Source organism: Siphateles boraxobius, unplaced genomic scaffold (assembly GCF_051911475.1).
Source record: "Siphateles boraxobius isolate OS27281-9 unplaced genomic scaffold, OSU_SipBor_1 13, whole genome shotgun sequence".
NCBI lineage: Eukaryota > Metazoa > Chordata > Actinopteri > Cypriniformes > Leuciscidae > Siphateles > Siphateles boraxobius.
In genome coordinates this window covers 24,609,570-24,681,658 of record NW_027508733.1, presented here as the reverse complement: position 1 = coordinate 24,681,658, position 72,089 = coordinate 24,609,570, and the positions used below count along the sequence as shown (strand labels likewise).

General features: G+C 39.4%; 1 protein-coding gene across 1 annotated transcript; it reads right to left on the bottom strand.

Annotated features, from left to right (window-relative positions):
* Positions 1-18,022: 18,022 nt before the first annotated feature.
* On the bottom strand, positions 18,023-39,489 carry vasna (vasorin a). The gene is made up of 2 exons (XM_077226781.1): positions 39,231-39,489; positions 18,023-22,037 (listed from the first exon to the last, which is right to left on the bottom strand). The coding sequence occupies exon 2, from the start codon at positions 22,002-22,004 to the stop codon at positions 19,950-19,952; it is 2,055 nt and encodes a 684-aa protein (XP_077082896.1). The 5' UTR covers positions 22,005-22,037; positions 39,231-39,489; the 3' UTR covers positions 18,023-19,949.
* Positions 39,490-72,089: the final 32,600 nt, after the last annotated feature.

The window sequence follows — 72,089 nt, the reverse complement described above, 5'->3', positions numbered from 1 at the left end:
CCCTGCCGCTGAGATAAGACTGCTCCCACTCCCGTGGAAGATGCGTCCACTTCGACCACAAACGGGAAGTCCGGATTGGGATGGCTGAGAATGAAAGCAGTACTGAAGGTCTCCTTCAGCCTCTGGAAGGCCTGGACAGCATCAGAGGACAAGGACAGAGACTTGGGCCGGCCTCTGAGAGCAGAGGTGAGGGTAGCACTGATCAGGCTGTAGTTACGGATAAATCTTTGATAGAAGTTCGCGAAACCAAGGAAGTGTTGGAGTTCCTTTATGGAGTTGGGTTGTGGCAAGTTCTGGATGGTCTCCACCTTCCTCTGGTCCATTTGCACACCGCGTTGGGAGATCACGTACCCCAGGGAACTGGACGGTGGAGGTGTGGAACTCGCATTTCTCCAACTTCAAGTACAACCGATGTTCTCTCAACTTTTCCAGAACTTGAATTACATGCTGATGATGTTCAGCCAAGGATGAAGAATAGATGAGTATGTCATCAATATAAACTACCACAAAACGATTGAGGAATTCACGGAGGACTTCATTCATATATCCCTGAAAGACTGCAGGAGCGTTGGCCAGTCTGAAGGGCATAACTTGATACTCGTAGTGGCCTTTAGGGGTCACAAAGGCGGTCTTCCACTCATCACCTCGCCGAATACGGATCAGGTTGTACGCACTTCTAAGGTCCATCTTTGAGAAGATGCTAGCTCCACGTATCTGTTCCAGAGCAGCAGGGACCAGAGGACGGGGATAACTGAATTTGACGGTTTGGGAATTGAGATGACGATAGTGGATGCACGGCCGCAAGCCTCCGTCCTTCTTGGCCACAAAGAAGAAACTTGAAGCGGCAGGGGAGGTCGATGGTCGAATGAACTGTTGGTTAAGTGCTTCTTCCACATACTCCTTCATGGCCTTCTGTTCCGGGATGGACAGAGGGTAAATACGACCTTTGCTCTGGGTAGCTCCGGGTAGCAAGTCAATTGCGCAGTCCCATGGTCGGTGTGGTGGTAACTTGGTTGCCAATTGCCTGCTGAAGACATCCTGGAACGCCCGGTACTCCACTGGGATCTCGACCTGGCTCTGAACCTCGGGGCTTTCCACCGATGTAGAGCAAACTGCGATCTCTGATTCGCCCGTTACTGGCTGGGACTGAAGAGAAGAAGGGCTTTTCTGAACCGAGACAGGAAGTATGACAATTCTCACCCCACCGGAGTACCTCACCGGTTGCCCAGTGGAGTACTGGCTGATGTTGGACTAGCCTCGGGCGCCCCAGGATGATGTCTGCGGTGGACTCCTCCAGAACCATAAAAGAGATTTCCTCCGAATGTAAGCATCCAATGCGAAGAATGAGAGTGGGTGTGAAGTGGCAAATACGACCTCTTCCCAATGGCTTGCCTTGTATGGTATGGATGGGCAGGTCTTGGGATAAGCGCCGTTGCCGGATGTTCAGCTTTTGATAGAAGAGACTGGAGATGAAGTTCCCTGCGGAACCGGAGTCGACGAGGGCTTGCGCTGGGAGACAGACACAGGGGGTTATAATATGCACACTGGTACGTGTCAACTGTTCTACCCTCGGAGTAAGTTGGATTTCACTTACCGCTTGCCGCGGTGGACGCACTGGACAAGAACTGAGGAGGTGATTCTCGGAGGAGCAGTAGAGGCAGAGGGAATGTTGTATTCGACGCTGTCTCTCCGCCGGGGACAGATGGGTGGAACCTACTTCCATCGGTACTGGTGCTGGAGGAGTGACGGATGGAGCGGGAGGTGGAGAGCTGACAGTGGGTTCTCCTAGATTGCAAGCAGCGAGGCGCTGGGAAATCCGAAGCGTCAGCTGGATCAGGTTTTCCTGACTCGTGCTGTCATCATATACAACCAGCTGATGGCGGATTTTAGAATTTAACCCATAACGGGAGGCGGAGATCAGAGTATCTCGTTCCAGCCGCAGGAGGCGGCGAGGGTGCGAAATTGCAGGGCATATGCGCTTACAGATGAAATACCTTGACGAAGGTTGAATAACTGGTCATGAATGGACAGCTCGGACACGGCTTGCTCAAATACCTCTCTGAAGTGCTGTTTGAAGGCAGTAAAGGACTTTATCACAGGTGAATTAGAATCCCACAATGACCTAGCCCACCGAAGCGCTGGACCGGACAGCAATGAAATTAGAAAGGCCACACAGGCTTCGTCAATGCAAAATTGATGCTCATTCATGGTAATGTATAGCGATACTTGCAATAGAAACCCACTGCAGTTCTCCGCCTCTCCAGAGAATGTCGCTGGCCGGCCCATGGGACTCGCGGAGGCAGTTAACGAAGCAGCGGGTGATTGCGGAAGTGGTGGTTTGTGGTGTGATCACTACATCGACTGGTGGTTGACTGAGAGGGAGATTCTCTTCAAGCTCCGGCTGCCTCTGCATCTTTGGTCTGGTCTTCTGTCAGGGCTCACAGATGGAACAGACTGGATGGTAAGTTCATACGTTTATTGTGCAGATGGATATTCAGTCGGAGATAACAGGTGAGGAACAAGTGACTTAGAAACATAAACAAGCTTAGCTGATGAGTAATGTCCTTTTTCACTCTTGTAGATAACTTGGTAGAAGGCACACGGAAGATGGAAGCGATCAGACGAATCGGGAAGCAGGTAAGTAGCATGGTGGAAGACGGAGAGTCTGTGAGTCATGGATTGACAAGACCAGACAATGACTGCAGTGAAGGTGAGTGCTTTATAGTGCATGTGGGTGATGGGACACAGGTGACGGTGATCAATACTCAGGTGATTGCCCATACAGAAATTTAATAAATGTCAATATATGTAAATTACATATATAATGTCAGTGCCCATGTATGTCTGCTGCCTATATGAGAATATATGCAAAAATTCATATATATAAAATACATAGACATATATGAAACATATATTTCAAAATATAGCAAAAATGGCCGTTTTCATGTAAGTGCCATATATTTTCCAGTATATGCACATAAATGTTAAATATATGTAAGACGCATATATGTTTATATGCATATATGTACTTATTTCAATGCATCAGTATCATATGCATGTATGTTTACATACATGTATTAAATATGTGGGAAACAAATATGTATGTCACATATTTTTACTTAATGTTGTCCATATATGCGAGAAACCAATACTATACTGTAATATATGCAGATATATGGTATCATATATGGATGAACTCAAACATTTTCTTCACATGTTTGGACACATAAATGTTCATATATGTTGCAGCCATATATTGTGTTCTCAGGTAAGTCAAATATATGTAAAGATATATGTCATGCTATTTAAAATATAAGTACATATATGGCCATATATTACATTTTTGTATGGGTGTGAACGGGGGAGTGTCCGACTGGGTGATATAGAATGAGTGGGCGGCGATTGAGATCGTGACGTGGATGGAATCCTGACAGTTATTATATTTGCAATGTTCTACTGAAAAAGGGAATCAATTCAAATACAATAAATTATACTTTTTTCACTAGGGAAATATTAATCAGCGAACTTAAAAAGACGCTCAACCATACTTGCAAGAACAAACCTCTTGAGGAAGCTGCGTAACGGAAGTTTAAATGTGGTGGATAACATACGAGAATGAACCTCATTGGTTCTTGAAGAAGTTCAAGCGTTCTGCGTGAACATGCTGACAGTCTTATGGGTTTGGAACAACATGAGGGTGAGTAATTGATGACTAACCCTTTAATACATAGTAATATGGGAGGGAAAATTAAGCATTTAGTTAAACTCTAGCTTTTTAACTATGACTAACTTTGAAGTTAGCTCCCCTTAGAGTCATTTTTATACACTCATAATATACCACGTTGCTCAATCCAGTTGCAATGAAAAAGCAGGATTGAGTAATGTTCTCATGGTTTTTCTATCACATCTTCACTCAGGTTTCTCAGGTCTGTCTGTGTACATGGGGAGCTGTAAAGTCAAAATTATTCATACTCTGTGAGAAAAGACCAGAATGTTTCTCTTTCCCCGTCATTTTGTTAAAAGTGTGCACATGTTCAAATGAAGTTAATAGTTCATCTCCCTTTTGTGATCTGGCACAGGTTTGTGACTTGAGTTCACTTTTGGAGTTTTGAAACCCCATCCACCCCATACGGATACTCAGAGGAGCAGCGGTGCAGCGGGGCTTGAAGCAATCTTGCTTTTGGCTGAGTGGGAAATAGAAAACAGAAAATGAATGAAAGAAAGATAGAGTCAGTTTTCTTTCCCTCTGTGTTCAACACTTTTGCCTGATTTTCTCATTTGTGGTGGAGTTATTTCTCAGGCGTAATGAGGCACAGTGGATTGCAGTTTTAATGCAGAACAGAGTGTGTGTGTTGTGCCAGATCTTCAACACAAAGCAGCTTACGCAGTTCGTATGCAGTCGCCTGAGTTTCACAATCATGTCAAGGATTTGGCCCACCCGATACTTCCCTCAGAATAAGCACCTTGGCAAGGGTGTATCTGTACAAAAACACCAGTAATAATGGATTGTGAAACATCTAGAAAGTCCTTATGGGCTCAGCAAGGATGCAAACCTTTGACACCAGGGACTTTGAGTTTGAAAGGGAAGGTTCAGTGAAAAATTAAAATTCTGTTATTGTTTATTTACCCTCATATCAATCAAGACTTTATTTCTTCTGTTGAGATGTTTCACAGAATGTCCAAGCTGCTCTTTTCCAAGAACACAAAAGGAAACATTTCTAACAAAAAAACATTTTAGAAATAATTTCAAAAGGAGAAAAGTTAGTTTAAAGTGCCTCCAAATTCTTCTTGTTCTCACAAAACTCTGGAAGTTTTTGTTTATCCTCCCTGTTCTTGCCGCACATGCCTAAAACGATATTCCACAAACGCTGGCGCTGCAGTTTCTCAGACAGTGTGCCTTTTTAGACGAAAAGTGAAGCAGATGGTTGTCAGATATTCCACTGATGAGCCTGTCAGCCATTGTGGTCGTGTCGTGGTTCTGGGGTCATTGCCATGTGCCCAAACCCAAGCTTGACCTGAATTAAACTGAATTTTGTGGAAAAAATTTACTCTGAAAGGAAAGATTTAGGGATTGTCCATGCACCCAACAATGAAAATGCAATCATTATTCTTTCACAGTCATGTTCCAAATCAGTTTGACTTTCTTCTGTGGAACACAAAAAGAAGATACTTTAAAGAATGCCATTACAGTCAAAGATACTAAGGTTGTGGTTAGATTAGCAAAAGTTTGGTGAAAGTTTGAGGGCAAATAGGTCCATTGTCTCGTCAATAGTGTAGCGATCAATGTTAGGGATGCACGATATATCGGCCACCATATTGGTATCAGCCGATATATGTTCATTTTTAATGTAATCGTTGTTTGCCCGATAAGGAAATTTGGCTGATATATTAAAGCCGATAAATAATGGATTATTTCCTTCAGCTGAGACACTTCAGATGCGCACTGTTCACCAAGATGGTTTTGAATTGCTTGAAATATGATTGGAATCATTTAAAAAAAAGAAGATACAGTTAGGTGCAACTTGCAGCCCAAGGCTGTCATATAATACATCAAATTATAATGAGACCATTATAATTGTGTGCTTTGGACATGGCTTTTAATGATGAGACTTATGTTTTGGTAACCAGGCTCTCAAAAATTTTATAAAAATTTGGATTTAGATTTATTGGCCAATTTATCGGTTATCGGCATCAACGAAAATGTTCATATCGGTGCATCCCTAATCGATGTATGAAGCACAGCTCACAAAAAAAGTCACTTTCAAACCAAGCAGCTTTCTGTTGGTCAATGCGGCATATTTATGTGACCAATTTCATCTTTTTGCGAAGTTTCCATTGGGAAATCTTTTGAGGTGTATTTAAATGTGTCTTCAAACCACAATCACATGAAATAAACTCTCCATTTCTTTAAGTACTTACAGAGTTTACATCAGGTGTCATCAGGGATTTTCTCATATCTGCCAACTCCAAAATCTGAGCTTGTGAGCGTCGGACTGGATTGGAGCACATGTGTCGGCTCTCAGATGCCAGCGGTTCTGTGGCGCCTCTCACAACTGATCAGAACCATTACAGATGCTTGCAAATGGATCATCACTCTGAGAAGATTCTCATGCTTGATTTATGTGCATTTGGAGCATGAATGCACAGATGGCATTGTGTTTTCTGTTTCTGCATGGAAAAGCATGTCTGACAGCCTCTGCATCTTTCTCTCCTTTTGTCCCACTGATTACTTTATAGTTGTAAGGTAAATATTATAATTTAGAATGTGTGTGGTCTTTTTGATGTCAGAGGTGCTTTACTCTTGCATTGTCTAGATCTTGACAAAAAAACATTATGCACCTCTTGATGGAAATAATATCACAACAGCATACATTTGGTCAAGATCTTGTATTGTCAATGCAAGAATCCTGCACTTTTTAAAGTCTATTCCGACACATCGCAACGACTTTGAATGAATTTAAGGTCTGGACTCATATGCCAATTTATGTGTGATAATTATTCTTCATGCTCCCTACCAACCATTTTGGTGGTTCTCTTTTTGTAGAATTACATTTTAAAGTCATTATTGATACCTTTCTGGTATCAATAATAATAAGGTAGCTTTGAAAACATTCCTAGACTGATGTTTAGACTGATGTCCTAGACCACGTAAAATTTCAAAACAACAACTAAGTCTGGCTAGACTGATGTGACAAAACTAGATAGCTCCCATTATAATCAACCAAGTTTTGACCCGTGTCCCGTGTTGACCATGAGTTGGGTGCCACAGTGTAAGTTTTCAGCTTTTACTCTCTTTGTGGAGACATGTAGAGCTCATTCAGCTGGTTTGTTTAGACCAGTGGTCTCAAACTAAATTCCTGGAGGGCCAGAGCTCGGCACAGTTTTGCTCCAACCCTTATCAACACACCTGATCCAGCTAATCAAGGTCTTCAGGATTGCTAGAAACTTCCGTGCAGGTGTGAGTTTGAGCTGGTTGGAGCTAAACTGTGAGCTGTGGCCCTCCAAGAATTGAGTTTGAGACCACTGGTTTAGACCATCTTCAAGGACACTTTACAAAGACAAACCCATGTGAGATGTTCAGTACATTCCTATCAGTCTGTTGAATGGTAAATTGGTGCTGCGTGTCAACTTGATGACGAATGAGTTTTCAGTCTTTTTCCATCTGTCTTGCTCTCTCTTTCTCTACTAATGAAGTGTTAACCTTACAAGCCTGTCTTTAAAGATCTGAGGGTGTTGTGTTACGACTTCATAAATCCTGTTATTCTTTCGCTTTATCCCTCGCTTCAGTCCTGAGGTGGGGCTGAGGTACAAGTTGTCCTTTTCCCTCAAGGACATGAAGATTGTCTTTACTCTAAAGCCAAACTCATTCAGACAAATTTACCAACTTTCAAAATGGCTGATGTCTCTCTGTGACTGAAAGGCTTATTAATACCTTTGTTTTTTCCCGCATTGACTATTGCAATGCACTTCTTGCTGGGGTTCCTAGAAACATGCTTAACAAACTGCAATATGTGCAAAATTCAGCTGCAAGGATCCTGACTGGAGTCAGGAGAAATGAGCATATTACACCGATTTTAAAGTCTTTGCATTGGCTCCCGGTCAGGTTCCGAGTTGATTTTAAAATCCTCATGCTCATATATAAGGCACTGCATGGTCTGGCCCTTCAGTATCTGTCTGCACTTTTAACTTTGTAGCGTCACCAAAGCGTCACTTACGCTCCGCACAAGCTGGTCTATTGGCAGACCCACAGACTCGGTTGCGTACTGTAGGGGACAGGGATTTCTCATCCTACGCTCCTAGGCTTTGGAATGCACTCCCTCCAAATATCAGAGATTCTTAGACTCTAAGTATTTTTAAATCTCATTTAAAAACGTATTTTTTTAGGTTAGCTTTTACTTGACTTTTTTTTTCTGTGTTGCATTATAACTTGTTTGTTCTATTATGTAAAACGCCTTGAGAATCTGCTTTAAAGGCGCTATTTAAAAATAAAGTTATATTATTAGGACGTCAAAAACCGCAATCATGATCTGCTTGTTCGCCAAAACAACAGCATATTGATAGTTCTTCCACTAATTTGTAAATTGCGACAAATGTCTTTTGAAGTCACCTGTTCAAGTCTTAAAATTGAGACTTGTGTTTACATGAACAACAGTTTCCGAATAAGGCCCATATTCTAGATCCAGAAAAGGAATAAAGGAATACAGCTATTGGAATATTCCTGCAAATACAAATAAGCACACTTCTTTTTCACAAGGGCAGGACATACACATTATTTTCCTGTGGCATTTTATATGTAAATCTGATGTTTCATATGTTGAAATGTAAATATTCAGTTACACAAATTATGAACAAAATGTTTACATGACCCAAAAATCTGATTTATGCAAGCATCTTAATCTGGTTATAACTTAATCAAAATATGACCAAATTCTAAAGGGTATCGGAATATTGTTGTGCATGTCATAGTAGAACTATGGGAGAAACTTTTTTAGCATTGTGATTTATATCTAGCCTTGATTTAGCTCCTAATATCATAACCGTTTATCATTAACGGAACTTTCCCATCTCGAAGAGCTAAATCTTTCCAGCTTTCTCTACACATTCACGCAAGTTTGTTTTTTGAGATAAAAATAAACTCTCATTGTTGATACAACCATTATTAGCATCCCGGTTTGACTAAATATGCTAAAATAAATTGACTACTATGCTCTGCTTTTCATTGTAGGTATACGTTTTTTACACTGCCCAACAGGTGTAAGTGATTTCAGTTTCATCTTTTATAACTTTTTTAGCTGAGTTTATTTGCTTTCAACAATGTTTCCCAATGGAGACATCAATGTGTTTATGTGAAGAGTGAAACAGGAAGAAGAACATACTGTATTCCTCAGCAGTGAAGACTTATGGAAATCTGTTCAGCAAGATTAAATCTGTTCATGCAAGCCCATTAACAGCTGAAAACAGATCAGAAAAAAATAGATGTTTCCTGATGAATCTGTCCTAATAAAAGACCAATTCATACGTAGTTTAAACAAACAATGTTTCTCTCCAAGTGCTGATCACATCGCATGATGGAGCGTGACATTTTCCATGAGCAACGGCTCTCAAATTCAGAACAGATTGCATAAGTATCATTTAATCAGAAAAGGGAAGGAAATGTGAACAAACATTTTTTTTTGTTCAAGTTTCTGGCTCTCAGCATGTGGGAATTTGATATCATGTGCATATCAGCTGCTCTAACAAATGTCATTTTTCAACAATTGGTTTCGGAAGATAAATTGCGTTTTCTGCTCATTTGTTAAGTAAAGTTCTCATTTGTATAACAACGTCTGCCAAATGAAAAAAAAAATTGTAAATGAAGTTCAGGAAAAGCTGTTAAAGGGATAACTCATCCAGAAATTAACATTTAGTATGACTTTCTTTCTTTCCTCTATGGAACACAAAATAAGATATTTAGAGGAAGTTTTAGTCCATAAAAAATGGAAATCAGTGGGGTCCAAAAAACAACATTGGAGCCCATTGACTTGCATTGAATTTCATTGGAAAAAAAGCTTAAAATATATTATTTTCTGTTCCACAGAGGGAGAAATTGAAACAGGTTTTGAACAATATGAGGGTGAATAAATGAACTGTTTATTTAACAGAGGCATAAGATTGTGTTTTGGAGCAACGCTGTTACACACTTCGCCAGAACATTCTCCACTGTAGATGAAGCATGTCTCTAGTCCCAGCCGCCGTTTTGAATTTCAACATCCTAATTATTCACCCTCCGCCATTGCAAGAAGTCACTGTGATGTGTAACATGGCTCCACCGTGTGTGATGTGTAGGTGGGCTGTAGGCATGAACGCCTGTGGTGGTCCCTCACAATGCTTGTTTGGGTTAGGGTCAAAGGTCAGAGGCATCTGTTCACGTACCTCTGAGTTTGTGTGTATATGTGTCTCTCTCAGGTGTAATTGAACCTCGTTTCATATTGAGCACAATCAAACACAGACATCTGGAGTTTCTCACTAACAATCTCTGGCACGATGTATGACACATCCGCCATGCCGCCCCCCATTCTCTTTGCTTTTCACTCCTTCGCCCTTGTTTATCACCCATCCCTCTCTCGCATTGAGGGCTGCAGTACAATTTTGCTATGAAAGACAGATGGGAAGCTCTGCAGGCTGTTGAAGTTTATGCTTGGCGTGTGGGGGAGAATCAAAGTGCATTTTTAGGTCAAAGTCAACTGCGTGAAGTTTGGAAGATATACAGTCTTAATTTTGACAATCAAAATGGGCAAATCTCACGAAACGTGCAGAAAACATGTTAAAACATCAAAAAATATAGGAAATAACATCTTAAAGCTACTAAACTTTTCATGTATATATTGAATTTCAGACATAACTTGGCACACCTAAATTTAAAGGAGCTTTGGGGTGGTATAATGCCCTATACCTATATATATATATATATATATATATATATATATATATATGGATCTACTAGGCCAAGCTTCTGATTAACCAGAAGCCAACAAACTAACACATAGAATAACATTATAACTTTCAACACACTCAAATGCAGTTTAGTGTGATAGTGTAGACCAAGTGAAACAGTGCTGTGATACCTCAGAAGCTTCATTCCTCTAATAAACTGACCTGTGTGAGTATTAATACAGCATTTGCGTGTATTTCAGTTGGAATGAAATGTCCTTATTCCTTTATATCCACGGGACTCGAGTGCGGCGCTGATATCTGTCTCTTTTTAGCAATCGCGCCCTGTTAAAACATCAATGTATTCACTCATCCATAAACATTATTAGATCCATTAACTTGACGACAAGTTCCATAATTCCACTGGAATTATGCGTCATCAACCTACGCCTTTGTTATTGTAAGAGGTTAGCGACCCCTAATTTTAGACCCCTAATATTTTGCTTAAAAAAAGGGAAACCATTAAAAAGTGCATTTCCCCTCCTTGTTTTCGTGAGATTTACCCAGGAACATCTTTCACTTTCAGGCCCCATGACTGATTTCATCCCTGGATTTAGTTAGTCTCTAATAAAACAGTCCATCTGCGGCACAACCGTGACAGGATTTATAGATCACACAGGAGGAGTGTGTGAGCGAGAGAAAGAGAAGGGCTGAGTGAGTCTGCGTCTTGGAAAACCGGCCTGTTGCTCACATTCTCCCTCTCTGGAAAGACTGTGGCTGGTGCCCTCATCCTCTTGCTTCCACCATTCACTGTCAGGATGCTGTTGTGATCTTGTATTGGCACTATTGGCATAAAGTCTGCTTCCCTTTGCAGAATTTTCTGACCAAGAACTGCTCAGGGAATATTTTTTTTATGTCATTTAGGCATGGACTGTGTAGGCTTGTACAGACTGAGACACGCTGCCTGGAAACATAATATGTGAATTTGTTACACCTAAAACGCCTCAGATTACTCTATTCAGTTCACCGACAGAGGCTGTGGAAATGTGAACATGGACACCGATACATGATCTTGATTACATTATTGTTTACTCAAGTTATTTGATCCTGACGCATGGCTAATCTTAGTCTACATGTCTGAATCATTTTTTTCAAAATCACTGCCGTTCCATCGGAACTACTTTACCAATCTGTGAGGTTCACCAAACATCTGTTTTAGGCTCAGTGATTGATTCTTATCTTAGGAAGGACGCGTGGTAGTCTGAGTTCACGGTGCAGAAACTCAATGAACTTCGATAGATAAAGAGCTTTTGTGTAAAGTCATTCTGGTCTTGAGTTTTTGGGCGGCTGCTAAAGTCATACGAATGGTTTTCATTATGACCCGTGTAGTGTGAGGCGCTTGTGAAGAGTTTGCACGTTTGGCAGCTTCCTCCTCATGTACTTGAGCTTTCCCTGGAGAGAAAACCAAATTGTGGACTGTGGGATATGCCCAAGCATCTTTCCTTTTTTGTTTCTTTCTTCCAGAGATCCATGTGACTATTCGACTATCGACCAGAACTCTTTCAATTTCTATTTCGCAATGTGAGAACTCTGAATCCAACTCAGGCTTGACTTGATCATGCTGCTCCTAAAAGAGTTAGTCAACATACAGGCTCACTTGAAACATTTGCCTCTACCTACATTTTGTACCAAAAATGTACCAATACACAAAATTCACTGCAGTTTCCAGGTGAGATAAACACTAGTGGCGGTAAAACAGCATCATTTTTTTTTCCTTTTCAAATTCTTTCAATAATACTGTCCTTTGTCAGTGCACATTCATTCCAGTGTAGTATTAGTCCAGTACCAGAGGATGCTCACACACACACACACACACACACACACACACACACACACACACACACACACACACACACACACACACACACACACACACACACACACACACACACACACACACACACACACACACACACACAGAGACAGTACTGAACTTTCTAAGTCTCTATGCAGGATTTATGCAAAGCTTTCCGTTTCGGCTGTATTAACTTTGCCATTCAAAAGAAGTTTTTAAAGGAAGGATGAAGGATAAAAAAGAATGATTGAAAAACAAAACCCAAACAAAATTCTGCGTAAATGGGGTCATTCGAGGTGTCTCATATTTTGTCTCTCCACTTTCTAAATCTCGGTTTTACCCCCCTAACCCGCCGCCACCCCCCCCCCCCCCCCCCCCCCACACACACACACACACATTACGCACACTGTACCTCTGTTTAAGGGAAAGAAGCCTTTGTGTTCAGCAGAGAACACTGTGGACAGATGGGTAATTGTGAGGATAGCTGGCCCTTCATGTGATACAAAGAGATATGGACACTTTCAAGGCCATGGCGAGAGTTTGTATTGTGATTTTATTTGTGTTATGCACCTTGAAGTTGTGACTCCCAGCACCTTCACAGAAGTAGAGGACGGGGTATCTGGGAAATAGCTGACCTTGACCTGGAACTTACTCTAGGAATGAATGCCACTTGTAGAAAAAAAATCTGGTTTTACAACAGGTGGACTGACAGGCGTTTTAACAGTAAAACGACAGGAAAGTGAAAATACAGCAGAGAAGAGGGTTGATTCTGTGAGTTGTTCGGAAATCATTTTTTCTATGAGGAAGCTCTGGTGCTCAAATAGCACATACAAATTCAAACTCTAAAACAAGACTCAGTTCAGAATTGTACTTGTCCTCCTAACATTTCACTGGCCCCAGCACTAAAGAATGCTCAGATTTTATTTTTCTGAAATGTATTTTTATTTTTGCAATTATTCACTCATTCATTCATTCATTCATTCATTTATTCACTAATGCATTCATTCATTCACTCATTCATTCACTCCTACATTAATTCATTCATGCATTCATTCATGCATTCATTCACTCATGCATTCATTCACTCATTCATTAATTCATACATTCATTCACTCCTACATGAATTAATTCATTTATTCATGCATTCATTCACTCATGCATTCATTCACTTATTCATGCATTCATTTATTCATTCACTCATGCATTAATTCATTCATTCATTCACTCATGCATTCATACGTTTGATCCATTCATTCATTCACTAATACATTAATTCATTAATTTGTTCATGCATTCATTCACTCATTCATTAATTCATGCATTCATTCACTAATTTATGCATTCATTCATTCATTAATACATTCATTCATTCATGCATGCATGCATTTATTCATTTATTTATACATTCATGCACTCAATCATTAATTCATTCATGCATGCATGCATTTATTCATTTATTTATACATTCATGCACTCAATCATTAATTCATTAATGCATTCATTCATTCATGCATGCATTAACGCATGCATGTATTTGTAGTGTTATATTTATAATATATTTACATTTCTTTTTTTAGTTTTTTAAGTTATACATTTTTATATTTTTATTTATTTATTTATTGCATGTAATAAATAATATATAAATAAATAAACAAATGTAATAAAAAAAACAAATATGTCAGATAATACAATTTTAAATGTTGCCTTGGCAAATAACTAAAAATATGTTAAAGTTGAAGTATTTACATAACTAAAATTCAAATAAAATAAATTGAAGCTAAACAGAAATATAAAAAACAAAACAAAAAGACAAAAGCTCATATAATTATTGAAACTTAAAGTAAAATATGAATAAATACTATAATTATATATAAAAAATAAAAAAACACTGTCCAAAACCTAAAGACACATATTTTTATTAAATATATCTTTTCAATGTTATTTTCTTTTACCAGTGCTTTTCTTCGCTATTTTTTCCTTCAAAAAGCTGACATTACTGAATGCTGTGTCATTTTCAATTAATTTTTTACTGAAGCTTCCAAGACTATCACGTCATTTTAGTAAATTCAAGAAAATTCAGTAAACTTCAGTCTGTTTTACATCTAGCAGCTGTTTCCATCATGTGGCAGACATCTGCTTGTCAGTGAGTGTTTGTCATTGGCATACCAGGACACTAACAGCGTTCCACGCCCTCCCCTCACACACGGCCCAGGGCATGTCTTAACCTGCATTATATTGCTCATGACTAGCGCCCATAAAAGGGGGTTTATTTTGTGGGTGGCCATTTTGTAGCTAAATTGAAGCCCGTATAAAGAAGCCCACGGGCCTAAAGGAGCTACTATAGATGGAAAGTCTTGTGGTCCCACAAGAAGCCTTGTGACTAAAAACAGCACATTCCTCCGCTTGTGTGCACGCGAGCATGAGAAGGTCCCTGACATGCCTCAGAAGTGCACCTTATTCCAGGAGGTCAAAGGTCAGACGTGGGCAGTAAAGGTGGGGGTGCAAGCCCTGAGGCGGTAATGTGTGTTTCAGAGCCTTTGACCATCCCGGCCAGGGAGAGATGAGGTAGTGTGTATACAGAAATGTTTCTTGAGCAGCAAATCAGCATATTAGAATGATTTCTGAAGGATCATGTGACACTGAACAAGTAATATATTTTGTTAAATCTAATCATCTTTGTGTGTTGAAGTCCTGGCCTGTTCAGAGCTGTCATCTCTTAGAGAAGCGCTGCTGGACTAAGCTCTCTTAGCCTTTGTTATCTTAATCCATAACCATAACAGCTGCGCACAGCCCTGCTAGTTGAAACGGCTTGTCTAAATCATTCTTTTGGAGGTATGGCCTATTGCCAAGTTTTTACTCTTTTCTAATGTACAATAACTATAACAATAACTATAAAGTTTTAACAACCTAATTCAATAAGAATAGGGAAATCCACGCCACAAACAACACAGGCTCATTGGAAAAACAAGCCTGTGGGGACATTTCTGCAAAATGATACTGCGTTGCTTATTGCACGTTTCACGACACCTTCAGAGAAGCTCTATCGCATTTGAAAATAATATATGTACATTATAAATGTAGAATATTCCAAGAATTACAATCGAATTTTTACCACTTAATTGTAAAAAAAAGTTGCTGCCTTTAATTTTTAAGTACAATCAACTTGGATGTTTAAGTCATTTTAACTTCAATCATTATTTTAATTACATTTAACTGACTTTAAAAAAATGAGTTGAATCTTGAATAACATAAAAAAAAGTTGAAAATTGCTTAACTTATTTTGATGAAATAAAGCAATGTAAAAGCATACGTTGTCATAACTTATTGATCATAATATTTTTTTACAGTGAGTGTTATTTTTCGGGGCGTTTACACTATGGAATGCCAAAATAAATAAATACATAAATAAATATACAAAGAAATGTAAAAAAGAAAAAATACATAAATAAATATACAAAGAAATGTAAAAAAGTACAAATAAATGAGTATTTATACTTTTATTTCCTTATTTAAGTATAATTGTATTTTTTCACACATTTATTTTTTTATTTTTTTATACATTAATTTATTTATTTCCACATTCATTTATGTATATGTTTTTATGTATACATTTATTTATTTTCACATTTATTTATTTCTACATTTATTTGTCCGTATGCTAATGAGGGGGGCGTGTTTTACCTCAGACATCAGCAATCGAGCTCAGAGTCGCAGTGCTGAAGTTATGAGGCTCTAACGCTAACCCAATAATTCCAAAATGATGACTTGTGATTAATCAGTATCTAAGAGCAGCATCTATGAAATATGGGTTGTGTTTTAAGCCTTTGAATTGTCACCTGTTATGCATACGAAATTAGGAAACGCGAATGTAAACCGTGTATTGAGTCGCGTTTCAAAATCATTGATCAATATGCTTGCGTAGGAGTCAGTGAAATGTGCGCTGGTTTCTCTCCGCGTTCTGCGCTGGTGTGCGAGTCTCATCGACAATAAACGCAAGCTCTTATCAGCCCTATCCACCGCGTTTACATTGTTATTAATAGTGGATACTTTCATACGCTTCCATGTCCAAGTGTCTGCTATCAGATCGAATGCACGATTCAGAATCTCACCAGAAGTAGTTGGTCATCCGGGCGCTTTTCGCCTACTTTTTTATACTACGTATATTTGGAAATACTACTCTGTTGGCATATTGTTTTTTCTCATGTTATATAGTAGAAAGTATTTCATTTAGAACGTAGCGACTATTCACATAAATCTCCAGTTCATTGATATGGGATGTTCTGTAAAGTTTGTTAGCAACAGTAACCAAGGGAGGCACAGCAAAGGATCAATTCCAAAGTTTTACTTTCTTACATATTCAAACTTCAGCATAGGCTGGTCTTTGGAAAAGCTTTGCTAAAGCTGTTCTTCATCTGCTGTTGTTGTGTCTGTAATAGTCACTGGCAATTTAGCATTTAAGTCCACTTTATCTTATCTGTCTTTACAGTTAACGGTCCACGTAACCTGATTCATTCTCTTTTTATTTGCCGTTTTCACCTTCCTCACTCTTTCCCCCTCCAACCTCAGATCTGTTCTGAGAAGTGAGGAGTTTGATGTGGTGCTGTATATCTGCCAGCGCTGACCTGTGTATGAGTGCAGGAGGGAGCCGTTTGAGCCATTATCAGACCCAACCATCAGTCTCAACTCAAGTTTCAGCCATCCCCCACCTCCCAATACCTCTTTACACTCCATCCACCTCCTTTTTCTACCTTCCTACACGTTGTGAACCCCTGCAACCCTGACCCTGTATTATCAACGCCAGCTTTTTTAAAATAAATAAAATTCCTCTTCGTCTTTTCCCGTTTCCCCCACTGAGCGCTCTATAATGGGAACCACATTAGACGTGCTGCTGCGTTTAGTTCTTAAGTGATTTAAGGCTCATTTTGTATAGCGTCCATTGGGATACTTTCTGTGTTTGGTGACAGACATCCACACAAATGTGCTAGGAATGAACTGCATGTTCTGCTCCAGAAACATTATTGTCTTTTTCTTCATTTCATCTCAAACTCTTTGTTTTGGATTCGATTAACTCTCTGGAGTTAGAGCTCTCGCTAAATTCATCATATAAGCCCAGTCTGATTGAAACATTGTCCTTCTGACACAAAATACAAACACTGCATTTCTGAAAGGAGCTCCATTCAGAAGGATTGTCTATTCAATTTCTCCATTCCTTCATTTTCAGGAATGAACAAAACAAGACTTAGAGTAGAGGCTGATTGGGACTCCAGTGTAAATAAAAGGGTTCTTGTAGTTCCCTGAAGGGGTTTGTTTTGCCATTAAATGCCTCCTGACTGTACATTATCCCACTTATGTTGGTGGTAACGCATTACAAGTATAACGCAAGTAATGTAATCAGATTACTTTTTTCAAGTAACTAGTAACATAACACATTACTTTTAAATTTACAACAAAATATCTGAGTTTCTTTTTCGGATAAGTGATGCAAGTTACTTTGTTTTCCCATTTATTGACTGACATCTCTCCTGTCCATATGTTGAGAGAAATTGTGAGTAAAAGGCCTTTCACACTAAGAGCGATTAAGCATCGCGAATGTACGTCACGACGACGCTCTTGAATCGAAATATTCTCAAAATGTTTGCATTAATTTAAACTAAAGCCTCAGAATTTTTTTTATTAAATTATAGCTTTCTGGTCATGCTGTTTGAGTTACAACATACAACCATAAAGTTTCAGCGGGGAATAACAGTCACAGAAGAGTGTTTTTTCCATTTTATTTTCTCAACAGACGTCACATTTTTCTTTCAAAGAGTACACATTTTAACATCCAAAAAAAGAAGACTTGGCTTCGCACACAACAGAAGAGAGTAACAACAAGCATCCCAAAGTAAGCATGGGACTTGAAAGCGGTTTTGAAAATGTTTCAAATATTTGAAGCCCCTCATGCTGTGTAAAGCTGTTCCTCTTTCCAGTTCAAATGTTTGGATGTGCTAGACGCTGACATCTTCAGCACACATACTGCATACGTTCACAAATATCTGAGGCGCAGGGCTAAAAAAGAGGCTGCTGAGAGTGGGGAGAATTTGACAATTGACCTTTCCTCACTTTGGATTAGAGTACTGGCTCCATTTCCCTTAACACAACTTTACTGCGCTGATAATGCTCATAAATATGCAATTCCACAATGACACATTTGGCTTGAACACTTTCATACAGAAAAAACACTCAATCTCCTTGCACATAGGTTCTTTTTTAACATTTATTTCTAAATTAAAAGGTTATTAAAGATTCAGGTAAAAGCCGAAGCAACTCGTTTCGCTAAACAAATCAAAGTTTTTTGTCATTGTATTTTTTAAATTATTCAGTACCCTATTTATCAAAGTACCACATGATACCACCACTGTACTGTACACTTTTGTAAGTTTTCATAGTCTGGAATAAACTGCGTTCAGCTCAGCAACATGTACAAAGAAAAACCTGGCTTTAAAGCCTTAACCAAGTTTGTCTGTGTTTGGGGCCCATGCAGTCTGAATTATGACTAGAGGACATTTTTAGAAAGCTGGCACGTCAAAAAACAGCTTTGTTAAAAGCGTTTGTTATCCATCTCCTTTTATAGTACTAGTCTGTTTGTTAATGTGTGGAATTTGTTTGAGGTTAAAAATGGCTGCGCGTGTTTATAGTCTTGCAAAGTGTTTCTTTGTCAAACGATTGCAGGACGGAGACTTCACACATGTAAAGTGAATTTGTATTAATTCAGAAGTAAAGACATTTTAACTTAGAGAAAAATAATGCTTGCTACAGTTTCATGTTTAAAAGTCAATACAAACACAACAACTAAACACAAAAAGGGACAGAAATGGCACTTAAAGGAAAGGAAATTTTTGTAATTTACTAACCCTAATGTCTTTCAAAGCCTGTGTGACATTCTTCCTGCAAACGGTACTTTTGTCATCCATGGAAGAAAATCATACAGGTTTGGAACGACATAAGGGTGAGTAAATAGCATAAAAGAATTTATACTTTTGGTGAAATTTTCCTTTAAAAATACAAAAATATAATAACATAACTTTAACAAAACAGCGTAAACTAGACAAAGTAAGAAAATGTCTCTTCATTATGTTTTTTTTTTCACAGCAAATCTCCTGTGCAGGACAGATGGGGTAGAGGGACAGAGGGATGCTTTGATGCTGTATAAAACCTGTTTGAAGCATCTTTTAAGAAGCTGATCACTTTCAGCTTCTTTAGGCACCTCACAGTCCCAGTGTTTCTGATCAGTGCAATTTTTTTTTCTGGACAAAAACAAGTCCAGGCGTCCAGGCAAGATGTTTGACTTCTGTCTACCACTTCCAGAGCCAGCTACACAATTAATGAGCTACCACTTAACGACCTGTATTCCAGCCTAGCAATACTGTGCTCATTCATGTCTGGCCACTTCTTAGAGTGAATTTCTCATTAGAGGCTGATATTTACGGTTATAAAAGGCACTTAAATTGTATCTGTAAAAAAAATGTAAATTGCAAATGCACCTGGTTTCAATACTGGCAGTCAGTTTAAGCGTTTGGCTGGGATGTGCTAAAATGTTCACCAACCCACCAGAGTCTATCTAGTGTCTGCATCGCACCTGCCTGCAGGAGTCATGGAGCACATTGCCCTCTGTGGGCTGGAGGTATGAATCCTAATATGGCTTTTACATGTACAAAGGTTTTGTACAAGCTACATTGTTGTTGGCTGGACACTGTCCTTGTATTAAAGGTGCTTCATATTCCAAGCTGTTTTGTGTTAAAGATGGGCAAGGGGTGATGTCGGGTTGTTTTGGATGCGTCAGCCCATTCTCTGGACTGGTTTTCACTCCCTCCAACTCCAGAGGAGATGTCTCATGTAAGTCCGTATCTACTGGAGCCTTGGATTTCCTCCTGCGGCGGATGACCACAACAGTAGCTACGATGGCAGCAACCATCACCATTGCCACAGCTACTACAATGGGTATGAGGGAGGAAGAAGGTTCAGTCGTGTCAACTGTGGGCCCATGGTAGAAGGTCGGGATTCCTGTGTGAGCCTCCAAGCAGGCACTAACTGAGACATGGACTGGCTCTCCCAGAGGGCTAGCACATACAGAATAGGTGCTGTTTGGCTGTAGCCCTCTAAGCGTGTACTCTGGGTAAGTTGGAGGCACATTCAGCTGTAGTGGCCGCCGGTCGGGGCCTGACAAGTTTCGGTAAGTCAGACGAATTCCACGGATGTGTGGTCTTGTGTGGATGTAACGGTGAAGGTCTAATGAAATGGAAGTGCTGGTTATGTGAAGAGAGCTGATTGTGTTGGGCTGGACTGTAGCAATGGTTTCGATAGAAATTCTAGGTGAAGGTGGGGGAAGCAGAGCTTCATTTTTAATCTCACAGTAGAGTCCTGACATTGAAGGCGGGCACAGGCAAACCACCCCATTTGAGTCAAATATGCATGTTCCCCCATTTAGACAGATACTGGGGGGGCACATAATGTCCTCTTCTTCAGAATCTTCTATGATTCTTGTGGGCAAGGCAGTGGTCTGGGAAAGAGGGAAGCTGTCTATGTCTGCTGACGGCATCTCACTTGGTGGTGCCGGGGGAATGGCGTGTGTTGTGCCTAATGGTGTTGTGGAGTTTGTGGGCTTGCTCGTAGTACTAATTGTCCCTGCGCTTGTTAACTCAATGGTTGTTGTGGGACAGCCAAAATCTTTATGCTCCAACTTTGCCAAAACCTTTCCCGAATTTATAAGCGGAAAGTGGCAACGAGTCTCCTCCATCCTCAACAGCTCTACATTTGAATCCTGCAGCCATACTGGGAACCAGGCCAGTGGGCAGAGGCAGTTGAAGGGGTTTTCAGCTGCGGTGAGCTTCTCAAGTTTGGGGAAAAAGTTGAAGAAGCCCTCGGGGAAGCCTTGCAAATTAAGGTTGCTCAAGTCAAGCTCTAGCAAGTTAACCATATTTTGGAAGTCTTCTTGTTTTAGGGATCCCAAGGGATTCCCGGTTAAATTTAGATTTCGTAGGCCTCCCATTGCCTTCAGTGTCGGTTGTATCTCTACAAGCAGGTTCTGTGAAACATCCAGAACATGTAGGTTTTCCAGGCTCCTTAGCAGCTCCTCGTTTAGACTGGTCAGCTTCAATCCAGCTATTTTAAGAGACTCAAGGTGTGGTGTCTGTAAATCTTCAGGTCCAAGGGGTGGGATACTATTATAACTAAGGTCCAAGTGGAGCAGCTTGGGCAGTCGTAGAGCTGGCAACACACTAATCTTATTGCCCTGAAGCTTCAGCTCCAGTAGGTTCTCCAGTCCCTCAAAAGCAGCTGGGTGAATGCTTTGGATGAGGTTGCTGTAAAGATACAGCCTTTCCAGTTTGACCAATCCAGTGAAACTGTCTTTGGAAATTTTTGTAATGCGGTTTGAAGAGAGATCCAGGTTGTGTAGAGAGGAGAGTGGGCTGAACACCCTATCCGGGATTTCACTGAGGGCATTCTGACTCAAGTCCAGCATTCCAAGCTCGCTAAGCTCTACAAAGTCCTGCTGTTGCAAGGTGTTGATGTTGTTCTGAAAGACATAGAGGTTCGTTGTGGAGGACGGGAGGCCACGAGGCATGTAGATCAAGTACTGCTGGACACAGAAGATGGAGATGCCGGGGATGCAATAGCAGTTTTGAGGACATCTGCTGCTCAGAGATCCACACAGTAAGTTAAACAAAATGAGATGAGACAGGGGAGATAATGGCCGCATTGTCGGTCAGCGTCTTGCCTTTGTGACTGAAACCTGTAATAGAAAAAACAGAAAACCAATGTCAAAACTAAAGTCTTTTTACTATTCATACTGTAAGAGTTTACACATTGTTAGGCCTTTCACAAGGGTGTCCGGCCCTGCTCCTGGAGGGTCACTGTCCTGCACAGTTTAGCTCCAACCCTAATTAAACACACCTGAAACAGCTTGCCAAAGTTTTCAGGACCTCTAAGGCAAACTTTCAGTCTGGTGTGTCGGAGCAGTTTGGAGCTCAATGCTGCAGGATGTGGAGCAGGATTGGACATCCCATGGCCGGCCTATGCAGTTCATTGTAATATTAATAAATTTCATTGTTTGATGTTCAGTCTTTTAAATAAATTTTTGTTCGCTTCTGCCTAATATACCCTGTTGGTTCTTTTGTTGGAGCTGTATACAATTAAAAATGTTGGTCCTCAAGCAAAACCAGTTTTTAACAATTGCTTTGCACGACTTATACAGAAACAGGCATGTTTTAAGCTTTTGTCAAGTCTTTGAAACTTCATCCCTACACAAAGAAAACAAGAACCACAGTAGGGCACAGTGATGTTGACAAACTAATTGTTGTGATGACCAGAATTGATCCAATCAAACTTTGATTATTAGGTTGCACAATTATTCCAGGTAAGAAAAAAACAAGTTGGTCTGAAATGCTGTGGCAGGAATCACCCATTTACTACATTATTGTATTGCTCATTAATAACTTCTGAATGAGTCAGAATGGCCACTAGCACCTTCTCAGTAAAAATGAATAAATTGGTACATGACTTCCCTGATGATTTGTGCAATGTAATGGAACCTTTTTTTATGGTCTGGTTGATGAACTTTTATCGTTATGTTCCTGCATTTTCTGAGATCATCCTACAATGGCTGTGGTATATGGCCCAGTTGACCGAATGTCTGTTGACCTGTCTTGTATTCAGTTTCACTCTTTCCACTGTTTGCTTAATGAGTTCATCCCAGAGAGTTTAGACCTCATCTCCGAATGTGTCCCTAGAGGAGCCCACCCAATTTCTCGACTCTTCACTGACACAAATAAGAATGTCTGAATATAAGTAGCTATTTAAAAGTGAAAAAATAAATCATTACTTGCTTTAGTGGCAGAAGGCCCTCTTTTATTTTTTATTTTCAATAAAAGTCCTTGTGTAATTTTTGTCTAATTGTTCAATAATCTCTCAGATGTCTTTGATTTGGTGAACAAAGCGATAACCAAGCCTCCCACCTTCTCCTTTGCTGAGGTAACAATGTGTATGTTTGTGAGTACAAAGAATAGTTTACTGTTCCAACAAGAGCCCTGATCGCTAAAGGGCCAGTCTATTGCGGGAGATGAACAACCATTCGTTTGACAGGTACACTCACTCTTTTCATCCTTTTTCTCCCCTGTCCGAGTTCCCTTTTGTGAGCCTCTTTTTCTCGCATCAACCATTTATCTTTTTCTCTGCCCTTTATTTCCCTCTTCCCCTTGAAGGACAATGTATTAGCTATTAGAAAGGCTTGTGATTATATTTGCTCATAGTCTTGTGATTATATGCTCACTCTGTTTGTTTTAATCTGATCTGATAATGTTTCCGTTGAAGAACACTGTTTGACTCAGTTGACGCTGTGGAACATGATATCTACTGATTAGCTGGTTCAAGCTATAGTCATTGGCTGGTCAGCCAGGCATCACTTTCCAAACATTAGCTTTCTGTAGCTGGTAAAATATACAGTATCTACCAGTAAATTGCCAACTGGGACCAGCTAGAAACCAGCTACCATGTTTCTAAAAGTGAACATCTTCTTTGCCCTGTGTTTAGCTGATGTGACATTCAAATTGGCTTAATTAGTTGAATCATAATTATTATGTGTATATACTTTTATAACTGTTTTAGCTGTAGTTTTTCCATATTTATTGTGTGTATAGCTTTGTCCTTCACTTTTTTTCGCAGCTCTCCGTTCCATCTTCCCTCTTGCTAAACACTGTGTTTGGACTCTCTGTAGGTTACTTGACTTTTGACAGAAACTAGAGCTATTTCATTAAAGTGGGTTGATACCTTTCATTTTGCCCTCCTTCCATTCTCCCTTTTTTCTCCGACAAGCACAATCCCACCGGCACGGCAGGAATTTTGCAATAACCCTAAAAATCCATCATCACAGGGAGCTATGGGGCTTCCAGAGGGTTTGACATTTCTCTCTCTCTCTCTCTCGCTTTATTTGTTTCAGGGTTCATGCATTTGTCTGCCAAACGTCTGTCACAACTGATTGCGTGAAAACAGGTTTGACGAGGGTGGCATGAGGAGCAGAACGAGGTCACAGGTGAAGCAGAGCTGAATGCCAGCAAAACACCTTTTGTTCCCTTCATTGCTCACACATCAAATTGATTAAATCTTAATCATTGATTAATAATAATTGCCTATAATTTACAGCATGGTTTTTATAAAGGGAGCGTTGGGGATGTGCACTTAAAAGAACAGTTCACCCAAAAATGAAAATTCTGTCATCAGAATTTTCCCTTCACTTTTCTTCACAAAATGAAGAAATGTTTAAAATAGTCAATGAAAATCTTTTTGGATTGAATTGCATTGTACAGACAAAAAATTCAAACATTCTTGATGACATGAGGGTCAGTAAATGATAACTGGACTTTCATTTTGGGTGAACTATCTCTTTAACAAAGTCGTTCTGATTATGACACTTTTTTTAATCCCACACAATGCATGCTTACACACACCCAAAAATGAACACACAGGTATTACTCCAACACACAGACACACACTCCCTCTGGGTTTGGCTCAGCTTCATTTTATTTATAAGCCATGAATGATGAATAAATGCCAAGCCGAATGAGAAACCAAAAAAAAAAAACATCCGTTTGCATTATTATTATATTTCTCATTACTCCTAAGTATGTATTTTTTAAATATTAGTTAGCGATGAAAGAGAGGGCTTGGAGAGGGGGATAAAACAAGATTTAGAAAGTGGAGAGACAAAATCTGAGAAAATATTGGGTTTTGTTTTTCAATCATTCTTTTTTATCCTTTATCCTTCCTTTAAACACTTCTTTTGAATGGCAAAGTTAATACAGCCGAAACGGAAAGCTTTGCATAAATCCTGCATAGAGACTGAAAGTTCTAGGTTCTAGAAAGTTCAGTACTCTCTGTGTGTGTGTCTGTGTCTGTGTCTCTGTCTCTGTCTGTGTCTGTGTCTGTGTCTGTGTCTCTGTCTCTGTCTCTGTGTCTGTGTCTGTGTCTGTGTCGGTGTCTCTGTCTCTGTCTGTGTGTCTGTCTGTGTGTGTGCGCGCGATGAGAGACCAGAGACCGTGAAAGACAGTTACTAGGGAACTAACTAAAATAAGTGGTGCTGCTGTCTAGAATATAAATAGTGTTACAGAAGCTTAGTTGTTTTATTTTTATTGTAGCCTAGTATTGGGAAGTGTGACTCGTGGCCTTTTTTTAAAATACATTTTAAATATTTAGCTAAATAGTGCTGTTCTTCAGTTTTCTTTTTTTACTTTATTGAAATGAGGGTTTTGGTATACTTTCATTACTTGTATTGATATAAATGTATCTTCTTTGATTAATACAGGGAAATAGTAAATACTGATAGTTATGTTTTCAAAGATACTGCCCCCTTTAAATTTTGTATGTATTTAGTAACCCATGTTCGTAGACTAGTGTAGACAACTATTAATGTTAATAGATATTTAGCTACCCAAAGGCTACGTTTAGCTACAGTTTTTGTTAGCTTGTAGTGTAGCTAACTATTTTTGTTCGATAATTAGCTACACTGTCTACAAGCTAGGCCTACTGATACAAATATTTAGCTACAGCTTTTGCTTATAGCTTGTGGTCTATCTTTTAATTTTTGTTAATAGCTTACAGTGTAGTTAATTATTTCTGTTATTAGATTGTAGTGTGGTTAAATATTTTTGTTAATAGTGTAGATAACTGCTTAATGTCAGTAGTTTGCAGTGTAATCAACTAGCCTACTTATTATTTTGTAGTTTAGCAAACAGCTAATTTGTAGTATAGCTTACTGCTTATTGTTAGTAGCTTAGTGTAGCTAATTACTTATTTTTAATAGTGTAGTAGCCTACTATTTTTATTAATAGTGTATCTTGTAGTGTATTTTACATTATTCTAAATAGTAGCTTGACTGTTACAGTTGACCTATTTTAAATGAGCTTTTAGCTTAAAAAGCTACAGTTTCAATATATGTGAAACACAGTTTAACATTTACAGACAGATGTGTAAGTGTGCGTTTCTTTGAATAACAATACTGTCCTGAAATTACTCACAGCCACGCACGCATATTGACACACAGATAAATACACATTTCCGTCAGCAACTCCTGAGTACAGCTGGATTGTGTTACCCAGAATGCATTGGGCCGGTCTCTCCGGGTGACAGCGAGATCCCATTAAGTAACTGTTTTGCGATTAGGGTAGGGGGAGGATTTCAGAGAGGAAGCCAAAAGAGAAACAGGCATCTGCACTTAAATGTGGATTCAATGTGGAGTGTGTACATGCCAGTAAGCGTCTGTTTGTGTTTACACATGCTTGAATCAAGCTCATGAGCATGTGGCTGATTTAAAATATGAAACAGATTCATCTGAGTAACTGTGATTTACCTCATGCTTCACTTCAACCACAACAGAAGCTTCTAAAACAGAGCCGGAGCCATTTTGACTAGCACTACAATTACAAATAAGATAGCTTCAGTATCTTCATTGTTTCTCAAAAAATGGAAGGAAGCCAAAGTTTCCATTCTCTCATTTAATCTTATTGATGAAACATAAATGAGATTAAATTTGAGAATGGAATTTTGCTTCCATTCATTTTTCTATCAGCAAAATCAAAATAGGAATGTCACCTCACCGACAATATCCCTATGTTCAGATTAGTTAGGATTTCTGCAGAAAACTTAATTCTTATCCAGTTCTTCTGCGATTAAATTATCTGAGCTGTGCTATCCACATTCATGCTACATGCTATACATTTACTGTATGTACAATTTTCAGCATTGGCAACCTTTTTTTTGTTTTGTATTTTACCCATTGGGAATTGATTGGATCATGAAAATTGACATTACATTCAGTACCATTACAATTCTGGGCTATTTTTCATTTTTAACAATACCCAATGGCATGCACAACCTGAAAATAGTTATGTTTCCATCCAAAGTTTGAAAATTTGAATTGGAATATAGTATAAAACATTTGCGAATCAAGTGGCGTTTTCATCCCATGTGTTCAAGAGAACAGAATCGTCACATCCTGGAAATTGCTGCAAAAAATCGGTAATAAAAATGACTCTTATTTTCCTACATCATAAATGACTCAATAAATGCTGTTATGTTATCTTGCGTTTGGATTCCTGATGTTTGGGAATGCAATCATGTGAGATGCTTCTGGAAGGGAATTAAACCAAATCATTCAGATGATAGACTTTGGCTCAGGCATTTAAGAACGAACAAACAAATTTTTATGCGCTTTTTTTTTTTATACGCACTTTGGCCGTTTTTTTTCTGCAATATCCCAAAATGTGCACAAAAAAATAGATGGATGGAAACATTGCTATTTTCTGACATCAGCAGATAAAGAAAGTTATTTCAGAGAGATACATAGTAATATAATTATTGGTTACACTTTATTTTGATAGTCTCCTTCAGACATTCTGTTGACTATACATAACGCTGCACCAACATGTCGACTAGTATTAGTACACTGTTATGGGTAGGGTTAATAGAATAAGGGATTGTGGTTAGTAGAATAAACTGACATGTTGCAAAGTTACTAATAGTCAATAGAATGCCTGTTGGGGGACCAACACAACACAATAAAGTGTTAGCAGACAGTAATTAGTTGACATGTAGGTGCAACATTACTTAGTCAACATAATTCCTAAAGGGGACCATCAAAATAAAGTGTAACCAAATTATCTTGTATTATACAAATTTTTGTTATATATATATATATAATATAATATAATGTTATAATATAATATATATTATAAATTGTTAAAAAAGTATATTATCTTGTGTATAAATTACATTAATATAATTATATTGATGAAAACATAACACCACAAATGAAGTACTTTGAGGTTAAAGAAACCATAAATCAAAATACTTAAGTATAACCTCCAAAGAACCAACCCAAATACACTATACAGCAAGAAATGTTCCTTAACAAGAATAGGGTTAGAAGTGGGAGGACTTAAACTTCTGCAAGCAATGTAAAACAACAGAAAAGATCCTTCATTTTCAAATAAGGTGTAATTAATCAATGTTACAATGACAAGAACCCACAATTTAGGTTTAGATTTCTTTGGATTATTATTAACCATAATTATGTCCTCCAGACAGACACACTCTCAAAAAGAACACAAAAGACACTAAAAAGGTGGCGAGTGTTTTAAATCAGACTAGGTGCCATAAAGGTATAACGTCCTCCCCCAGCTTTGCCCAGGGGCTCAGGCAGTTCAAGTTACAATCTCCTCTGTGTGCGTGTGCACACCTGCTAGCCATGCACATCGCTAGAGACACCGCATTTCTGTGTGAAACATGAGAAACTTAACAAGACAGTAGACCAACTTACACATGCCTCTGACACACGCCAGCCTGTCATATACTGTTAAAAAGGCTATCTATCTATCTATCTATCTATCTATCTATCTATCTATCTATCTATCTATCTATCTATCTATCTATCTATCTATCTATCTATCTATCTATCTATCTATCTATCTATCTATCTATCTATCTATCTATCCGTCAGTCCATCTACTACAGATGTAAAAAACTATGCGCGGTCAACTTTAGCATTTCTGGTTCGAGAAGTATTTTACGGGTGTGTTTAAGACCGACCTCATTTTGGTGTTCTTAGCATCCTTTTGTGCTGCACATATTTTTCTGAAGGGCTGCATTTGAAAGAAAAGTGTATTTGTGACCGGATTAGCCATAATATGCTGCTGCTATGACTAGCATGTTGTCAAGTGGCATAATATGCAGCCATGGCATGTGTGTGCATGATTCATATTCACTTTTGAAGTGCATATGATTACAAAAAAATACAGTTGTCCAATAAAAAATATCTAGACATCCATAAAACAATATGAAGTGAATTCCAATACTTTGATAGATGGCATATTAGATAAGTAAATGTATCTGTATATCATTGAATGACAAAAGCAACCCTTCTCTCAAGCCTGTATTGTCTTACCAGTGAACAAAGTAATATCAAAGATGGCGACGTCCATAAAACCTTTAACACGACAAGAGTCCAGTCGACCTTTGAGTTCATGTCACATCTTTATTAAACGACAGAGCGTTTTTATGTGGTGGAGAGCGTCGTATTTAAGTCGAGTGCAGAACACAAAACTGAAGGTAGCAACTCATATCTCCGTCGCCGTAAACGTTACACACGGACACGTTTGAGCAGCGCAGAGCGGCTCTCTCACACTGTATGACGTGACAGACAACTAATTGTCCAGTCCGGTTCCGTTCACACAGCGTGGGTTTTCCGAGAAAAGTCATGAAAATTTACGGGTGTGAGTTCAGTTATAGTACGGTTGGCACTAACTGAACGGTGTCTGTGAACGTAACCATATTAAGGACTCTAATACAGAACGGATAACTGTATCCTGCTGCTATGTGAACGTGGCCTTAGAATTCTCGTTAATATTGTAGGCCTACCAATTAAATGTACAATTTGTCATTTATCTGTTTGCTATAAAGGGGAAAGTGCACTTGCATTGTTTTGTGATTAATGAAGAGAGAGGCAAAGAACTGTTAATTCTTGTCTATACATGTCTCTTTCCCTCTCTGCAGGTTTAGTTGGTTCAGGACAGGTTCCTAGTATTTTAGCTCAGTTTTTTTGGCTTACTTTCAAACCAAATCGGTGTGTAATAGAGTGAAACATAACAGCTTTCACATCTATCAAAGAAAAACAAACACACACACACACACACACCATATGAACATATTTATCTGGCTATGGTGAACAGTCATACACCTGCTGAAGCAGCAAGTTATTCAAGTTAGCACGTTCTTTTGTTATTCGTTGTGCTACGTAACACATAATGGGTGTCATAAAATTGAAAAACGTTGTTGGCCTGATGCCATTGATCAATTCCATGACTCATACGCAAGTACACAGATTTTAGGTGCAAGTGTCAGTGTTTAAAACGGGTTTGCAGTCAAAAAGTTCAGCAGACCTTATCAAACCTTTACTCACATTGCATAGCAACAACCAAAAACTGGTGATTGAAAAACCATTCCATACTTTGACCATACATCAAATTAATTTAAATATGAATATGAATTGAATCTGAACCTGAAGTCAAACGTGAATTGAATTGAACCCATGAAAAAACAAAAAGAGATGAGAGTAAACCATAAAGACAACTGCATGGAAATCATTTGAATTTGAATATGAAACTGATGAATGTCAATGAGAAGTGAACTGAACTGAATTAATCGAAGTGAAAAATTGTATGGAAACAGTTAAATTAATTGGAATTTGAATATGAATTAAATTGAACTGAGTGAGAGAAAACTTGTTTGGAAAACTTTTGCATGAAAAAAAGTCATGCCAATTAAATAAGTACATTTGAATTCATTTGAATTTTCATAATTATTAAATGTGAACGTGAAGTTGAATGTGAATTGAACTGAGATGGACCGAGAGAAAAACTAAATGAGATTGGAGTAAACCATAAAAATGATTGCACGGAAAACATGAGAAGTGAATTGAACTGAATTAAGTGGTAAAAACTACTGCATAAAAAAACACATTTAAATTCATTTGAATTTGAATTGGATCTGAACATGAATTGAATTAAGCAAGTGGGAGAAAAAAAACATTTTCGAAAATGAAAAATCGAAATTAAAGTGTTTTAATTTGATTATAATGAATGTAAATGACAAGTGAATTTAACATTCTTAAAAATAAAGGTTCTTTTTAAGAATCATGGGTTCCACGAAGAACCTTTTACATCCATGAAACCTTTTATTGCACACAAGTTTCTTTAGATTTTTTAAATGTACTTAACACCAAGGAAAAAAAATGTTATTTTAAGAACTGTTCAATTGAAGGAACCTTTATTTTTATGAGTGAACTGAATTAAATGGAGTAAAAAAAAATGCAAATGAGTCATGCAAATTAAGTACATAGAATTAATTAAATTTTTTAACATGAAATAAATGTGCATGAAGTTTAAAGTAATTAAATTGAATGGAGCAAAAGAGAGAGAACTCGCGGCTGGGACATGCTGGAACAACTCGCCCCGCCGCCCCCTTCCTACCCCGCAGGGGGTGTCCTGTCTTCTGACCAGCTGTGTCAGCTTGAGTGTTTTTCTGTGTCAGGAACTCTAAAGACTTCAGTCTGTCAGACCAGACCAAATCTCAAAGCACATTAATCAAATAATCACATTTGTGATACTGAGCATGAGATCTCCTTTGTTGAAAAGGTCAGATATTCATGCAACTCAAGCGATGCTGTCTTTAAAGCAGACTAAAAATCGAAATACTCCAAAAACCGTGTGTGAAGCGCTGTTCAGAGCTCAACACCTCAGGCCTGAATAACGTAGCCGATCTATTTGCAACCGACAGCCCATTAAAACAAATAAACGAATGTTGGTTCCCCTCCAGTGAGGACGAGGTATGCTGGAACAAGGCCTAATCGGTTTCTTTGCCTGCCTGTCCCGGCCTGTTTGTATCGCGGTGACATTGAGGGCCTCTTTGAGTACATTTACCTCCTCCGAATGACGTAGCTCTTGCTTGTAATGTGTACATGGTTTAAGCGTGGCTTAAGTAACTAAAAACTAGGGAAGTTCTCCATCAATCTCCAGCATACTACTCTGTTTTGTTTACTGTTGCAGCTCACTGAAAAGCAATGAAAGACAGTGTGCACAATGTGTGTGTGCGTGGGCTTATCTGATCCCATCCTGGCAGTCTGCTGATGAATTTACTCCGGGACAGTTCAATTGTGTCACTGATTGATTTAAAGTGTGCACAGCCAGAACTAATGTATAAGTGACCTCAGTGTAACTCTTTCAATTTGCTTCTGTGACTTTGCTGTATGAATATGCACATTGATTAGCCAATCATCATAACAGATGTCATTTACATCTTAAAGGGATAGTTCACCCTAAAATTTACATTCTGTCATTTACTCAATCTAAGTCAGTAGGGTCCAATTTTTTTAGGATCTTGTCGTATTTTATTGTATGGATTAAAAGGAAAACTTTGTGTTCCACAGATGACCGACATTCTTTAAAAAAATATTTTGTGTGCTGCAGTGTTGTAATTTTTAAAATGTTAAAATTTTTCAGTGAACTATCCCTTTAAAGCTAAAAACAGCCTGTTTATTTTAAGTGCAAACCAATATACAGTGTGTATATATACAAATGAAGTCTCTTATGCTCACAAAGGCTGCATTTATTTGATAAAAAAAATACACTAAAAACAGTAATATTGTGAAATATTATTACTATTTAAAATGAATATTTTCGCATCATTACTCCAGTCTTCAGTGATCCTTCAGAAATCATATACTGATTTGCTGCTCAAGAAACATGTCTGTTTATTATCAGTGTTGAAAGTTGATATTTTACTTAATCTTAAATATTAAACTTAATATTTTTGTGGAAACCATAATACATTTTGTTTTCAGGATTCTTTGATGAAGTTCAAAAAGAAGTCCAAAAGAACAGAATTTATTTGTAATAGAAATATTTTGTTAAATTCTAAGTGATCAATTTAATGCATAACAAATTACTTTTTTAACCTTTGAATGGTATAGTATATATAGTTATTTAGCATAATAAGAGAATAACTGTAGGTTAATGGCCAATATAAAACATTATTTTTTTCTGACCTGTCAGTGACATGTGCATGTTTTATAAATGTTTTGTAAGAGCTTAATGTTACAGCCTTAATATAACTCATGTATCAGCCAAAGTAATCAGAGAAGCAAATCCCTTTGATCAAACACTGCTCTCCTGAGTGCCTGCGTTTGAAGGAAGGTAGACGGATGTTTGCTGTTCTTGACTTGTGAAAAAACTGAACACCACCCAACAGACGCAGCCAAAGGACATAATTCTCTCACATTCAGAAAAAAAAGACATTTTAAAAGTGGAAGAAATGCTCTTAGTGATTTTCTAATGCAGCTTGTATCCTTAAAGTTGAAGAGTATAATGTTTTTCCCCCACAAAAAAAGCTAAATAATGATTGTTTCCAAACAGGTTTCCTGAGCACTCTATCCACAGTATTCCTGCGCCCCATGACGCTTTGCGCGAATTATGGGTGTAACTTCCGTTAAGCTGTAAACAATCAGTGAAAGACTAGCTCTGGACGCAATAATATATTTTTAAACCGTGTACGATGACTTTACATTATTCTACTTACCCTTCAACCATTGAACATTAAAAGGACATTTAAAAGTGTAAAAGCATAAACAAGGTACTTTCAAAAGACCATGAATAATCTATGAAAAAGTATCTTTCCACAGCAAAATCGGCGGTAATCTGTATTATGTAACATACGTTGCCTTAATAAAAAATAAATGTTTAACTTCAGCATTGCGTGATTCTATTTTAAAGTGATTTCAGTCATTTTGACAGATAATAAATTGTAAATTTACCTGTGAAACCAAACCTGGAAAGAGACGTGCAGGATTTGGGGAGTATTCCAGTGAATTGGTATAGGCTTCATCGTAAATTAAATCGGGAGAACAGACCACAAATGTGCAGTATATGTTGACCTTTATCATACTATTACAGCGAAATTCAAAAGAAAAAAAGAAAAAAATCATGAGGAAAAGAATGCAGAGCTCTCACTATAGATATTCTTGTTATAACCTGTCACGTTAAAATACCAAGTGTTACGTTATTCTGATGTTATTCTTAGATAAAACATGAAAGAAAACTAATAGCTCATTAAGTCAAACTGACGGATCAGCTTTATTTGTAAGGCAACCTTATGATTTGAAATGATTCGTTTCAGTCTTTTTGAATGGGAGTTCCCCAAACCGGAAGTGCCACCCATAATTCAAAACGCAGTAAACTCGTCAGGAATAAGGTGGATATCTACTCTTCTATTGGCTGGAAACGGATAGCACCGCCCTCAAACTCACACTATTGGTTGAGCTAGTGTTGCTATGTGCCGCTGGTCATGATGAGCAAAAAAAAAAGAGTAATGTTTTTAAAAAGCACTACTGAGTGTTTATACTTTTCAGGGGATTCAACCAATGAATGCCTGTATAGTTGTCTCTGCTGCATGTTAATCTATAGGGAGTAGGTTTTATGTTATTAAGTATATTAGTGTAGCATGCAGTCTTCTTGCTTATTTCTAACATTTTCTGACCTCTGTTATGATTTATATGTGTGTTTATATTTCTTTGTTGCTCTTGGCATTGGTTCTTGCCTTCACTCCGCTCATAATCATTCAAACAGCAGGGTTGCAATCTAAATTGTGTTTTTACAAGTGGACACCACAAAAGAACCTACATAAAATAAATCCTAAAAGCCACAACATGAGATAATACAGTATTTGAGCTTTTCTTCACCAGCGTCCTTATCTCTTGTCAGCAGTTTTGGGGGAAGCTATTTTGAAACACAGCTCATAATTCAAAGTAGTTAAACTACACTCAAGCTACTCTTATTTAAAAAGTAGGGTTACACTTTATTTTAAGGTGACGTAGTTGCATTGTACTTACTCGAATAAGTACTGAGTAATGTTAATTAACTACATGTACTTAGTATAGAGTTACGGTTAGGGTTTGGTTTTCGGGTTAGTTACTTGTAATTATGCATAATTTACTGTTATTTCAATAGTAAGTTCATGTAGTAAGTAATGTGTAACTACGTCACCTTAAAATAAAGTGTTAAAAGTAGTTAGCTAGCATTGAAGTACTTTTGGAATTACTTAAGGGGGCAGTATCTTTCAAAATATAATTATCTGATTATATCATTTATAATATTTATATTTATTACGTTCAGACACCCAAATAAAAAATATGAATTATTAAACATCAAATCAAGTATTTTAAATAAATTTATACTAGATGCATATAACTAAAAAATAGAATATCTCAAAAACATAGTAATGAACAGCAACATTTAAATAAATATTTTAGTATAATGCCTCTCTGAAAAAAGCTTTGTAGCATTGCTAGTTATTGAAGAAAACGTCATCCATTCAACTTCATAAGTCAGTTTTTGACTAAACAAAGATACAATTTTCATCCTAGAGATTATGGAGAACATGGAGATTCTCTCCCATACGGATTCCAACATGGACATTTAAATATTCCTGAAATTAATGTTTATATAATTATTATTTTTTATTCTTGTTTCTGGTTGTGTTCCAGAAAAACTAATCATCCTACAGTTGTAATCGAAATTATTCAACCCCCATTGCATATCAGGTTTATTGGCAAAATTTACAGACTTCCAGCTGTTTGCAATAAATAAATCAAACAGAAGTAATTGAAATGGCTCAACACAACAAATGTTTCAAGTCGTTTCCCCAAATTCAACTGAAAATGCCACTTTTAGTGACTTCCACGGTCTCAAAATTATTCAACCCCCTGAATAGAATCCCTCTATACAGCACAAATCTTCAAAGCTTGTTGTCTCAAGCACACCTGATGCAACTATTCAAGGGCTTCATTAGTTGGACCAGGTGTGCTTGAGCTAGAACACATGAAATATCTGAACTGGCTAGGTTTGTTGAGTGTCACGTTTCACTGCATGTTAGAAATATGGCTAAGTAAAAAGAACGGTCCAAAAAGTTAAGAGAGGATATCATCGCCTTTCACAAACAAGGAACATGATACAAAAAGATAGCGAAGGCACTAAATATTCCTAGAGACACCATTAAAAGCATTGTTTGCAAGTTCAAAGTTAAAGAAACAGTGGTTAAACTACCTTGGACAGGGCAGAAAAAGTAAGCTATCAAACGCTGCAACCAGATTTCTGAGAAGGCAGGTTCAGAAAAACCCTTGAGTGACTGCTAAAGACATACAGCAAGTCTTGGTGGCAAGGTTTCAGGATTTTTTTACAGGCCCATATCTGCAAACATACATAAATATTTAAACAGATTTTTCGGGTAAAATTTGCTGAATTTATTTAAAACAGTAGCTGAAAGCATAATAAAATTAGCCAAAATATTTGCTAAAAGAACATAAGGTGCAGAAAATATCAAACTTTTGAATGACAGGTGTTTAAATTGTTCTGAGCTCTCTGACACTAATAAGGTTGCATGTTATTCCATTGTGTCAACTTTAATGCTCCTGTATTGCAATCCTTTGTTTAGCCAACACTTCAAGGAGGAAGAAACCAAAGAAAAAATCAAATCCCATGTTTTAGGAGGAGGGCTCATCCTTTGGCAGTCACTACTGCAACAGATTTTGGTGATTTTGAGTGATCAGTATAATCCAAACAACAAGCAAAGCGTTTCTAGAGTTTCCATCTGACCTTTAACAAAAGCCAGTGTCGTAGTCAAGACACAAAAGCCCCAATCTTTACAATCAAAGTGCTTCTAAATAATCCTCAGATGTCAGACACTTGACTCTACCTCTCAGCCCATAAGGTTGTTCTTCACTCAGCATCTGCACACACTTATTCCTGCTCAGTGTGTCTTAACGTCCATCATGCAGTTATTAACTGTGACTGGGAAGCTCTATCTGAGATACTCCCCTATTTAGTTGTCATGGTGGCATGACCCGAGCACTTATTAGCTGACCCTTGGGATTAGTCCAAGCCTAACCAGGGGGGGTTAAGCCTTCACCTCCGAATGCCAACTCTAACGTCCCACTAGTCCCTTTAATTAAATTGCTGAGACACCGTGTCAGGAATGTTTGCTTGTGCTTTTTGCTTTCTCTCTTTCTGTATCTCTGTCTTTGCTTTTCTCATACGCTCGTCCCTTCTTTCGTAGCCTAAGTGCCCCCTCCGTTTTTACCTCTCCTGAACGATGACTGGCAGACTTCCAGCTAATCTCTAACTCTGACCGAAACAAAGCGAGAAGAACTTGTTAACATGCTTACTACAGATATTATCTCAAACTATATAAGGAATGCGGCCCAGATTACTAATGACGGGTCGGATTTAACTCGCAGCTGGGTTCTTGGTCTGCTCTGACATCATTCATAAACAATATTTTACTAAACAAACAGATAACTTGGGTTTGCTGCTCAAAGGGTCAGTGGAGTGCAGAACGAATGTGGTTGTGCAATCTGTTAAACTATTGAAACTTCATCATTACCAATAAAAGTTCTTTAGAGCATTCTCAACCTCTCAGGTTCTCCTGGAGAGTATGCAGAGTTCATGAGATGCTTATATAGTTCTTTAAAGATTAAACATGAATAAACTTCAGAGCAGCATATTGATTTCTGGGTTCTTGGCAATATGGTTTCTAAAGGACTTACTATAAAGAATGAAAAGCAAAAGTCCTGTACACTCTAAAAAATTAAAGGTTATATATTGGTATATGTGGTAAAGAGTTTAAAGTGAGTGACATGCTTGAAATGATAGTTGCGTAGACTGTCAATGGAGGGATTTGTGTTTTGAAGATGAATGAAAGTCTTGCATGTTTGGAACAACATGAGGAGGGTGGGTAATTAATGACAGAATTTTCATTTTTTGGTGAACTATCCCTTTAACATCCTATATAATGGAAAAAGGTTATTCAGATGATTAAAATGTTCTTCACAATATGAAAAAAGTCGTTCTTTTAAGCACTGTCCACTGAAAGGTTCTTTGAGGTACTCAAAATTGTTCTTCTATGGTATCGCTACCTTATTTTTAAGAGTGTATTCTAAAACCTGAATAACTTCACAGATGCTACACCACCTCATATGTTGTGATAATCTAGTGGGTATTTAAAGGTTGTGACCATTTTAACATCTCCCTCAGACCTCTAACCAAAGGAAAGAGGCGCACAGCTGAGGAGGATTTCCAAACCTATTCAGAATCACTCAAATGAATGGGCAAAATCTCAGCATGTCACTCAACCCTTGATCCAAAGTACTTCTTAATAGAGTTCTCCACAAAAACTTTCTCCTCAACTTGTGAGATATCTTTGAAGCAATGAAAATAATGGGTTTAAAAGCTGGAATAACTGGGCATAATCTTCTTTACACCCTGTGCAACTAAACTAATTACTACTCACCCGTTTAGATGTCAACAGCTTGGGATGAGCATACTGTATGTTTATCACAAGCGAGTTACCATAATTTAGCAATAATGTTAATGCACAAACTATTTTTTAAACCCTCTTATATTTTATTTTAACCCTATACAACAGTGGTGCAAACTACATTATCTTGCATTAATAACGAAAAAGCCAGTAGCCTTCAATTGGCCTACTTTTAAAAGGACTATTTTAAAAGGAATCTCAGTCAATAGTTTTTAAGATTTTGTGTGTGTGTGTGTGTGTGTGTGTGTGTGTGTGTGTGTGTGTGTGTGTGTGTGTGTGTGTGTGTGTGTGTGTGTGTGTGTGATATAGATTTGTGTAAAAACTGTTTATAGTGCTTTGTTTTGTAGATGTAACGACCGATAGCCTACTGAAAGTTGGTGTTTTTGACACATCCATATGGGTAAAACACAACAATTAAAAAACGTAATTAGGGATGTGAGCCCCACCAAAACCCACCATCATATTCGCACAGATAATGCAAAATAAAACAATATCAACGATTAATAATATAATAGCCTATAAAAGTAGCCTATATTGTACTGTAAGATTCACATCCTGTGAAACCTAATATGAAACTCGCTGTTATGATTTCGTTTTGTTTTGTTAGTTCTATTGCAGGCTATTGCCGCGGGATAGTGAGATAAACAGAATAATATTCCCAATCAATCATCGCCGACTTGCACGATGGTATATTGACTTGGGTTGCCACTTGCCAGTAAAAAAAACTCGTAAAAATTCTTTATTGAAAGTAGCCTACAAAGCTCACGACCAACAGAAAGCAAGTTCAGACATTTTAACAGTTCACTGACAAAAATAATTCCCTAACAAAATAAACAAAAGTTCCATAAATAAAACTAATTCATAATTATGAATTTACTTGTCTTTAGACATTAAATGTGGCGGGCTGTCACGTTTTGAGGCAACCCACACTCCGTCTTTTAAAGTTTTTTTTTATGTTTACATTTTGTCATTTTTAGCCAGTGGCAATCTACAAATCGTTTATTGCAATGCTTACCTGTAAAACTTCGAAACGTGAAGCACGCGTGTGTTGTTTTATCCACAAGACCGCGGAATAAAAGAATGAAGCTCAAAACTCTTGTATGGTCATTCCCTTAAACAGGAATAATTTCTCCTGAAGGCAAGCTTTGACACACACCATATGCAGCGATCCGTGCAGGTTGCGTCCAGCCAGACGTCTGAACTTTAGGAAAACAGTGGTGTTTTTACTGAATGGCAGGAGCGCAACACCTCCAGAGTTTTAAGAAGGAGGAGCAAAACTCTTCAGGCTTGACACAACTCTCCGTCGCCGGGCTGTGGCAACAAGGGGTATGTAGGCTATACCGTACTACTCCACATGTAGTCTGCAGTATAGGCTACATGGTGCAGTTTGGAATGGAATAGAATAAAATTAGAATATTCTATACAAAATGCCATAGTTTAAGAGCTTATTCACCCAAAATGAAAATTATTCCATAATTTAGCCTACTCAGCCTCAAGGCATAGCCTATGACTTCTTCTTCCAGCCAAACACATTTGGAGTTAAAAAATATCCTGGCTTTTACAAGCTTTATGATGGGAGGGAATGGTAGCCTATCTGAGATTTTGAAGCTGCAAAAAGTGCATCCATCCATCATAAAAGTAATCCATGTGCGGCTCCAGGGGATTAATAAAGGAATTCTGAAGCAAAGTGATGCGTTTTTGGTAAAAATTTCTATATTTATAACTTTATAAATAGTTCTGGGCGGTATGACCAAAATCTCATATCACGATAAGTCATCGTTAACGATGTATATATCACTAGCCTACTTGTAGTTGAAATTATTGTTTTATTGTTACCATATGGTAAATTGTTCTCGCTTAGTAGTTTTTTTGATTATCAGTTTGCTTAAAGGAATAGTTCACTTAAAAATGAAAATGTTGTTATCATTTACTCACCCTCAAGTTGTTTCAAACCTGTATGAGTTTCTATTTTCTGCTGAAAACAAAAGAAGATATTTAGAAGAATGTTGGTAACCAAACAGTTGATGGACCCCATTGACTTCCATAGTATTTTTTTTACTATCTACTACGGAAGTCAATGGAGTCCATCAACTGTCTGGCTACCTACATTCTTCAAAATATCTTCCTTTGTGTTCAGCGGAAGAAAGAAATTCAAAGAGGTTTGAAACAACTTGAGGGTGAGTATATGATGACAGAATTTTCATTTTTAAGTGAACTATCCCTTTAAAGAGGTCCTATTATGGCCTTTTACGAAGTCTTGATTTTGTTTTTGGGGTGTACTAGAAAATGCTTTCATGCTTGGTTGTTCAAAAAACACATTCTTTTTTTTCACATATTTTACATTATCACAGCACCTCTCTTCCCAGTCTGGCTCGAACACGCTGATTTTGATGAAGTCCCTCCTTCTAAAAAACGAAATTTTTTGTCATTTTCTCATACATTATAGATATGATGTTATCAGGGGCGGTATTGTCCCGCTGGGCTGATGTGCTTTTCGGGCCCTATACATCTCATCCTTTTTTCTTTTCTATAAAATCTTCTTTTCCATAAAACTTTGTTTTGTTTTGCTTAATTGACAGTGCTTGGTCTTTGCGCAGGCATAAGGCATTTGTCAAAAATAGTCAGCGTAGGATTTTTTTTTCTGATTGACCGGCCCATGAAATCAGCGGTCCACTGGTTATTTTCTTGATTGACACTGGGCTGGTACAAACACATCTTTAAACGCCTCCCTCTTTGGGTGTGCAATATAAGTGTGCATCTGTCAAAATAGTCAGAGAGATAGGGAAGAAACACAAGGGAGGTGCCGAGAAATTGTGCGAAAAAAACAACAACAACAAAAAACAGGCCCTTCAGTGATACAGATATGTTTTCTGCAGCAGCAGCAGGGCCTTCATCATCTCCCGTGGCTGATGATGATAGTGTTGGTGATGCCAGCACCGACACACACGGAGAGAAATGAGGCTGCGAGTGTAGAGCCTGTGATAAGCAGAACTGCTTTCAAAACATGAATTTACCTTTTGATAAAACTGAGCCAAAAACACAAGTGGTGGACAATCTAGATGTTTTGCAAGATTATGGCGATAACACTCCAATTAAATAACGCTATAACGTCACAGTGTTTCCGTCAGAACGGCTAGTAGCCTACTGGTTAAGACAATTAGCAGATCTTTAAGCTTGTTCTTTTATGTCTTCCCTGCTGCTTTTTTATGTATCTGATACGTTGTCTTGTTGAAATTGAAAACATTATATTATTCATCAACAATAACAGTGAGTCAACTGGCAGTATTCATGTTTAGTTCGTTATTTATTCCATCCATTTAATTAATGTTATTGTTATGCTAATGCAACGTATAGCTTGTTTTAGGATTCATCGCTGTGGAGTATACAGTTTTCAAACAAAATTCTGAAGTTAATGTGTCAACTCTCACTCATACCTGCTAACTCATTACATGGCCTAAGTGGTTTTAAGAGGCGCTGGTATACTACAGATTCAAGTGTGAGTAAAGATGAGTGGTGTGTTTATTGGCGCTTTTCCACTGGATGGTACGGCTCAGTACGGTTCGGCTCGGCGCGGCACGGTTCGGCTCGCTTTGCTTTTCCACTGCGTGGTACGACTCGGCTCGGCACGGCTCGGCTCGCTTTAGCTCGGTTGCTTTTCCACTGCAGTTAGTACCGCTTCAAAGTGGGTGGGATTATGACTGATCGTTATAGTTTATCCGCTCCTCGGCAGCTAACAAGAGGAACGTCTGCGCTTCTCGTCCACTGACCACGATTCAGCCATTTCTTTTTTGGAAGTTTTTTTTTCTTCAAGCAAGTCAAACAAGTAGTTTTAAAACATGGGAGGCTGTTACTGGGTATTTAAATCTAGCGGGTTTGATGTCTCGCAAATACAGTGACGCTGATAGTGACGATTCTGTCTGTCAGACCAATCAGTGATCTACAGTGCTTCTACGTCACATTTTAGTATCGGTATGGTACGCTTGGAACCTCAACAGAGGTGGTACCATTTAAAGCGAGCCGAAACGAGCCGTACCGTACCGTACCATGCAGTGGAAAAATGCCACAAGTGAGCCGTGCCGAGCCGAGCCGTACAGTACCATGCAGTGGAAAAGCGCCAAAGCGTGCCGTACCGAACCGAACCGTACCGTACCATGCAGTGGAAAAGCGCCAATATGATCATATGTAGTGAGCCAGTCTGGGCCAAAATTCCCAGAATTTTATTTTATGTTCAACAGGAGAAAGAAACTCATACAGGTTTGGAACAACTTGAGGCTGAGTAAATTATGACAGAATTTGTCATTTTTGGGTGAACTATTAGGCAGATGACAGGATGTTATCCTGCATAAAGTTGACGTTAAAGGTGCATTTCGCAACAATTCATGTTAAAAATACCCGTTTTTCTAACCCATACATGCTTAAAGAACTGCCTGATGGGCTGAATGAGCCCTTCTCTGCACACTGAGATTGCCTCCATAATCCTGTACTGTAAAATATATAAGAGGGATTCGGGTTCGAATTTGAGACTGGGCGTGACGTCATGCTCGTTCACGCTCACCAGGCTATGTCTCGCAGGTTTGTGTATTCGCCGGCACCGCCATTCTCCGCATCAGCGAAGACAACTCGTGCGTCAAAGGTAGAAGATGGATTCAAAGAGTCCATTCCAAACCCCAACGCAAACTCCACGTAAAGTAAAGAAAAGAAAAATTTTGTCTAGTGCCACCAAAAGGTCCAAATTGGAGTCAGACAGGCGTCGGAGTAAGACGAGAGTCAACCTCGGGAAGGCATTCAACAAATGGAGAGTCTGCTCTTGGTCTCAAACGGGATCCTCAGTTGGCTTTTTTCTTGATAAAACGGTAAGATATAGCCCAGTCTCTAATGTTTGATACGGCCAATCTATGTACGTTATGACAACAAATGACGATGCGTAAAATGCAGGGGCGGATCTACAGGGGGGCAAGGGGGGGCAGGTGCCCCCCCACTCTAGAGCCTTGCCCCAACCAGCTGCCCCCCGAATTTTGATGATCCAAAAACTGTACTTTAAAAAACAACTCGCAAGCTTTCTCAAAACAGTGAACTAAACGATACATTTACCAAAATTGAACAATTTAATTTTTATTAAAGCCCCTCCCCCTACCCCTCAAATACTTAGTACGTCCCTGATTCAAAGGTGCAGAGCTGCGTTCGCTCAGTCTGGCTCTCACACAAACACACACACAGCGAGTCTGCTGCGGTGCGGTGGCCCGGCAACCCGACTGGAGAGACTGAGCTGCCCCAGAGCCTCTGAAGGTGAAGTGAGTTTCCCCAGGTGTAGTAAAACACACGTTTAACTTATTTACATTTTTAATGAATGCAGTGTATGCTAAAGATGATCCAGCATCAGCAAAAACAGCGAGTCTATTACGTTAGCCAAAATCAGCGGTCAAATCGCTCCCTCGTGATTTGTAAGAGCACTCTTCCCTTTGATTAGCCTATTTTAGATTTTTGTAAAGACATACAGCTTAATATAAAATATAAATTAACGTTTACTGATGGTCGCTGTTACGTTACAACACACAATACAGTGCCAGTTAGGAGATCGATCATTTGATTAGCTAAGCAAATCCAATTCCTCTCAGATATCACAGCAATGAAACCAGCTAGGTTACAACTGGGGAAATAACAAATACAATTAGGATTATTATATTAAGTAGTCTAAACATAACTGGTGTGTGTGCATGTGATAAATCTTTCTGATTTTATATTTGTTATATAGGCTATTATTAGCTACATGGACCTACAGTGTAATGTAATACAAGGTAGGGGTGGAACGGTAGGCTACATGTCGTATTGGTATTGGCCTATTCGTATTGGTACGGGCGTCACGGTTCGGTGCACGAATTTACACGTAGAATACACGGTATAAAAATAAATAAAACTCTAAAAACGCTCAATTCGCGTTTGGTATGAACGCAGCATATTGAACAGACTGCGATGTCAATATTGCAATGCTGAACTGTGTGTGTACGCGCGCGAGAGAGGGAGAAGCGCGGGCGCGATCGAACTGTGTGTGTGCGTGTTTGTGTGTGAGAGAGAGAGAGAGAGAGAGAGAGAGAGAGAGAGAGAGAGAGAGAGAGAGGCGCGGGCGCGATAGAACAGTGGAAACAAAAACATACTCCGTAAACATATAATTTCAAACTGCAAAGTGTTTACATATATTTGTGTACACTCGCAATAAAACACAACATTGTGCTTTTGTCACACTCTCTTGTCAAACTGTAACCTACAACTGTCACCCAACCAAAATCACACTCACACACACACACACACACACACACACACACACACACACACACACACACACACACACACACACACACACACACACACACACACAGTTTTACTTTTAATTTACACATTCTACATTGATTAAAAAAAGAAATTCAAATTTGGTTTTTAATGGTAGCCTAGTATTATTTTATACAGAAATCAATTATTTATAATTCAGATGAGAATAAAGTTAGGGTTAATTAAAATTAAGAAAAACAAATATATTGATCTGAAATATGGCAAATTAATTTTAAATTCATTCAAACATACCAAACATATCGCAAGGTCTTTGTCTTTTTATTAATTTAATTAATAAACTAATTCAATTATATAAAACTATTGGCAGTGCACTACAAATAAACTGGTTCTATGCCTTTATTAATAAAACTTATTTAACAAATACAAGGCTTAAGACATTTATAAAAATGCCTTCTGCATTTTTTTTTTGCTTTTCACTCCATTGTACCGAAATCGTACCGAACCGTGATGTCTGAACCGAGGTATGAACCGAATCGTGACTTCTGTGTACCGTTCCACCCCTAATACAAGGATAACAAGAGGTTTTCACATATTGACTTTTGCAGGCTAGAGTAGTTGAAGAAAGTAGCTGGAGCTTAACCATTAAGGCTAAAAGTCCTTGGACACAATTATTGTACTTTTTTTTAATATTTTCATTTTGCTTGTTATAATTTTACTTTTTAAAAGATGCACGGTTTTGTTTTGTTTGAACACTGCACTGGGCTTATTCCTGTTGTGAATTAAAAACCTTTGTAGTGTGTAAGGGCATGATTAAACAATAATAGGCTACTTTGTTTTTGTGTTTGTTTTGTTAAAGCAATTCACATATAGGGATTCCAACCGTCTGCCCCTGCCACCCTGCCAAGACCTCTTGCCACCCCTTTGCCCCCCCATGTAAAATTTTCTAGATCCGCCACTGGTAAAATGTGTAATGCTTTAGCGTAAGCTAGATACATGTACAATCAGAATTGGTTTTACTACCATTGTTAGTGAACCGTTTCATAAACTAGGAATTGTGTTCGGAAGAATAGTACATCATGAAACATAAAACATATCCAATGAAAGATGCTAACTATGTTTTTGTGTATGGCCAGAGCCGATCCGCCCTATACGCTCACTACGCAAGCTGCGTAGGGCCCCGCAAATTACTCAAGGCCCCGCCTCCCCCTCGTGCCATAGCGCGTCAATTAATGTTTACAACATCCATGACAAAATTAAGTGAAACTATTCTTCTGGTCACGAAAAGAGGGGGGAAAAAACATGAGAGTGAATTGCGGGAAAAACAATCAGGTAAACTTGTGTTCTCTCCTCTCCAAGTTTGATGTCAGCAAAGTTAAGTTTGTGCATTTCTACTGTGTTTTTTCGGTCTTGCTAACCTAGCTGGGCAGGCAGTCAGTGCATCTCTTGCATCACTTTGTGCCTGACAAAAGTGAGAGGAAAATACAATTATTTATTACGTTTGTTTTTGATGAACGACAAAGTGCAACGGTTTTTGTTTACTGCAGCTCGATCGGAAAAGATAACCGCGTCGCGTGTGTTATCATGCGTTCATATGCGCGCGCACGAAATGAAACGCGCATTTTTCAAGCAGAAATATATGTGGAGACCACGACCAGACATACTGTACAATATATGGGCGTGAATGATGGCACTCCTCATCAAAGTACACATTATACAGTAAATATACTTTTAAAACAAGACACTGATTATCTAGTCTCAGTCAATGTGTAGTTAAAAACTCTAAACAACTGCACTAATTATACAAGATGGAAAGCAATGTATTGACAATTTGACTACTGATTTATTGGCTATATTGAATTTTAAATGTTGAATAGCTAGCTGGACATACTGGTCAATATGGATGGACATCCCTAAGTAAATATTAATCATAAATCAAAAATTGCTTCAACATGCATAAAAAAAAAACCTTTAACATGCTATGGCAAGCCATTTTAGATTGTATTCATTTACAGTTCATGCATTTTTGATATCAAGAATTTTTTTTTTTTACTATTTGCAATGTGAATTCTTGATTATTTTTACTATAGGGCCCCTTAGTTACATTTTTATTAACCAATGTCTATTTTTGATATCAGGAATTACATGTTCACTTGTACAAAAGTTAATTTTTTATATCAATGATGTCATCACTCACAGGGATTATTGATATCTGCATCACTAGTTCACTAGTTAAATATTTCAAGAGCCAAGTCATAGTATTAATAGTATTTTATATTTGAAAATGAATAAAAGGAAATTGGGAGCCAGTTTGAATGGGTCTGATGCAGCTTATAAAATGAGTTATCTATAATTTGCAGGTGCTATGCTTAAGTTTGTCAGTAGAGGAGATGCTGGATTATCAGCCAATATTCTATAGAAATACTCTATTCAATAAATATTGGTTGTTTGAACCTCATTCTGTTCTATATTTTTGTACTTATTCTTTGACTGTTTTGTTTAAAGGAGGGAGGATTGTATTGGGAGCACTGAAGTGTCAGGTGTGACTGTGTGTAAATGGCAATCGGTTTACATAGCTTTTGCCAAGTAAGACATGGTCCTGGATCAACATATTTTGTTGATCCTGGATCAACATTCCTGTCCCAAAATGTAGTCCTTACCCAATCCCTACCCTTAAACATAACCCTACCCATAACTTTTCCCTAAAATCAGAGGGTAATGATCAGTGAATAACACTGATGTTTAAGGACTTCACCCTGATTCTAAGCCTAAACTTGACATAAACTGTAAACTTGTCCCTCAAATCTGATTGGTTGATTGGAAAGTTGATCCAGGATCAACAAAGATGTTGATCCAGGAACATGTGGTACTTGGTGAAATCACGTTCACCCACGGGGTCAGGTAGAGGGCCCCTTAGCAGAATTTTGCTTAGGGCCCCAGGGAGGTCAGGATCGGCACTGTGTATGGCCTACCCGTAACGTTAGCCTTGTGTCCATTGCAAACATGCTAAGGTAGCTCTGATTTAATCCTATTTTAGATATTACTCTGATGTAATAATCATTATTACCTGTAATAAATTGAGTAAATTATAACAGAAAAAGGATGTATTGTTATTGGAATATTCTACTTAGCAGATCAATAACAGGCTAAACCCCGCAACCTGTTTGGCTTTTATGAAAACGTCATGGTGACATTTGATTGTTTATTACCTTGAGACATTTGAGTGAACGTTGTTGACCAACCGTGTATGGTATGATTATTATTTTGAGCTTTTGCAAAGTAATCAATTATAATGTTAATGAACGTGTTTTCATAACAATACAATCATAGGTGGATACAGTAAACACATAAACAAAGTTTTCTACTACCCCCGTTTTCCCCACACACATAAGAGTAATTTACTCAAATGTCTTTCCTTCCATATATTTGAAATGACTTGCAGATTTATAACTTTATTACCTCTGAAGACATTTTGGCTGTACACCAAAGATCTGTGCGGCAGATGCTCCTTTAGTTATGAACAGCTCGTGCTCGTGCGTGCGTGTGCGTGTGGTCCATGAGCGTGCACAACTCTGGTTGCAGTTTCGCTTGTCGCCAGAGGGGGCGTAGTTCTGCAAAAACTCAGAGACTTGCGTTTTGCACCTTTAATGTAGGCCTATTTTTATAGTTATAATTCTTGGTGTGAACGGGCCTTTATACTTGGAGGTTTAGGCTATACTTTAAGCTAGATGATCTGCCACTTAGATGTATTAAGGTGAAAAAAGGCTATTTAGAGCCGCTGTCTTGTGAAATCATCAATGGTGTCACATTACACTTCCGACATTCACCTATAGCACTGACAAGCTGCGCCAATGCCAAATGCTCACCCAGGACTTGAACTTGTCAAATATTTTTTAATGCAATATCACAATGCTATATTTAGTAAACAGTGATGTAAGATGCATCACTTTAATGCCGATTTCAGACTTCACGATTTTCAAAATAATTGTGTCACTGTTGTTTTCACACTTCGTGACTATCTGGGGTAACCATCAGTTTCTGCTGTGTTCACACTGCACAATGGATCGGCGACAGGAGGTTTCACACTGCATGACTTTACAAAAGAAAGAATCGCCGACAACTTCTGCCTGGTCCGCAAACTACGTTTCACAACCAAACAAACGCGAGAAGTGATAAGGAAATAACGGAAGATCACGCGTGCGTAGACCGGAGTTCTCGCGCGACACTGAATTTGTTATTAAAAATGATAGCCTACAAGAAGAGTACGATCCAAATTGTCTGTGCGCTGATTTGCAGCGAAAATGAGAAAAATAAACAGTTTATGCAGGAGGAAATGGTTGGGAAGACGAGGGGAGCAAGGACTGTGTTTTGCAAACAGAGTTGGGGGTAAATAAATAATTTTGCAAATGTCCTGCTGTTGCTGCTGGTCATGCAAATGTTTGTGCTTTGTTTCTGTTTGATATAATTGTAAATATAGGCCTATCTATTAAAATACTGATATTCTGGTCTATAACTCCTCCCTGAACATCCTGCTGTCCTGTATCTTGCTCTCTCATTGGCTGTCGGTCATCGCCGATATAGTTTTCAGTCAGAACACTTTTCACACAGCAGGATTGTGAATCGCCGACAGGTCCAGATATTTATCATGCCAAATATCTCACGGGCGTCGGTGACTCGTTGGCGATTCTCTCAGATCGCGTCTTTGCTCATTCACACTGCTTGATTGTCACTCGCGTGAACGAGCACCGATTTGCCTGTGATTTCGGGCATTTGTCTGCGATTTCTCAAAACCTGTCGGCGAGCCAAAATCGGGGCTAAAATCGTGCAGTCTGAACTCGGCATAAGTTACTTCAAAAGGTGAAGTTCATGCTTCCTTTTGAATTTTCCCCTAAACTGAGCACTGAAACATGGTAATTGATGTGGACAGCTTGGGTTTGTGAGTTTTAGACTTTGTACATGAAGCTATTCTTAGAGGGGATTTTTAGCTTTAGCCCTGTGAGTCAACAGTTTTGCTGTTTGCAGTTTTGCTCACTCTGTTTGTACCTCTGAGATATTTATGAGATGAGATGACATCTCGACCGAACATGAAACTCGGCTCATATTCTTAGAGCAAGATTCGCCCGTGTATGAGTGTATTGTTATGTGTTAAAGCGGGTCTGCTGCGTGTGATTTAGTGAATAAGTGTGGTGAACTTTTCAACTACCCTTTGGCAAAAGGATGCAGTGATTATACATTTTCCTCACAGTTTATGCGTGCGTCATGAACCCTCTCACATGCAAGCGTGGAGCACTCGCACATTTCAAGATATCCAAATCCCAGCATATAGCCAGTTATTTTGAGTTTAGTTAGTTGTGGCAGAGTGGGAATGGATTGCATTACTGAGAGGTATTACAGTCCCTGCGCTGCAACCAGCAATTACACAACCAAACCACAGAACAAAGATCGGGCCATCATACACTTAATATGATTGAAATTATTCATGAAAATCTGATTGGCAACTATATATGAAAATAACTGTTTGGTATTTGAATATATTTTAAAATGTAATTTATTCCTGCGATCAAAGCTGAATTTTCAGCATCATTACTCCAGTCTTCAGTGTCAAATGATCCTTCAGAAATCAGTCTAATATGAGGATTTTCTGCTCTAGAAACATGTATAATTATTATTATCATCAATGTTGAAAACAGTTGTGCTGCTTAATATATTTGTTGAAAACATGAATCATATTTTTCAGAATCATTTTGATGAATAGAAAGTTCAAAAGAACATAATTTTTTGGGGATAGAATTGTTTGTAACATTATAAATCTCTTTACTGCGTGATTAATATAATGTGTCTGTTCTGGATAAAAGTATTAATTATATGTATGTAAATTGATACATGGGATGCAGCCCTTTTAAAAAACTGTGTTTTTAGCGCCATCAGCTGATCAGCTGGTGTGTGTGTGTGTGTGTGTGTGTGTGCGTGAATTCATGAAATGTCTCGAACTGAAAACGTGGCTGTTTTTAGACACAATCTGTCTCCCTCTTTCTCTCTCTTCAGTGTGACTGTGGTATTAAAAGTTCAGGAACGCGGTAAAGTCTCTGACCTCCGCAGACCTCTCAGTGTACGGAAATGACTTTACTCTGTGTAATCCCTCACTCTCTCCTCCTCCTCTCCTTTCCTCCAAACCTGACTCATCCCATCTCCCCTCTCAGATGTAGCAGAATTGAAGCTAAGATTTTCAGTCATCTCTTTAACATTTACAGTATCAGTCCATGATTTGAAACTAGTTCATATATTAAGACCAACAGGACAAAAACATGGTGTTGTCTCGTTTTTCGTATTCTAGCCACTGTGGTAAACACAAGTCGCTAAAGTGTAAAGCTGGATGTATAAGTAAGTTGCTCTTAAAGCCTTTTCACACCACCAGCTTTTGTTTAGTTCTACATTGTTTTTCCTCATGGAAGAAGTGAAATTGCTGAATGGAATCTGGCCTGCAGCATCCAGCTCTCTCTCTCTCTCTCTGTGTGTGTGTGTGTGTGTGTGTGTGTGTGTGTGTGTGTGTGTGTGTGTGTGTGTGTGTGTGTGTGTGTGTGTGTGTGTGTGTGTGTGTGTGTGTTGGTTCATATTCCTCAGGGGAGACTGTTAAATAGCGTCTGGTCCTTGGCCAAATTCCGCTTGTTAGAAAACAGCTAGTCAGCTCACACACTTCCCCTCTCGCTGTTTTATTCCTTATTCATTCAATCTGTGTTTTTTTACCTTTTCTATTTTAATTATCGTTATTAAACTAATTATTATTATATTGCCTTTCATTCCTTTTTACCATTCCTTTTTACCATTCTCCTTTATGTTTAAGACAAACAAACAGCCAAAATGCTGCAGTACTCACACACAAACACGTTGGGTTTTCATGTTTTATAGTGACTTTTCATAGACATAATTATTTTTATAATGTACAAACTGATTCTATCCCAAAACCTACCAATCACAAAAAACTTTCTGCATTTTTACATTTTCATAACATAATGTACTTTGATTTATAAGTTGTTTTCCTGTAGTTACTGTAGTAATAACTAAGAATTATGCTTAATTACATGCAATTAACCCTCATCCTAACTCTGTGGTATTTACATGTACTTAATCATTAATACTCATTGCTTAAATGTATAATTACGCTGTAATACTGACACCTTAAAAATAAAGTGTAACCAAATGATTTAATTACAGGAACAAACTTGTCCTGACATGACAAGGCAGTAAGTTAGTAAATGTGATAAGAAAATAAGAGAACAAAACTTTCAAACAATACAGCTTTATTAATTATCCATACCCCAGTGTGTGCAAATGAGGCTGAACCACAATATTTTTTAAAAAATCAGTGTATGCATAAATGAAAAAAAAAATGCATTAATCCAACTCACCAGATATGCTTGATGGTTTGTTTACTTTGTTTTGAGTGCACAATTATACTCATATACTCTTTTTTTATTGTTTGGATCTTTAAAATACCTCAAATGTCTCCCATTCTTGTTCTCACACTCATTTTCACTCTATATTTCTGTTTGTGAACCCGTCTCACTCTCTCTGTTTACCCTCTGTTTACTCTCTCTGTTTACCCGTCTGTCTGCGTTCATTTTAATACATGTAGCTGTCGGACTGTAAACGTCTTCCTTCTGCTGTATTAATAGAAGAGCATGTGTAATGATAGAACCACCTGGCTAAAACAGCAAACGGATCTAACACATCCACATTCTCTCTCTCTCTCGCTCTCTTATTTGATCACACTCGCATGCTTCTCACAAACTACTGAGTGCCTTATCTTCACACACACATGCACACACTTTCCCACGCATCTGAACACAGCTAGTTACATCTCTGGAGAGTTTCCCCCATTCCTGTTTTAACACCCGACTCCAACAGAATAATATCTCGTATCAGGAGCACAGTCTTGATCTGCACATAAACTTTCATATCTGATAACCTTTAATGAGCTGCCTCACTTATAAATGATTACATGCAATCATAGTAATTACGGTAGATCGATGTGGTTTGGAATTTGTAAAATGTGCCTGGAGTAAATATATGATAAAGATATTGACCTGCCTAATCATTTTATTAGCTTTGTAATTTTTTTTTACTTTTGAAGTTTGCGATTGAAATAAAGCCTGTGCATTTTATTTTATTGAGGACTATGTGTATAATGTGATATGAACTCTCTTTCTTACAGCACTGATTTCAGTTTCCCAGTAAAAAAGGTTTGCAGCCGGTGTGTGTGTGTGTGTGTGTGTGTGTGTGTGTGTGTGTGTGTGTGTGTGTGTGTGTGTGTGTGTGTGTGTGTGTGTGTGTGTGTGTGTGTGTGTGTGTGTGTGGCAGCAGCAGCAGGATTTTACCGAGGCATCAGAGAACAGCTGTGTTTGTTCACACTCCTTCAGGGCTTGTGAGAGTGGCGCTGATGATTATCAATACAGCATTGTATGTGTGTGAGATCCTGCTAAATGACTGTACGCACTGTCCATGAGCACACAGCTGATGATGATGACACTGCCAGCAGTACGGACCCCCTCCCACCCCCAGCCTGCGACCTCAGGGTTACCTTCGTTCCCACAGCCCCAATGTACACGTCCTCATCGCTTGCCATGGGAACCTACAGGCTTTAGTGAAATCTCTAGCCCCTCCTTCTGCTTGTCAGTAGTGGAGAGGGAAAAGGCCTCTTGGGTAAATATTTCATTTTCAGGTCTAAGATCAGTTTAGTTCTCTTCAATTGTGCTGCTGGTTCTCCTTTAATCAAATTTTATGTGTTTATATATGTATATGTATATACGTGGCGTCAAATATATACCATCAGATTAGGCACAAAAAGCCCTGAATAGCTAAATCACAACTCTGTACAGGTCTCAGCAGGAAAACCACATATGAATATATATATATATATATATATATATATATATATATATATATATATATATTAGTGCTGTCAAACGATTAAAATATTTAATCGCGATTAATCGCATTAATGTCATAGTTAACTCGCGATTAATCGCATTTAATCGCACATTTTTATCTATTCTAAATGTCTCTTGATTTCTTTTTGTCCCATTATTTTTTCTCATTTTAATGCTCTTATTAACATGGAAAAGTGGATCGGCTTGCTTTGTGCAAATGTTTTTTATTGAAAACAACATTGGCATATATTGTGTTCAATTTCACACTAAAACATTCTTACTTGGAGCAAATAATCTCTCACACAATGTAACACTGTCCATCAATAAAAGGGTGAAAGAAATACTGACGAGGTCCTGATATTGACGAGGGGGCGGAGAATTCGCATCAGCTGTGTGTGTGTGTGTGTGTTTGGCCATCATCAAGTGGTATTTCAGACTGGACGTGCTGCGATGATGATAGCTCAGTTCACAACGACAAAACACACAGATCACTTTGGTCTCGTCAATGGAACCATTTGGCAACTTTTTAAAAGTAAACGTTCCATTCAGAATCTTATTGGCATCCATTTCGGTGTCTCGCGCTCGTCATCCACTCAAAACTGGACGTTTTGAACGTTCCTATAACATTCAGAAATAACGTTTTTATAACTTAATGGGAACGTTATGAAAATGTTCTTATAACCTAAAATTGTTAGCTGGGGAAGAGGAGAGATTCGCGATTGCACTGAACACGTTTTAAGTGCAGGCACATATTGTCCTAGCGAGCCCAGAGAAAATTCTAACAAGAGCAGCGTGTATCTGAGAGCGCGCGACTCGAGCAGAGAGATTCGTGCTCGGCACATTATATTCCACGCGCGAGCAGAGAGATTCGCGCTCGCGCATCCGGCTCGCAAGCCCAAACAAGTGTGTGCGGCGTCCCTGTTGTTTTGTTTCCGGTCTAGCTAGATCCGCTTGCGCTTTCAAAACGTCCATGCCGCGTCCTATTGCAAAAGCATGTGAAAAAAAACTACAAAGTTTGCTAGGCCAAAAAGACCGTTAATCGCGCGATAAAAAAATTAACGCCGTTAAAATGGGTTTGCGTTAACGCCGTTAATAACGCGTTTAACTGACAGCCCTAATATATATATATATATATATATATATATATATATATATAGCCTATATATGAAACAGGTCTGTTGGCCAATATTCACTGATTTTACATTCCATCAGTAAGAGCGGAGTGTGAATGTTTAATTTGCAGAGCAATAGCACAGCTGTAAATAAAACATAGCAATCCGCACAACATAATGGGAGATATCTGGGTTCAAAAGAGGACAAATTGTTGGTGCGCGTCTCGCTGGCTCATACTGTATGTGACCAGCATAGCAAGTCTTTGTGGTGTTTCCAGAGCTATAGTATCCAGGGTAATGTTGGCATATGATTATGATAATGCACCAATACACACAGCAAGACTTGTGAGAGAATGGTTTGATGAACATTAAAGTAAAGTTGAACATCTTCCTGCACAGCAGATCTATATTTTTGAGCCACTTTGGAGTATTTTGGAGGAGCAAGTCAGAAAACGTTTTCCTCCACAAGCATAACGTAGTGACCTGGACACTGTTCTGGAAGAGGAATGGCTCAAAATCCATCTGGCCATGGTGAAGGACTTGTATCTGTCATTCCCAAGATGAAATGATGCAGTATTGGACGCAATATTAGGTCAGCCGGAACTGGGAACACTTCCCTTAAATCCTGATGTACTCGTTACATCATAAGAAAAATGGCATCTACGCTAATTTTAGTGTCTTTGTTTATCCCGAGGTTTTCCCGCAGCCTGCCGGATCCAGGCCGTTTCCAGATCTGACGAAGGACTTTCGCCTGGACCTGATGACAATGCAGTGCTGAAGTGACAACCAGCCTCTCCCTATGGAGGATCCCTATACCACTCTACAGATAAAGCGTTGTGGAATTTTTCGGTTCGCTTACCTACCCAAAGTGATAAGATAAAATAAAATTCTACATCAAAATTTATAGACAAGTAGTTTGTTTAGGCATGGTTTGTAAGGAATTACAAACCTTCGCACATATATTCAAACGCACATAACTATAGAATCAATTCTTAATGCGCATGTGAACGCCATCAGCGTCTATCACAGGTTCACGTTTAAAGTCTGTTTAGAGAGAACGGTGTCGTCTTAGCGGCCCCTAATTTAATAACAAATGATCATTTAGACGGAAGTGAAGCAATCAAAACTAACTATAGCTGGAAAAAACATTTTTCAAGAACCACTATAAAACCAAACCAATCTCTGTTACCTTAAATTATATGTTTATCTCTGTAAAGCTGCTTTGAAACAATCTACATTGTTAAAAGCGCTATATAAATGAGGATGACTTGACTTGACTTGACTTGGCAAAGGGAGGCCCTACACCATACTAATAAATTATTGTGGTATAAAACCAGGTGTTTCAGTTTCACTTTCCATTGTGACCAACCCCTGAACTTCAGTGTGCTCTTCACAGCTTCTTTAAAGCCAGTCAGCGTGTTGTTTATGAAATAATAAATTACAATGCCTTTGTCCCACGTGTATAGATGTAAAATAAAAAGTGACACCGGAAATTAAGCCAGATTTAAAACACTTAATCGAACGATGCTTTCACAGCTTGATTATCTTTTCCAAAAATTGTTCTTGACCACTCATATCAAATAATAGCAGGTCATAAGATCCAAATGTGTGATTGGTCATTTAAAATATGTAATCTTGACAAACAACTTTGAAGGTTTTGGTCTTTCCATTCATATAGACCGTCTAAAATAAAAACGTGGCAACTTGCCCCCACTTGTCATGTATGAAAATGTTTCTGTTAAAACAATTAAAAGCTTCACATAATCAGTGCTCTATCTATGGGCCATTCATTTAATTAATTACAAAAAATGTACAGTATACTGCCTATATAAACAGCTCTGTGGATTCAATGATATGACTTGCAGTCAGCCTAATTCATAATGTCACCAGCAGGGTGCAGCATTTAAACATGAATGTGTAATGATTAAGCATGAAAAATTTAACCTCTTTATCCAACGGATGTCGCCTTCTTATACCAACATTAAATAATTTATAAACCATGCTGAAAAATCATTATGCTTGTGTTTCATTTGAGGCCCATGTCATGTTGTTTTGTTAATGTTTGTGACCATTTGATGGAGCTATGTCTTTAGAAAAGGCATAATGTTGAGGCAGTCTTTCTTGATACAATGCTTGAGTAAAGTTTAGGCTTCAAAGTTCATGAAAGTTGTATTCATTTGTGAAGATTCTTTTGATAAACAAAATGTGTAAGAATCACAAACCTGTCTTGGCCACAGAGCTTCTGGGAACAGGATGATGCCTAAGTAAGCATTAGGAAGCATGGCATTAGTTTTCACTGTTATGCTGATGATACTCAGGGTTAGGTTAGGGTTATATTTCTTTGCTGTCACAGTGTTGGGTTTGTGTTCCCCTGATGTCCACTAGATGTCCTCCTTTCCCACAGGTGTCCTTCACTTATTAACTACATTCCCCACGATCCTTTGTCTCATCATTGCACTCAGCTGTTCCTTATCACTGATCATTGCACCCAGCCAATTCCCCATTATCATTGAAGATTCCCTGTGTATATAACCCTGTCTGTTTCAGTATGTGTCACGGAGTCCTTGTTGTTTATCACGCCACTTCTGATACCCGATGTTGCCTGTGTGTTCTTGTATTTGGATTGCCTTATGGATTACGACCTATTGCCTGGACTGGATGTATGATTACGGAGTTGCCCAATAAATATACCGCTATTGGATCTACCTGTTTCATTTGTGTGTGAATCGTGACAGAAGGACTCCGTCACAAACAGATCCAGCGGTATGTTTTGCAACATCTCTTCCCCAGCCACCGAGCGGGAGAGAAGGGAGTTGTTTAAGGGGACCCGGTTGGTAAAGTTCCGCGGGACCCGTGGAGGTCGCTGTAGAGGAGGTGATAGAGAGATGTATCACGTCCCGTTTGCCCAGTCAGAGACTGTTCACGTTCCGTCTGCCCAGTCAGAGACTGTTCAAGTCCCGTCTGCCCAGTCAGAGACTGTTCACGTCCCGTCTGCCCAGTCAGAGACTGCTCACGTTCCGTCTGCCCAGTCAGAGACTGTTCACGTCCCGTCTGCCCAGTCAGAGAATGGCCACGTCCCGTCTGCCCAGTCAGAGAATGGCCACGTCCCGTCTGCCCAGTCAGAGAATGGCCACGTCCCGTCTGCCCAGTCAGAGAATGGCCACGTCCCGTCTGCCCAGTCAGAGAATGGCCACGTCCCGTCTGTCCAGTCAGAGACTGTTCACGTTCCGTCTGTCCAGTCAGAGACTTTTCACGTTCCGTCTGCCTTCTTGGATCTGGACTATCTGGAGCGTCTGGCTCGGATCCTGGACATGCCCGTGTCTGCTGTTCCTGAGCCAGAGCCCGTGTCTGCTGTTCCTGAGACGGAGCCCGTGTCTGCTGTTCCAGAGCCGGAGCCAGTGTCTGCTGTGCCAGAGCCAGAGCCAGTGCCTGTTCCAGAGCCGGAACCAGAGCCAGTGTCTGCTGTTCCAGAGCCGGGGCCAGTGTCTGCTGTACCTGATCCGGAGCCAGCATCTGTTCCTGAACCAGTGTTTGTTTCTGTGTTTGTGTCTGTTCTTGTGGCTGTTTCAGTATTGGTGTCTGTTCCTGAGCCGGAGCCAGTGTCTGTTCCTGAGCCGGAGCCAGTGTCTGTTCCTGAGCCGGAGCCAGTGTCTGTTCCTGAGCCGGAGCCAGTGTCTGTTCCTGAGCCGGAGCCAGTGTCTGTTCCTGAGCCGGAGCCAGTGTCTGTTCCTGAGCCGGAGCCAGTGTCTGTTCCTGAGCCGGAGCCAGTGTCTGTTCCTGAGCCGGAGCCAGTGTCTGTTCCTGAGCCGGAGCCAGTGTCTGTTCCTGAGCCGGAGCCAGTGTCTGTTCCTGAGCCGGAGCCAGTGTCTGTTCCTGAGCCGGAGCCAGTGTCTGTTCCTGAGCCGGAGCCAGTGTCTGTTCCTGAGCCGGAGCCAGTGTCTGTTCCTGAGCCGGAGCCAGTGTCTGTTCCTGAGCCGGAGCCAGTGTCTGTTCCTGAGCCGGAGCCAGTGTCTGTTCCTGAGCCGGAGCCAGTGTCTGTTCCTGAGCCGGAGCCAGTGTCTGTTCCTGAGCCGGAGCCAGTGTCTGTTCCTGAGCCGGAGCCAGTGTCTGTTCCTGAGCCGGAGCCAGTGTCTGTTCCTGAGCCGGAGCCAGTGTCTGTTCCTGAGCCGGAGCCAGTGTCTGTTCCTGAGCCGGAGCCAGTGTCTGTTCCTGAGCCGGAGCCAGTGTCTGTTCCTGAGCCGGAGCCAGTGTCTGTTCCTGAGCCGGAGCCAGTGTCTGTTCCTGAGCCGGAGCCAGTGTCTGTTCCTGAGCCGGAGCCAGTGTCTGTTCCTGAGCCGGAGCCAGTGTCTGTTCCTGAGCCGGAGCCAGTGTCTGTTCCTGAGCCGGAGCCAGTGTCTGTTCCTGAGCCGGAGCCAGTGTCTGTTCCTGAGCCGGAGCCCTGGCCGCCCGATGGACTGTCTTCTCCGCCCTGGCCGCCCCAGTGTCTGTTCCTGAGCCGGAGCCCTGGCCGCCCGATGGACTGTCTTCTCCGCCCTGGCCGCCCCAGTGTCTGTTCCTGAGCCGGAGCCCTGGCCGCCCGATGGACTGTCTTCTCCGCCCTGGCCGCCCCAGTGTCTGTTCCTGAGCCGGAGCCCTGGCCGCCCGATGGACTGTCTTCTCCGCCCTGGCCGCCCCAGTGTCTGTTCCTGAGCCGGAGCCCTGGCCGCCCGATGGACTGTCTTCTCCGCCCTGGCCGCCCCATGGACTTTGTGCGTCTCGCCCTGGCCGCCCCATGGACTTTGTGCGTCCCGCCCTGGCCGCCCCATGGACTTTGCGTTTCCCGCCCTGGCCGCCCCATGGACTTTGCGTTTCCCCCTGGATGCCCGATAGATTTTTTGTTTTGCCCTGGTCCCCGGTTAAACCCTCACCCTTGTTCCTGTCTCCCTTCATGGACCTGGCCCACCTTCCCTCCCCCTGATCCTCCACCGTTCCACCTCCCTCCTGAACCTCTTGTGTTGTGTTTTCTGTGTTTTTTGTTGTTTTCGTGGAGCGTCTGGTAGCCGCTCCGTAGAGGGGGGTTTATGTCACAGTGTTGGGTTTGTGTTCCCCTGATGTCCACTAGATGTCCTCCTTTCCCACAGGTGTCCTTCACTTATTAACTACATTTCCCACGATCCTTTGTCTCATCATTGCACTCAGCTGTTCCTTATCACTGATCATTGCACCCAGCCAATTCCCCATTATCATTGTCGATTCCCTGTGTATATAACCCTGTCTGTTTCAGTATGTGTCACGGAGTCCTTGTTGTTTATCACGCCACTTCTGATACCCGATGTTGCCTGTGTGTTCTTGTATTTGGATTGCCTTATGGATTACGACCTATTGCCTGGACTGGATGTATGATTACGGAGTTGCCCAATAAATATACCGCTATTGGATCTACCTGTTTCATTTGTGTGTGGATCGTGACATTTGCACCCCAACGAAACTTACCAGAGTTTTCCAAGCATTGTTCGGGAAGCAGATAAACTCTGTAAGTTTAAAAAAACACATATCTTTAACCTGGCATTACACATAGCACGTTATCTATTTCTGTTATTTAAATCAGGTTTTTAGGCTGCATAAACTAGGTCAGCCGGAACCGGGAATATTTCCCATAACACCTGATGTACTTGTTACTAGGGGTGGCACGATCCACCTTTTTTGCCTCCGATACCAATTCCGATACCTGGGACTCAGTATTGGCAGATACCGATCCGATCCAATACTAAAATAATAATTAAAAAAACAGTGCCAAATTACCTAATAAACTGTATCTGTATGCCTCACTGTGGGGAAGAGACTGTGATGATTCTTTTGTTAAAGGCATCAAAGCTTGACTTAAACATTATTGTCCTTACTTTGTAAAACAATACAGAAAAAACATGTACTATATAATTAAAATACATTTATTTTTAAATTTAAAGCGCAACTTTTTAATGAAGCAGCAACATATGATAGATTGGACAGAACAACTCGGTTCAGACAGGCATCACACAAAAAGAAAGTAGCAGAAGAATCATCTATTTAAATAGACAGGACAAGTTATACGGGGCAAACACACTTCTCTTCAGTATCGAAGCGGGGGCTTGTAGCCCGAGCGGGACATGCACATTCAATACTGAGGCTTTGTTCAGCAAACACTGGGCAAGAATATGAACGGAAGAATACTGGCAGTTAAATATACATATACTTCCATACACTGCAACTTCACGTCAAATCCAATACTGTGTGACACTTCAATTCGGGCACTGCATATCCACTCTCACTCTCAGTGCAATAAAGCCAGCACTCACCCAATAATCAATCCCTCCACTGTTACGCTGAATCAGCACTCCGGAGATGAAGAGGTGCAGATGACTTCTCACAGCATGGAAAACAGCGTCTTCAATACTCTCTCACACTCAGACGAAGATATCAGGATTTTACTGATGACTCCGTTCACACCCTTAAGTGACAGTTACACTCGTAATCAAATACACTTCACAATTCCTTATTCAGCTCAGTGCAAGGCATGCATTCACACAGATCCGATGTTTCATTTCTTAGCTTCCTCGCAGGAATGATGACGCTCTCCAGTCTTGACTGTGTCTCCACAATTCTCCTACTCCCCATCCAGTTTACACTTCCAGCTTGTATTCACACAAATCACCGTTGCACCCGTAATCCAGCCAAATCCTCACAGCCCTCTCCAAAGATCCCAGCAAATTCAAGCTACTGCCAAAGAACGATTTCTCCCGGGGGAGTACCACGCTCAATTTCTTCTTCCTTTTTTTTTAACTGCTTCATTCGGCCCCGTAGCCCTATCGCCGATCCTTACACCAATTGCCCGCACCTGATAACGTTTGCCTCATCAGCCGCCGCTGTCATGGAAACCAACAAATAGCGGAACCGGCTCGGTGTTTCACTGATATTGTTCCGGGGGGAACACACTTCCAGCGGACATTTGTTCCGCTTCCCTCGTCACTTGTGACACTTAGGTCTGGTCTTGTGCATGTTGGCATGTGGATTAAGCTACCTACTACCTCCCTGTATTTTCTAACATCACTCATTTCCTCAGCATCATCAGTGTAGTTTAGTTTCTGTTCACATGGAGTTACTCTGGACTTACAATTTTGCTTGTCAAAATTCTCAAGTATTTTCTTAATATACTTATGTTGTGACGGACATAAATATGCATTATCTTTCACAGATGATTATTCTAGTGCTATTTTTGTATACTTTTTGAGAAACAAGAGTGACACAACAACCACCACAGAGAAATTCCTTGCTGATATGGCTCCATATGGGCGAGTTAAATGGATCAGGTCTGATAATGGGACAGAGTTCACAGGAAAGGAGTACCAGGCATTGAGTAGAAATAGCATTAGACATGAGACGTCTGCACAACCAAAATCTTGCTCATAATCAATACCAAGGATATGTGTTAATTTTCCCAAGTCCTTCATTTTAAATTTTGCATTGAGTGCCTCTTTTACACATAAACTCAAAACACATAAGCCAGAGACATACAGCGCCCCTAAATGGACGGAGGACGCCGTTGCGCAACTCCAAGGCTCCCTGGCATGCACTGACTGGGACATTTTCGATGGGGAACTAGATGACAGAGTCTCCATCATCTCGGATTACATCAATTTCTGTATTCAGACTACCATTACAGTTAAGAAAATAAAAAAATACCCTAACTCTAGACCATGGATTACACATCAGCTAAGAAAAAGCCTGAAGGAAAAACACAGAGCTTTCAAGCTCAAGGACTGGACAGCACTTAATACAGCAAACAGAGCAGTAAACAATGAGGTATTTAAAGCTAAACAACTATACAAAAATAAACTGGAACAAAAATTCAGCTCCATGAATACCAGACAAGCCTTTCGGATGACCAAAACACTGATAGGAAATGCACCCAGACCCAGCACTCCAATCTCACCAGAGCAAGGACATCAGCTGAACATCTTTTTTAACCGGTTCGACTCAGTTGACTACTCAGAGGAGTGTCGCAGTCAGTTGGATGCACTCCCCCTGCTGGACCCAAACGACCCAGCCCCCTTTTCAAAGGAGGACGTCAGGCGGCAACTGAGGAGATGCAAGCCAGGCAAGGCCCCAGGGCCTGATGGGATTCCAGCAAAGGTGCTTAAGACCTGTGCCACTGAACTCTCTGCAATAATCCATCCACTCTTCTGTGAAGTCTACCATCAATGCAAAATCCCTACCCTCTGGAAAACAGCTACAATAATTCCAGTACCCAAAAAAATACGTCCCAAAGAACTCAATGATTTCCGGCCCATTGCCCTCACACCCATCCTGATGAAGTGTCTGGAGTATTTGTTGCTACAAGCCATCTTGCCACACGTCCGACCACATCTAGATCCCCTCCAATTTGCCTATAAGGCCAAGAGAGGCACTGAGGATGCTGTAGCATGTCTGTTGCACCTCGTCCTACATAACCTGGATTCTCCAGGCACGACTGCCAGGATCATGTTTGCAGATTTCACCTCTGCATTTAATACTATTCAGAGACATCTACTGATCCAGAAACTGCTCCACCTCAATGTCCCCTCTCGCCTGATAAATCTTCTTCACGACTTTCTCACCAACAGACAACAGGCTGTGCGGGTAAGCTCAACAACCACACCTATACTGACCTCCAACACAGGAGCCCCGCAGGGCTGTGTTTTAAGCCCTTTTCTTTACACCCTCTACACAAACGACTGTACCAGCCCTTCACCCAACATCATATTCCTTAAGTATGCCGATGACACTGCAATCCTTGGACTACTCACAGACACTCATTCAACTCAAGAATATTCTGATACAGTTTCTCACTTTACGCAGTGGTGTGGAAATAACTATCTAAAACTTAACATCAGCAAAACAAAAGAAATGTCTTTTGGATTGGCACAATTCCACCACCCCATTATCATTAACAACGAAACAGTAGGGATAGTAGACCATTTCAAATATCTTGGACTCACAATTGACAATAACCTCACCTTTGAACACCACACAACAGACATACAAAAAAAAAGGGACTCAAAGATTGTCAGCGGTGCGTAAACTAAAAGGATTTCATGTTGCCCCCCATTTACTCCTACTACTGTATATTAGCATTGTTCAACCTATCCTATTATACTGTTCCACTTGCTTTTTCAATATGCTTACTGTAAAAAAACGAAACAAACTTACCCAGATAACCAATACCGCCACCAAAATAATAGGTTTGTCCACTCCAAATCTACATGAACTAAACACCAGAGCCATCACACGTATCGCTCATGTAATATCCCTGGACATTACTCACCCACTAAGTCGATACTTCTCACTCCTACCCTCTGGCAGGAGGTTCAGAAGCATAAGATGCAATAAAACTCGCTTCAGCAGAAGCCTAATTCCTTTAGCTATCCAAACACTCAATAAGGTAAAAGCCACACAGAAAAAATAAAATAAATCGTATGCAGTGTAATAATATATGTTTCTCCCATATATGGCTATGTCAAATGTCTATTGTGTATGAAATATGTATGTCTATATGTGCCGTGAATATACACATGTATGAGGCTAAACGTTTTCTGGAAATGTGAAAAAGAATTTCCCTAAAGGGACAATAAATATATACTACTACTACTACTACATGATTAAGCACATACACATTGTTGGCTGCAATAATCAAGTCATCAACCCATATGATTATAAAAACTTTCTCAGTTTCTGTAACCTTTGTGTAAACACAATGATCAGCTGGGTTTTGAACAAACTTAATTTCACAAAGATACTCATGCAACATTTGGTTCCAGTTCCTACCCGACTGTTTAAGTCCATACAGTGATTTTTTCAATTTATATACCAGTTTTGTATTACCTTGAGATTTGATCTCGTAACCCTCTGGCTGTTTCATATAAATGTCACACTCTATTGGCGCATGTAAATATGCAGTGGTCACATCCATTTGATGAACAATCAAATTTTCCTGTACTGCCTTCTGTTATCAACACTCTGATGCTTGTCATACTGGCAGTTGGAGAAAAAGTTTCATCATAGTTCACACCTCTCTCTTGACTCTAACCTTTGGCAACATATCGTGCTTTGTATTTGTCTGTTCCATCACTATTTTTCGTAATAGCGTAGACCAATTTACCTCCCACTAATTCTTTACCTTCAGGTAGACTGGTCAGGGTAAAAGTTACACTTTCCTTTAATGACTTCATCTCTTCACTCATAGCCTTAACCCATTCATCTGCATTCAATGATGTTACTGCTTATTTGTATGTCTGAGGTAGATTACATACAAGTCTGTAACAATAATTAATGTCAGCTTCGTCACCATCAAAACCACAAACATAATCACTTAAATAACCTGGCCTTTTCCTCTCTCTGGCAGGATTTCTCCCTTTTTCAGGTTTATGATCTATTTGTGTTTGGTTTTCGCACATTTCTGGTTCTTTTACTGTGACCGGTTCCTGAGAATTCTGTTGATTAATTTCAGGACCTCCTCTTTTCGATTCTTTAAGATTATTCCTAACCCTAAAATCGTCCAAATCATCATCAATCGATATCTCGTCCGCCTCAACACTCATTCTGGGTAAAAACTCAACTAGTCTGCGCTTCTGTATTTTCCCGCTATCAGGAAAGTAGATCATGTATGCTCGACTATTCCTGTCATATCCCACAAAAATGCCTTTCTCACATCTCGAGTTCAGCTTACTTTTCTCATGTTGATAAGCGTAACACGAAATACCAAACTTCTGAATTCTCGAAATGTTCGGTTGCCTGCTTGTTAACATGAAGTAAGCTGTCTGTTTAGTTCGGTTATTAAAACATCCGTTTCTCACTACAGCAGCAGTCTGGACTGCATAGGTCCACAATGTTTTTGGTAACCCACTTTCTATTAACATGCACCTAGCCATGTCAAATAAGGTTCTCCAGTTTTGTTCCGCAGTGCCGTTTTGGTGTGGAGAGTATGGTGCAGACGTCTCATGTCTAATACTATTTCTACTCAATGCCTGGTACTCCTTTCCTGTGAACTCTGTCCCATTATCAGACCTGATCCATTTAACTCGCCCATATGGAGCCATATCAGCAAGGAATTTATCTGTGGTGGTTGTTGTGTCACTCTTGTTTCTCAAAAAGTATACAAAAATAGCACTAGAATAATCATCTGTGAAAGATAATGCATATTTATGTCCGTCTTTGGACATTGGGTCTATAGGTCCTGCTAGATGTGTACCATTTCTAGAGCTGCTTTGGCTCTCGCATCAGGCTCTCGATTTCTAGTCTCAATAAACTTGCCTTGTATGCAAATCTCACACGGTGGGGTAAGTTTGTCTGCTCTATTCTCAATTTGTTTACCGTCCACAACATTCTCAAGCTTAATTACATCCCCATAGTCGCAATGACCTAATATCTCATGCCATGTCTGCAAGTCATAACATTTTCTACATTGGTCATTATACTTGTTGTCTATTGTGTGCAAATAGTACAGTTTATTGTGCACGTGTATGGGGAATTCAGTACCGTCTTTATGCAGCAGAACGTTCTTCCCTTCTCTGAAGATCACGGTTGCTCCGTTCGAGGTGGCTGCCTTCACAGAGAAGATGTCCTGTGGATATGTTGGGATGTACAGCGCATTCCTTAGCGTTGTTTTGAAACGTCGTCCAGTGCTGTCCACTAAACATACTGCTGCGTCTCCTCTGCTCTTAGCGACTCCGTTGCACCTCGTGCTGTCAGCCAACTCCACACAGTGTGTGTCAGCTTGGAAACTGCTGCCAAACCACCGGAACTTTGCGATGTCTGTGATGATGTGTGAAGTTGCACCTGCATCCACCATTAGGCCTCTTCTTTCGTCTTCATGCCTCCACATCTCAGCGTCGCTTGCAGTGATTGTAGTCTCAGCTCTGATAACATATTCCGTAACACTCTCACTTGGCAATTTTTGCAGTGAAGTTAGCTCTGTATTCAAGCTTATTACCCGGGGCTTCCCTTTGCCAGCATAATATCCACGTAAAATCTCCAGCGCCGCACGTCCGTCATCTGCTGCTTCTCATGACCAGCGACAAGCTTTTGTCATCCAGGAACTGTATCAGCTCAGCATAGGCTTCGGCGTATTTCGTCTCGTCTTCCTCATCTTCGACAGAAGGTTAATTTAAAATAGTCTCTTTTAGTCCTTGCAAACAAAGGTGACCCAAAAATTTCGTCTCCCATAGCTCATCTCCGTCAAAGACAAGCCTTGACCAGCGGCTCGTCGATACCGCTGCTTTTGTCTTTCTGCTCATATTTGTAGCCCCATGTCTCTTCTCTCACAAACTTAAACTCGGGTACACGCGTTTGCGTTGCGACTTTTACCCAGCAATTTAACACCCATATTCTGGGCCCATAACCTGTTAACAGAGTAACTTATGCAGACAACAGGGAATACTGTTTCACATCAACCAGTCTCTTCTTCTTCTTCTTCGGTAGATTTTATTTGGCAGCTTGCAATCCTTGTGCATTACCGCCATCTACTGGACTGAGATGTGATCACCATGGGACGTCGTTAAAATACCTTTACCATCCTATAGGATCAAAGCCCAAGCTTCAGCTGGCACTGCGTGTTCAGCTCCTCCAGCTTCCACCCTGAGCTCCTCAACCTCCAGGAATAAAAAATAAATAAAAAAGAATAAAAAATTAAACTAAATTCGACTTGCTAGTTGGGTTTCTTTAAGGAAAGTTATAACCGCATTAACTGTGGATTGTGTGCTGGATATACTCAATACATTTTCCATTGTTAAGTCTTTCTTTACCGCTCTCTTCATATTTTCCCTTTCTCTCGTATATTGTATACAATCTAGAAGTATGTGTTTTACATTTTCTATTACTCCACAATTTGTGCATACTCCAGTCTGATGTTTCCCTATAATATGTAATCCACTATTTAAACTTGTATGTCCCATCCTCAGTCTAGTAATCCATGTTTCCTCCTGCCTTTCCAATCCACTGATTTTACTAGATGTAACCTCTTTGTGTATGTTATATAAATGTCTGCCTTTTCCCTCCTTATCCCATCTCTCCTGCCACATTCTGTTAATTTTGTCCTTAATAATACTTCTAATTTCTGACCTGCTTAATTTGATATCCAGTTCAACCCGTTCTGATGTAACAGCTTCCTTTGCCATCATGTCTGCCTTCTTGTTCCCCTCCATTCCCCTATGTGCAGGAACCCATATAAATCCTACGCTTATGCTCTGTTGGTTTATTTTAAAAATGAGTTGATTAATTTCATCTAGTAGATCCGGTCTACAAGTAGACTTTCCACTCTGAATGCATGTTAATGATGACATTGAGTCTGAACAGATGATCACCTTATTGGGTTTAACTTCTTCCACCCACTGTAATGCCAGAATTATTGCTACCATTTCTGCTGTAAAAATGGCTAGATGGTCTGTTGTCCTTTTTTTAATAATAACATTATACTTTAAAATGTGGACTGCAACCCCTTTTTTCCCATTCTGATCTTTTGATGAGTCTGTAAAAATCTGAACTGTGTCATCATAATTTATGTCAATATATTGCTGAACGTTTTGATATATCCCTGATTTAATTATGTTCTTAGCTTCTAAATCTACCCTGGGAGAACAAAACATCCATGTTGGGATTGTTGATGTGCTAACAGTTTTGCAACACACAATACTGTCAATTTCCATATCCTTTGCCTTTCTATTCCCATGCCACCCAAAGCTGCATGATGGGCGCCCATTCTCCCAGCATTCTAATAACACCTTCTTTGTGGTGTGTGTTTCTTCATGACCTTGCAGATTTGTCCAGTAAGACATGGATAGTTTTAATCGCCTTAGGTCTAAAGGCATTTCTCCTACTTCTATTTGTAATGATGGAATAGGTGTTGTCCTAAACGCACCACAACATTTTCGAAGTGCCTTGGCCTGTACTCTATCTAGTTCTTGCATTAAGGTTTTAGTTGTTGAACAATAAACTATGCTTCCATAATCAAAAACAGAACGAATCAGTGCAGTATAAATCCTTTTCAGGGATATTCCTGATGCTCCCCAGCTATACCCTGCTAAACACTTCAGTATATTTATACCTTTTTTGCACTTATCTATCATTTTCTGAATGTGCGTTTTAAAATTTAGCTTAACATCAAACCATACCCCCAAATATCTTATCAACTTGCTTAAGATGCTTCCCATACAGTTTAAGATCTATATTAGGATTCATTCGTTTTTTGGAAAAACATATAAATTGTGTCTTTTCAATAGATAGATGAAAGCCCCACTCATTTGACCACTTTTCAACCCTTAATAATTGCTGATTGCATTTTAACCTTCAGGTTGTCAATATTCCTTCCTCTCACCCATAATGCCCCATCATCAGCATATAATGCTCTACCTACTCTCTGATCTATTCCATCAAAAATATCATCAATCATTATATTAAAAAGCATTGGGCTACATACGCTTCCTTGTGGAGTACCATTCTCTATTGGATATATACTTGAAAATTCCATCCCTACTCTTACCTCTATAGTTCTGTTATTCAAAAAATCTTAATCCAGTTAAACATCCTGCCACCTATAGCCATCTTATTTAACTTAATTAAAGCCCCTCCTTCCACATCATGTCATATGCTTATTCAATGTCAAACAATATAATATTATATTATATAACCAAAAACGCTTCTTTACTTACTCGAGCTTTCCTGATTTAATTTTCTAAACAAATAATTGGGTCCATTGTTGTGCGCCCATTACGAAATCCACTTTGGTGAGGGGAGAGCATTCCTCTTTTTTCAATTACATATCCTAGTCTTATGGTAATCATTTTTTCCATAATTTTGCATAAGTTGGATGTAAGAACTATTGGTCTATAGCTTTTAACCTCTGCTTTATCCTTGCCGGGCTTACCTATAGGGATACCCCAGATTGTTTCCACAGTCTAGGCAATTTCCCTTGCTCCCATATCTTATTATACAATATTAAAACAACACTCTTAGCCACATCTGATAGCTGCTCTATCATTTTGTAACACACTTCATCTTTCCCTGGTGAGATACTCTTAAAACCTATTAAAGCTCTTTTCAATTCAAATAATGAGAAATTTGTATCAATTGCACATTCACTTGTGACTTTCCTCCCCAATATGCCTCTATTTTCCACAATCACTTTTGCTCTTTTTGTGGCAAAAATACTGTTAAACATCATCACTGCGTAAGAGACACTCAGAGTCAAATTAATAAAAAGAAAAGTATTTATTCTTGCAAGAATAGGTTCAGTCTAGTACACAGAAGTTACGCTGTGCAAGAGAGTGACACACAACAGGAAGATATGAGACAGCCTTTATACTGTTTTCAAGGTTCCTCCTCACCCGCTGTACCTTTCACCCACCCAGATAAGGTCCTTACTGCTGTTCAGTTTCTACTTAAAGACACAAACTGGTACTGAAATAAACTGGCCAAAACTGACCGTCCCTAAGGTCAGAGGTCCTGTCCCATATGTTCCTGAAAAGTCACGCACAAGCACGTACACACATATACTTTTATACATTGAATAGGTTCTTTCTCTTATGATACCTGTTTGGGATCAATGAATATAAAAATTTCTACAACAATTCCCCCCTTTTTATCATTCAGATTACCCAATCATAATAATAAAAATAATAGAACAAATTTTAAGTCATTTCATCACACTTATACTCTTCATCTCTGGTTTTCACATAACTGACCACTCTCTTAAACATTTGTGAAATAACATTTGGAAAAGTATAAAGCTTAGGCTGTTTTTGTGGGGATAGTCCCTTAAGTATTAGCAAGCAAGTAAAGACTTTATCTGCGGCCGGGCTGAATGAATAAGCACTGTTATTGCACTCCCGACCTAGGTCGGACCCTCAGTCACCTCAGTATAAACAAGAAATAGTGTATAGTTTAAGTAGGAAACACATCAATTTAACACCCTGGTTATCATTACACATCTTGAAACCCACATGGCATTTCAACAGGCTAAGAAATACGAAGAAATAAAAGTAGAATAAAATCCCTCATTTCGACCCCTCTCCTTGTACGTCATCACATAGCAGATAACCACAGCTTTTAACCTTTTGTTCATATCAAAAACATTCATAAAAAGAAAGAAAAAGAAAAGGAAACCATACAATTTAACACATGTCACAGTAGCTCCCACTACTTGTATCATCATATTTTGTTCATCCAATTGAACAGACTCCCAGCTTTAACCAGTCTCTGTACTGAGCTGGAGACACATTATAATGCATGGTAAACATAACAATATTGATAATCCTATCGCTGAAATTGGTAGTACAGTACCCCCAACCCCCCAAAGATTAACCAATCTTATCCATTTACCATCAGTCCACGCCCATTTCCATACATCGCCTCCATTTTCCTAACCATATTTTCTTAACTTTTAACACCATATTTAATAAAATCTATCCTGAAAAGGTTTTATATTTTTTTATCCATTCTTTTAACCAATGTAGTTGTTCAAAATTAACTCTAATATTTCAAATACGGACCATCTTTTAGCTTATTACCATACATATTCTCCCATGATCGGCCTTTCTTACCCTTAATGGAAAGCCTAATCATCAAGTTTCTTCAATAATAATCCCTATAATTTACCTGAAATATTTTCTAATGAATCTTTAACCAATCAAATCATTTGATCTAGCCATATTTTGATTCAATCAAATAAAATCATCAAAATCATCACAAAAACAGATTCTTTTGCTAAACTCAAACCATTAGTTGGTGCATCTTCCTCCAGGTGTGTTGCTCATCTCGTTTGCCCCATGGACAATCCGTCTTCACCAGGGTGACACTTTGCGTGCCGTAGCCATGGTCTTCCATCGCTGGTTCGGGAGGTACGTTACTAGCACGTCCTTGAATCCCTCACTTTGTGCTCTATTGGATGGTTGAGGCCTGTTGGTGTTGTCTAAGGTGAGAGGCTTGGACCCAGGTGTCACACTCTCCAACCATTTTCTGATCCTTATAAGGTTTTCCCTTAAATCACGACCGCACCCCCACTGGAGTGAACCATTTCTTGCCTGCTTTCACCTGTGAATGGAGATCTTAAGTATTTTGTTAATGACCGCTTGTCTTGCCGCTCGTGCCTATTGGTGTGACCTGTGGAATTTTCACCATTTGTTCACCTTGCTGATGATATGCATAAAGAATTTCAAGTTTATTCTCAACACTTGTCCAATTCAACTCTGTTTCTTCTCATTTTACAAATCATCTTATCACTAAATAATTTCTTCCTCACTTAATAGCACTCGGGGTCCTTTTACCCTGAAAAACACTCAACCCACTTTGCTCATGTCCACAACACAATATTTATACATTTGGAACAGAATTAGTTCTGTTTTCTGCAATCCTTCCTGACATTCTGCAAAAGGAAAATCTTAAGTTATGCGCTGCGCAGGTGTGGCCTTGTTTCTTTCTGCCACAATAACAATCTAGGCCAGGATAGTTAGTCAAATTCATCCATAACCATTATTTTATTGGGCACATTCTGCCCTGCATCAAAAGTCT

Bases quoted from the DNA above. Each gene is read 5' to 3' on its own strand.
- vasna (XM_077226781.1), bottom strand. From the start codon at position 22,004: ATGCGGCCATTATCTCCCCTGTCTCATCTCATTTTGTTTAACTTACTG.